Below are 60,948 nucleotides of genomic sequence, written 5' to 3'. Positions count from 1 at the left end.
AGTATCATTTAATAGTATGCATTAAGGTGTCTGTACTAGAATACAGGTGGCAAAAACAACAGTAGACATTGTATTTCTATAGCTTCCAAAATATGTTTTACAACGGCGGGGGAGTGCCAAGATGGAGGCACGGTGGCTTCACAACAGTCATCTAGTGTACATATACATCATTAGACTATCCTCTATCCCCCAGGTTTGAGAAACAAGGATATATAGCCTTGGTATTTCTCAAGATGCAGCTTCTGTTATGCCCCGACTGACTGTGGGGTGGCAGTAGTGAGCAGCACCGTAGTTTGCTTGATCGTGAAGTGTGAGCCGACGAACCAGTTAAGCAGCCAGAAGCGAAGATGGCGGTATCGGTGTTTCCCTGCGTGCGGTTGCGGTCCATCGGGGACGCGAACGGAGAGATCCAGCGACACTCCGAGCAACAGCCCCTGAGATTGGAGGTTAAAAGCACCCCAGACACGGCTCTCCTAAATCTCTCCAACGGTAAGTAGCTGCTATAACCAGCTCCCGGCGTGTTGATTATCCGCGAGTTAGCTAGCGCTTACCTTGTGGTAGCCCGAGACCCCTTCACGATGCTATGAAGAATGAATAGGATTGAGTAAGTCGGTGGCTAACTAATTAGCATCTAGCTAACCAGGTAGCATTTCACTGTGATGGGCCGGTGCGTTGGTATAGTACAAGTTACCGAAAATGTGTTTTTCAAAGCAAGCAAATGTTGCTGTTGTAGAAATTGGGTGGTTATTCCCACTATCGATACAGTACATGTAAAATATTATCTTATTAACGTTATGAGATAGCTAGTTAACTAGCATGCTAATTTTGAGGCTGGCTATGCCTATATGCGTCTTGGTGGCTTTGTCCTGTAGCGACATATTCATTGTAGAGTAGCCGGTCAGTTAGCTTGGAAACCCGACGTTGAATTTAATTTAATTCTATGTTTGGGCATAAATGAGCCGTTGTGATCAGTAACGTTTCCTCTCTCGACCTCTGCATGCCAGAGTGTTGAATACAATTATATTTAACTTACTTTACCCGTGCGGTTGGTCCATTACATGTAGGAATATGAGACAACACAGGAAAGTATAATTAAATCAACATTTCAAAGCGCTGGTACTAGTGTGTTCAAATGTCTATCAAGCATGCAGGCTTACTTGCCAAGCTCTTGCACGTGTTTACACGGTTTTGCGCATACTTCAGGTGATATAAATCGGAACTCACTACCAGTGCTTTGAAAAGTTTTTAATTATACTTTCCTGCGGAAATATTGCCGTGTGTGGCTATATCTTACCTGTCTCTGATGGTTTGTCAACAGGAGATGAGACCTCAGTCTTTAAGTGTTCGTTGTCCAGGGAAACGGAATGCAGTCGTGTGGGGAAACAGTCCTTCATCATCACGCTGGGCTGCAACAGTGTCCTGCTACAGTTCTCCACACCTGCAGGTAGGGTGTGGGTCTGTGTGTGGATGTTTACAAAAGTTGTGCAATGATTGCCTCATCAGTGGTGATGTGGCAATCATTGCACCGAGTGGCGCAGTGGTCTAAGGCACTGCATCGCAGTTCTAGCTGTGTCACTAGAGATCCTGGTTCGAATCCAGGCTCTGTCGTAGCCGGCCGCGACCTGGAGACCCATGGGGTGGCGCACAATTGGCCCAGGGTAGGGGAGGGAATGGCCGGCAGGGATATAGCTCAGTTGGTAGAGCATGGCGTTTGCAACGCCAGGGTTGTGGGTTCGATTCCCACGGGGGGTATAAAAAATAATGTATGCACTAACTGTAAGTCGCTCTGGATAAGAGCGTCTGCTAAATGACAAAAAATTTAAATGTAAATGTTCAGTCTCTGTCTAACTGTGTGTGTTTGTGTAGAGTTCAGTTCCTTCTATAATATTCTGAAGAGTTGCCGGGGCCACAATGCAGAACACTCCGTCTTCAGTGACAGGACGGAAGAGTCCTCTGCCGTGCAATACTTTCAGGTGGGAAACGCACACACATCTGCGGGGGACCACTGTGAGTGGTCCAACACACACAGTGGTGTATTGGAGGGGTAACGCAAGTAAACGCTGTTTACACACCTTTTGCCATAAATTAATTGAACCACTGCACACACACACACACAGAGTTATCAAGTCTAAAAGACATTGGAAATAACTGCTGAATTTTGACCGATTGGCCTCAATGACCTTTGCCTTCTGCCGTTTGACCCCTGTTTCCCTCCAGTTCTATGGCTATCTCTCTCAGCAGCAGAACATGATGCAGGACTATGTTCGGACTGGAACCTACCAACGTGCCATCCTTCAGAACCACGTTGACTTCAAGGACAAGGTACCACACGCACAAACACACACACAGTGACTGATTTAGATGTGTGCTGCCAATCCAATGATCTGTGATCTCTCTCTCGATCTCCCCCTCTCTCGCCCCCCATCTCTCGCTCTCCCTCCCTCTCTCGCTCCCCCCTCTTCCTCCCTCCCCCTCGTTCTAGGTGGTGTTAGATGTGGGCTGTGGTTCAGGTATTCTGTCGTTCTTCGCGGCGCAGGCCGGAGCCAGGAAGGTCTACGCTGTGGAGGCCAGCACCATGGCTCAGCATGCAGAGGTAACACACACACACACTAACTACCACGCAAAAGGTACGAGAGTCGGTTTGTTTCTTTGGCTGTGATCAGTTTTTTGTTGTTTTATTATGGTGATTATTAGTGCTAAAGCTGTTGTTAATTAGACTACACTGAGAGGCCTCCTCGACCACACGCACCATCACACACATACGCACTACCACATACACACCCTACCATACACATACATACACACACCAGGGGAGGACGGCTCACAATAATGGCTGGAACGGAGCGAATGGTATGAAACACCAGGAAGCCATGTGTTTGTATTTGATACCATTCCACTGATTCTGCTCCAGCCATTACCAGGAGCCCGTCCTCCCTAATTTAGATGCCACCAACCTCCTGTGACACACACACACTAACCCCCTGTGTGTGTGTGTGTGTAGGTGCTGGTAAACTCCAACGGTATGGGGGATCGTGTGGTGGTGATAGCAGGGAAGGTGGAGGAGATCTCTCTACCAGAGCAGGTGGACATCATCATCTCTGAACCCATGGGATACATGCTCTTCAACGAGAGAATGCTAGAGAGTTACCTACACGCCAAGAAGTTCTTAAAGCCTAACGGTGAGAGGGAAGAGAGAGGAAGATGAGAGAGGGGGTTAGAGATAATGCTGGAGAGTTACCTACATGCCAAGAAGTTCTTAAAGCCTAACGGTGAGAGAGAAGAGAGAGGAAGATGAGAGAGGGGGTTAGAGATAATGCTGGAGAGTTACCTACATGCCAAGAAGTTCTTAACGCCTAAAGGTGAGAGAGGGGAGAGAGGGAGTTAGAGATAATGCTGGAGAGTTACCTACATGCCAAGAAGTTCTTAAAGCCTAACGGTGAGAGAGAAGAGGGAGGAAGATGAAAGAGGGAGTTAGAGATAATGCTGGAGAGTTACCTACACGCCAAGAAGTTCTTAAAGCCTAACGGTGAGAGAGAAGAGGGAGGAAGATGAAAGAGGGAGTTAGAGATAATGCTGGAGAGTTACCTACACGCCAAGAAGTTCTTAAAGCCTAACGGTGAGAGAGGAAGATGAGAGAGGGAGTTAGAGATAATGCTGGAGAGTTACCTACATGCCAAGAAGTTCTTAAAGCCTAACGGTGAGAGAGAAGAGAGAGGGAGCGAGATGAGAGAGGGAGTTAGAGATAATGCTGGAGAGTTACCTACACGCCTAGAAGTTCTTAAAGCCTAACGGTGAGAGAGGGAGCGAGATGAGAGAGGGAGTTAGAGATAATGCTGGAGAGTTACCTACATGCCAAGAAGTTCCTCAAGCCCAACGGTGAGAGAGAGAGAGGGAGGGATGGATGGAAGAAGTTGGCGAGTTAGAGACAATGCTGGAGAGTTACCTACATGCCAAGAAGTTCCTCAAGCCCAACGGTGAGAGAGAAGAGAGAGGGAGCGAGATGAGAGAGGGAGTTAGAGATAATGCTGGAGAGTTACCTACATGCCTAGAAGTTCCTACGGCTCAATGGTAATATGGAGAGGAAGAGATGGAGAACGGGAGATATGGAAGGAAAGAAAGATGGGGATGGAGGAAAGGGAATTAGTAGAACGCGTATCCAGGTGTTGCCGACGGTAACCCTCCCTCCTCCCTCGTCCCCTAGGTAACATGTTCCCCACGTTAGGCGACGTCCACCTGGCTCCCTTCACAGACGAACAGTTATACATGGAACAGTTCACCAAGGCCAACTTCTGGTGAATAACCTTTGACTTCATTTAACAAGCTCCGGTCAACACAGCTTTTAAAACCTAGACAGAGACGCATGTTCTTACTAGCCTAGTTCTTACTTCTCCAACTTCTGGTAAATAACCTTTCACTTTATTTACTTTATTTTTAAAGCTTTGTTTTTACATGTGGAAAGTATTGTGTTCTTAGGCTAACTTCTGGTGAACAACCACACTTACATTTACTTTATTTTTAAAGCAGTTTTTACCTGGAAAGTATTGCTGGGGAGAGAGAAAGCAAATTCACCATGCCTTTGTTACAACGATACAAAAATATTTAACTGTCACTAAGTCAACTAACTAAACCCACTTCCCACGGTCTCTTTCTCTCTCTCTCTCCCGCTCTGTCTCTCAGGTATCAGCCATCGTTCCATGGTGTTGATCTGTCATCATTGAGAGAAGCTGCAGTAGATGAGTATTTCAGACAACCCATAGTGGTGAGACTTCCTCCCCCCCTCTCTCTCTCTCTCTCTGTCTGTGTCTCTCTGTCTCTGTCTCTGTCTCTGTCTCTCTCTGTCTCTCTCTCTGTCTCTCTCTCTGTCTCTCTCTCTGTCTCTCTCTCTGTCTCTCTCTCTGTCTCTGTCTCTCTTTCTCTCTCTCTCTCTCTCTCTCTCTCTCTACCAACTTTCCCTCTCACCTGTTTTTTTTCTCTCTCAAATTCAACATGCTTTAATGGCATGAATGAAAAGGTGAATGTTGCCAAAGCGAAGTGATACACAACAATTATGAAAAGAACAGAGACAACAATAAGAATAGTAGCTATAATACTAAAGAAAAAAAAATATATATATATATATATATAATGAAAAAAATATCCATTACATAAATGTAATGATCTCTCTCAGGACACCTTTGATATCCGTATCCTGATGTCCAAGTCTGTCAAATACACCGTCAACTTTCTGGACGCGAAAGAGGGGGATCTGCACAGGTGAGTCCATCACCTCCTCTCTCCTTCAGGGCCTGTATTCAGAAAGCTCTCTTCTCTTCTCTCTCTCAGGATAGATTCCCTTCAAGTTCCACATGATGACATCTGCCCCTCCTCTCTCCTTCAGAAAGAGACTTGGAGTCGGAGCGCTGATCCAGGATCAGTTTAGCCTTTTTTAGATTATAATGAATGGACAGGGGGGACCTGATCCTAGTTCAGCACTCTGAGACGGTTTATGAAAACGGGCCCTGATGTTGTGTTTAGTCTGAGGGTTGTGGTGACTGAGGTTACTGCTGAGAGTTTACTCCTCCTTAAACCTCCATCTCTTTCTTTATCTCATCTCAGGATGGAGATTCCCTTTAAGTTCCACATGATGACATCAGGTCTGGTCCATGGTCTGGCCTTCTGGTTCGACGTGGCTTTCATCGGCTCAGCGTGAGTCCCCTATGTGTGTGTGTGTGTGTCCGTGTGGTATTATGTCAACTCTGTCAGTCTTGATTGACTTGCTGTCCTTCATCTTTTGTGTGTGCCTGTGTGTTCGTCTAACCGTGTGTGTGTGTTTCCAGGGTGACAGTGTGGCTCTCCACTTCCCCTACAGAGCCTCTAACCCACTGGTACCAGGTCCGCTGTCTGCTCCAGTCCCCTCTCTTCACCAAGGCAGGAGACACCCTCTCCGGCACCGCAACGCTCATCGCCAACAAGAGGTGAGACACACACACCCGGATAACTTTACCACACACACACACCTGAAAAGTAAATCCCCACACTGAACACACACACACCTGCAAAGGTACCCCCACCCTAAAGGGTTAATCTGACCTGTGCACTCAGACAGAGCTATGACATCAGCATGGTGGCCCAGGTGGACCAGACAGGAAGCAAGTCAAGCAACCTGCTGGATCTCAAGAACCCATTCTTCAGGTCAGAAACACTCTATACCGCTCCTCTCACGCTCTCCCTTTCTCTCTCTCTCCTACTGTCTGTCTGTCTCTGTTCTCCTCTCTCTCTCTCTCTCTCTCTCTCTCTCTGTCTCTGTCTCTCTCTCTGTATCCTCTAAAATCTCCTCTTCCTCCTCTTTTCTCTCCCTGATAGACATCTTCAAGTCCTCTGTATATGATTGGCTGTCCCTGAGCTTGCCGCCACCGACCCCATCTGATTTGGATATTTAGCACAATGTCCCCATCTGATTGGTTGATATGTGTGTTCCGCAGGTACACAGGCAGCACGTCAGCCCCGCCCCCAGGCTCTCACTACTCCTCCCCCTCAGAGAACATGTGGAACAATGGAGGAGTCTACAGCATGAACCAGGGTACACACCCACACACACTGCATGAATCAGGTACTACACACACACACACACACACACACACAGGTGAATACAGAATTGTTTATTTCCTGTTTTTAATTTCTCTCTCTGTCTATCAGGAGGGATGCCTGCAGCGTATGACCTCAGTACAGTCATTGGTGGCATGGGCTCCACAGTGTCTCACAACAATCTCATCCCTCTTGGTACGCTATGTGTGTGTGACTGACCAATCCCTACACTCCTTACTGTGCTGTGCTATACAGCCCTCAAATCCCAATCTGGATCTCTAAGCCAGTTTCACTGCTTTTAAAAAAAATGCATCCCTTCTAATCAGGGACTGATTTAGACCTGGGACACACAGGTGGGTGCAATTAATTACCAGGTAGAAAACCAGCAGTAGTCTAGACTTCACAGGGTAACATTTGAATACCCCTGCTGTATAGGGTTACAACATATCTGAAATGTTCCCCAAATTCCCAGTTTTTCCAGAAATCCCAGTTGGAATATTACCGGAAAAAGCAGGAAATACGGGAATCCTCCTACTGGGATTTCTGGAAATGTCGGGAAAGTTACTGGAATGTTGCAAACCTAACTGTGCTGTGCTGCGTGTAATGGCAGTTTTGTATCTATATGTTGGACTCCAGATAATCCATCTGTAACTGACCTTTTGTATATTGGTTTTGCTGTGTTTTGTTGATCCAAATAAAATTGGCCAATTTGTGAATTATCTCCTGTGTGTGTGTGTGTGTGTGTGTATGTGTGTGTGTGGGCAGTGAACACAGGGGTAGTGAACCATACATCTTCTAGAGTTGGGTCTATCATGAGTACAGGAGTGGGCCAGGGTGAGTGAGTGTCACCATGGTTACAGAGCTACAGCTCTGTTGCTAATGTCTTCCAGTCTGGTCGACAGTTCAGTTAATGTATGGCCTGACATTAGTTGTTTTAATGTTTGTGTTTATTTTAGATATAAAGTGCTTTTTAGTCCAGGATTAGGTTTAATCTGGGTCCGGGAAACTGGCCCTAACCGTTCTTTGAAGACCCAAATTCACTTCCTGTTTCTCTCTTCCTCAGGAGCGGTGACTGGCCAATCAGGGCCCGGCAACAGTCCTCACTACCCAATCAACAACAACAGCCAGTTCACCATGGGCGGGCCTTCCATCTCCATGGCGTCTCCCATGGCGATCCCTAGCAATACAATGCACTATGGGAGCTAAGTCCTCCCAACCTCTTATCTCCTGTCCCCCTCCTTCCTCCACTTCTCTGGACTTCCAACAGCTGGAAGGAAACCAAAACGGACTGATAATTGGACGTCCCTCACTCCTCCATTCATCCCTCCATTCTTTCATTCCTGATCTCTCAGGCCCGGTCCGGAATCAACTAGACACTGAAAGGATTGGATAGGTTTAGCGTTGTAGAATTCCCACATTTTCTGATTTCCTACTTATTCCCACTTGATTGCAACCGTGGATAGGTTTAAGTAATGTTGGCTAAACATCTCCTTTCGTCCCAACACATTCTGAGGCTGACTAAAAGGTGTGTGCTTGTAACCATTATGTTTATGTATCCACAGCCCACATAGAAACATTTATAAGGATCCTATGTACTTACTGTTGCTATAGGGGTTTTAGAAACTTACACACACACACACACACACAGCCTCCTGCAGGACAGAATGGACATTGAGCTTCTGTGAAGTTTTGCCAATCACTCCCCTCTTCCCCAGCCCGTCGCTTTTGACGGAACGTCCCGATCGATAAATTCTTGAATCCTGATCTTTCACCCCAGGTTACCGATTCAACCGACCAATCAAAGCAAACGGTCTGAGTGTCTAGCCGACCGGCAGCTGCAAGGGAGAGAGGGTGATCCAGGTTTTAGCCAATCGGGACACAAGATTGTCTCTAGGTTGGGGTTTGTAGTAGCTTTAGACTAGCCAGGGGTTCGGTTCTGTAGGGTGCATCGCTGCTGATAGAAATGCAACACTACTATGTCTGTCATGTTAAAAAAGGAATAATGTCACCTTACTGAATAGGGCCCCTGTTATATGGTGTTTAGGGTATAATATTTTAGCTGTTTAACAAGTGTTTAGCGGGAACTGTGAGAGACTTCGTGCAACGTCCTAGGATGTCCCAAATGGCACCATATTCCCTAGTGTACTATTTTGGATCAGGTCCGTTAGGGCTCTGGTCAAAAGTAGTACGCTATATAGGGTATAGACAGTCTCCCGGCAGACACAACATGTAAAGTGTTGGTCCCATGTTTCATGAGCTGAAATAAAAGATTCCAGCAATTTTCCATAAGCACAAAAAGCTTATTTCCCTAAAATTTTGTGCACAAATTTATTTACATCCCTGTTAGTGAGCATTTCTCCTTTGCCAAGATAATCCATCCACCTGATAGGTGCGGCATATCAAGAAGCTGATTAAACTGCATGATCATTACGCAGGTGCACCTTGTGCTGGGTTCAATAAAAGCTCTAAAATGTGCAGTTTTGTCACACAACACAATACCACAGATGTCTCAAGTTGAGGGAGCGTGCAATTGACATGCTGACTGCAGGAATATCCACCAGAGCTGTTGCCAGATAATTTTATGTTAATTTCTCTACCATAAACCGCAGCCAATGTCATTTCCGAGAATTTGGCAGACCACGTGTAACCACGCAAGCCCAGGACCTCCACATTCGGCTTCTTCACCTGAGGGATCGTCTGAGGAGGAGGGGGTAGTGCTGAGGAGCATTTCTGTCTGCAATAAAGCCCTTTTGTGGAGCAAAACTCATTCTGATTGGTTTGGCCTGGCTCCCAAGTGGGTGGGGCAAAAGTGTGACACTCAGAGGACTGGAGTTACCCATCCCTGAGCTAAAGACTCAGTCCATCTTCTGTTTGGTCAAATGGTCTTAAATGTTAATGGTTTAGTTTTGTTTTCATCTAATTGTTTTCTTCCATTTCCCAAAAATATATAAAGATAAAACAGAAAGGCCCTCCGAAGGGGCAAATTAAACATAGCTGGAGAACTAATCAGCTTTCTAGTCTGTATATATTGTATGGATTCTTCCTAATATATAGTTGTTTGCATTCTCAGATTTCTAATGTATGTGGATTGTCTCATGGCAGTACTAAGTATTAGATGAGCCCCATCCATTTCATAGGGACATGGTGATATATGTTGATACTTTACTGTAGGCCCTAGAACCCCCAAACTCAACTCTGGACCTCTAAACCAGTTCTACTCCATTTTTTTCATTGTTCCCCCTCTAATCAGGGACTGAGTTAGACCTGGGACACCAGGTGGGCGCAGTTAATTAATAGGTAGAACAGAAAACCAGCAGGCTCCTCGTAGGTTAATAGTTGAATCCTTCTGCCCTAGTATATAAAGCAGGGGTGTCAAACTCCGTTCCGGGAGTATCTGCTGCTTTTCACTCCTCCCTTGTACTTTACTGCCCTCCAGGAAATGAGTTTGCAACCCTTGATATAGACAATCAACATTTACATTACACACTATTATAGGCCAACAGTACATCATTTTATTCCAAGCCATTTTAAATGGATTGTCAGTAATCAAAATAGCTTCCATTTCTCCAATTGTTTTGCACACATAGGTCGTCCCCTGCTCAGACGTTGCATGCATCAACCGATGGTTGCGTGCTATGTCATCAACTGTGCTGTTGGGCATCAGATTGCTATAACATGTGGTTAGCTGATACACATTGTGTGCTGTAGTGTTCAGATTTCCCTTCACTGGAACTAAGGGGCCAAGCCCAAACCATGAAAAACAGCCCCAGACCATTATTCCTCCTCCACCAAACTTTACAGTTGGCACTATGCATTCGGGCAGGTAGTGTTCTCCTGGCATCCGGCAAACCCAGATTCGTCCGTCGGACTGCCAGATGGTGAAGCGTGATTCATCACTCCAGAGAACGCGTTTCCACTGCTCCAGAGTCTAATGGCAATGAGCTTTACGCCACTCCAGCCGACGCTTGGCATTGCGCATGGTGATCTTAGGCTTGTGTGCGGCTGCTCGGCCTTGGAAACCCATTTCATGAAGCTCCCGACGAACAGTTATTGTGCTGACGTTGCTAACAGAGGCAGTTTGGAACTCGGTAGTGAGTGTTGCAACTGAAGACAGATGATTTTTACGCGCTTTAGCACTCAGCGGTCCCATTCTGTGAGCTTGTGGGTCCTACCACTTCGTGGCTGAGCCGTTGTTGCTCCTAGACATTTCCATTTCACAATAACAACATTTACAGTTGACCGGGCAGCTCTAGCAGGGCAGAGATTTGACGAACTGACTTGTTGGAAAGGTGGCATTCTATGACATTGCCACGTTGAAAGTCACTGAGCTCTTCAGTAAGGCCATTCTACTGCCAATGTTAGTTTATGGAGATTGTATGGCTGTGTGCTCGATTTTTCACACCTGTCAGCAACGGGTGTGGCTGAAATAGCCAAATCCACTACTTTGGGTGTCCACATACTTTTGTATATATAGTGTACGTAAAATACCTATCCAGGCATTGTAAGATCTGGTATGCGTCACCAACGTCTGAGCAGAGAAACACGACCAAACAGTATGAAAAAAGAGTGCTGTGAGCTTGTCAATTAATGAGGTTATTGATTAGCTGAAATGCTAGCACCTGGTTGCCACTTGCCAGGTGGTAATTCAAGATGGCTGCCAGTGTAGCAGAAAACTTCTCCGCTCAGGTAAAACTGCAAACACAACACCTACAGTACACACACCTGAATACCTGTTAAGGTATTTACCTTTTGTGATAGTAAATGTTCATAAATGTTGACCCAGATGGCTTATAGACGGGGGCAGGGACTGGCAGCATGGTCCCAGCCTCAGAGAAGAGGACAGGAGTATTCAGGTAAAGCTGTATATTAAGACACACATCTTGATATAGGAGGACAATCTACTGAACGTGGCCCTACACTCATGATAACCATCCTTCCCAATCTCTCACTTCTGCATCTATATACCCCAGTGTTTGACTTGGGCAGGAGCTCACCGGAGCGGAGTACCGGCACCTCACATGTTCTACTGCTTGAGCTCCTGTTCCTTTTACAGAATATTAGCTCAGAAGTATTGTGGAGCTCCTGCACCTAAATATAATCAGTACTGGCACCCAAAATGAGTACCGGAACCTATTTCAGTCCAAGTCCAGCACTGTATATACCTCTTTCCTTCCGGTCTTACCTCTACCTCCCTATCTACCTCACTCCACTCATACCACCATCCAACCCCCCTCTCCCTCTCCCTCTCTCTCTCCCTCCCTCTCTCTCTCCCCAGACCTCCAGGACACATACCTCCTCCATGGGGAGCCTAGCCCACCTCTCAGTGACCTGTCTCTCCATGCCTCCTGGTGGACCGGCAGGGACGAGCACAATGAGATCGGGGTAAGCTAGTGTGTGTGGGTTTGAGAGTCAGTCAGGTGAGAATGAGAGCGCTAGAATAGTGTGTTTGTGTGTGTTAACAACTTCTGTCTTTTCTTCTCAGGAGCAACTGTCTGAGCGAGACCAGCACGTTGCCAGACTACAGGATGCACTGAGGCGAGAGAGGGAGAAGGTGTGTGTAATGTATCATGAGTTTGATGGAAAATATTGACGATGTTGATGAATAACCTTTTCCCCCTCATCTCTTTCAACCCCGCACGCACCCACACGTTCTGAAGGGTTCCAGCCTGCAGTCTCGGTGTAGCCAGCAGGGGTCAGAGTTGAGGCGTAAAGAGCAGCACAGCGCCAGACTGAAGGAGAGACTAAGCCAACTCCCAGAGAGACACAGAGAGAGAGGCGCCTGTAAGGATGTCTGTCTAACCCTCTCTCTCACATTCTATATCACTCCATCTTTCTAACTTTCTCCCAGTCTTACACACACACACCATTCTATCACTCGCCTTCTACCTACCTAAGTCACTCTCTTACCCATTCTGTTTGTGTTACACACACACACTGTCTCACTCTCTCTCTCTTTTTCAAACTCTCTCTCTTCCTCTCTCCTCCTCCTTTCTCTCGGTCTCTCTCTTTCTCTCAATGTAATTTCAATTTAAGGGCTTTATTGGCATGGGAAACATATGTTAACATTGCCAAAGCAAGTGAAATGGATAATAAACAAAAGTGAAATAAACAAAACATTAACAGTAAACATTATTCAAATGTCATATTATGGAAATAGATAAAGTACAAAAAGGAAAATAAATAAACATAAATATAGGTTGTATTTAAAATGGTGTTTGTTCTTCACTGGTTGCCCTTTTCTTGTGGCAACAGGTCACAACTATTGCTGCTGTGATTGAACACTGTGGTTTTTCACCCAGTAGATATGGGAGTTTATCCAAATTGGATTTGTTTTCGAATTATTTGTGGGTCTGTGTAATCTGAGGGAAGTCTGTGTCTCTAATATGGTCATACATTTGGCAGGAAGTTGGGAAGTGCAGCTCAGTTTCCATCTCATTTTGTGGGCAGTGTGCACATAGCCTGTCTTCTCTTGAGAGCCAGGTCTGCCTACGGTGGCCTTTCTCAATAGCAAGGCTATGCTCACTGAGTCTGTACATAGTCAAAGATTTCCTTAATTTTGGGTCAGTCACAGTGGTCAGGTATTCTGCCACTGTGTACTCTCTGTTCAGGGCCAAATAGCATTCTAGTTTGCTCTGTTTTTTTGTAAATTATTTCTAATGTGTCATGTAATTCTCTTTTTGTTTTGTCATGATTTGGTTAGGTCTAATTGTATTGCTGTCCTGGGGCTCTGTGGGGTCTGTTTGTGTTTGTGAACAGAGCCCCAGGACCAGCTTGCTTAGGGGGCTCTTCTCCAGGTTAATTTCTCTGTAGGTGATGACTTTGTTATGGAAGGTTTGGGAATCGCTTCCTTTTAGGTGGTTGTAGAATTTAACGGCTCTTTTCTTGATTTTGATCATTAGCGGGTATCGGCCAAAATCTGCTCTGCATGTATTATTTAGTGTTTTGCGTTGTACACAGAGGATATTTCTGCAGAATTCTGCATGCAGAGTCTCAATTTGGTGTTTTCTCTCTCTCTGTGTCTCTCTCCCTCCGTGTCTCTCTCCCTCCTCCTTTCTCTCTCGCTCTCTCGCTCTCTCTCTCTGTGTCTCTCTCCCTCCTCCTTTCTCTCTCGCTCTCTCGCTCTCTCTCTCTCCTCCTCCTTTCTCTCTCTCTCTCGCTCTCTCTGTGTCTCTCTCTTCCTCCTTTCTCTCTCTCTCTCGCTCTCTCTGTCTCTCTCCTCCTCCTTTCTCTCTCTCGCTCTCTCTCTCTCTGTGTCTCTCTCCTCCTCCTTTCTCTCTCTCTCGCTCTCTCTCTCTCTGTGTCTCTCTCCTCCTCCTTTCTCGCTCTCTCTCTCTGTGTCTCTCTCCCTCCTCCTTTCTCTCTCTCTCTCTCTCTCTCTCTCCTCTCTCTCTCTGTGTCTCTCTCCCTCCTCCTCTCTCTCTCTGTGTCTCTCTCCCTCCTCCTTTCTCTCTCTCTGTAGCCATGGAACTGTTGAACCCAGTGCCCAGAGGCCAGGTGAAGAGCGACCGACCAGCCAGGACCAACGGAAGGTAGGAGGCTGCGTCCCAAATGGCGCCCTGTTCCCTTTATAGTGCACTACTTTTGACCAGGACCCATAGTTGACCACTGGGGCTGTAGACTCCGGTTGTCCCCAAATCGGACCCCAGAGGTCACCTATTCTGATCCAGGAGATTGAGACGCAGGCTTTTGTTCCAGCCTAGCACTAATGTACCTGATTTTGATGTACCCCAGGAAGGAGGAGACGGCGCTACGTGTGATGCTGGAGCGGCGAGAGGCGGAGTTAAGGGAGGCCATGAAGCTCCGACACAAACTCACCACTCTACTGCACACGCTCAGAGCAGACATGGAACGGGTTAGACGGCTCCTATAGCTCAGAGCAGACATGGAACGGGTTAGATAGCTCAGAGCAGACATGGAACGGGTTAGACGGCTCCTATAGCTCAGAGCAGACATGGAACGGGTTAGATAGCTCAGAGCAGACATGGAACGGGTTAGACGGCTCCTATAGCTCAGAGCAGACATGGAGCGGGTTAGACGGCTCCTATAGCTCAGAGCAGACATGGAACAGGTTAGACGGCTCCTATAGCTCAGAGCAGACATGGAACGGGTTAGACGGCTCCTATAGCTCAGAGCAGACATGGAACGGGTTAGACGGCTCCTATAGCTCAGAGCAGACATGGAACGGGTTAGACGGCTCCTATAGCTCAGAGCAGACATGGAACGGGTTAGACGGCTCCTATAGCTCAGAGCAGACATGGAACGGGTTAGACGGCTCCTATAGCTCAGAGCAGACATGGAACGGGTTAGACGGCTCCTATAGCTCAGAGCAGACATGGAACGGGTTAGACGGCTCCTATAGCTCAGAGCAGACACGGAACGGGTTAGACGGCTCCTATAGCTCAGAGCAGACAAGGAGCGGGTTAGACGGCTCCTATAGCTCAGAGCAGACAAGGAGCAGGTTAGACGGCTCCTATAGCTCAGAGCAGACATGGAACGGGTTAGACGGCTCCTATAGCTCAGAGCAGACATGGAACGGGTTAGACGGCTCCTATAGCTCAGAGCAGACATGGAGCAGGTTATACGGCTCCTATAGCTCAGAGCAGACATGGAACGGGTTAGACGGCTCCTATAGCTCAGAGCAGACATGGAGCGGGTTATACGGCTCCTATAGCTCAGAGCAGACATGGAACGGGTTAGACGGCTCCTATAGCTCAGAGGTGAAAGTGGCCCTAGACGCTGTTTTGCATTTTCCCCACTAATGGTAAAGGTTGTGATTGGGGGAGGGGATGCTGGTCCTAGGTTTGTACCTAGGGGAAACTTCCCTCCCGGTGTGTTTCCTGGTCCTGGGGAGTGGTCTCCACCAAAGGGGGGCCTTAGCACTAACACAATTGGTTCCACTTCCGGTCCCCAGGGCCAGGATTGGGAAACACTGCCCTAGCCCCTACAGCCCTTCCTAGTGCACAGATCTGAGAGGAATAGATGGGTGAAAGCAGTACAGCAAAAGCAACAACTTATTAACCCTTGTATTAAGTCCCTTCAGATCTGTAACCATTCAATGAGTAGGGTCTTGGGGCTGGATTAACGGCGCTACGGATGGGAACTGGAACTTGGGCACGGTCAGCAGGACACAATGTTTTGGAACGTTCAGATAGAAATATGTTATGTAGAACTAACATGCCTTTCCGACATGTAGAAATATGGAATAATGTAAAGTCTATTTATGGCATTTCTATCTGCAATATTCAGCAACGTTTGGCAACTGGACCCAACACTGGGTATGGTTGCGAGAGAGAGGATTGAGCTGATTGGCTGAAAGCTACTACTTTGTAACTTTTCCCCCAGACCTTATTGGACACTGTAGGTGACCAGGAAGAGGACCCTAACGACGACAAGATGCTGGTCCAATCAGAGGAGTCCCTGGGCGACCATGTGACAGGGGGTGTGGTCCATGGATGGAAGGGTGTGCAGAGGAGACTAGGGAACCTTCTGAGTCAGGGTGAGGGGGGGATGAGGCACGAAATGGCACCATATTCCCTATGTAGTGCACTACTTTTGACCATAGGGCCATTTCGGACGCACACAGCGACTAGTAGGAGATTAACATGAATTTGTTTATGAATAAAACAATGTTCCTACAGGGGTTTGACAGTGTGTGTGTGTTTAGGTCACGTGGCTGTGGGGACTGACCAGGATAAGCTCTTGGCTCAGCTAGAGACAGAGTTGGATCAGAGTCAACAGCTGGTCAAACTGCAGCAGCATCTACTACAGGTGGACGACACACACTACAATGTTACAGCTCATTACTAAAGAAACCAACCCACATTACAATGTTACAGCTCGTTACTAAAGAAACCGACACACACTGGGGCTCATAGAAACACAAGTATGTGACCAGCTGGGTTCAAACCCGTGCACCACAAGAATGTTAACCTGCTGAGCTAGTCTATGCATTAACTTTGGCAGCTAAGGCAAGCTTTGACATTTCGGACGGTTACTTGCTCATCTCTCTCCCCCTTCTCTCTCTCCCCCTTCTCTCGCTTTCTCCTCTCCTCCATCTCTACCTACTTTCCCTCCCCTTTTCTCCATGTCATCCTCCTCCCCTCCTCTCCCCAGGACAGTGTGATCACTCCGGTCCCGGCCGCTCTGACAGACTGCTACTTCCTGGAAGAGTGGGAGCGGCTTCAGGACCGCTGGGCGGAGCTAGAACTCCAGAAGCGGAGCTTCCAGAGGGAGAGACGGGCCTTCACCGACGCCGCCATCCGATTGGGCCACGAGGTGAGGGACCGGAAGGGAGAGCCACAAAGGAGGGGGGGGGAGGGAGTGAAAACAGGCTCCTTGGATTGAAAGATTAAAGGAATGGGTGGTTAGTGAAGTGTTGTTAGACTGTGGTTATTTTATTATGTATTTACAGTGTGTGTCTGCATGTGCAGAGGTGTGAGTTTGAGCAGCAGAGGGCCTGTGTGGTGAAGCAGCAGTATCTGTTTGACTGTCCGTTGTGGAAGACGTTGCAGCGTCACAACAGCAGAGAGAGCACCGTCCTCAGTGAGTCAGCATATATCATGTTATATACATACACGACATGACCAAAACTATGTGGACACCTGCTCGTCCAACATCTCATTCCAAAATCATGGGCATTAATATGGAGTTGGTCCCCCCTTTGCTGCTATAACAGCCTCCACTCTTCTGGGAAGGCTTTCCACTAGATGTTGGAACATTGCTGCAGGGGCTTCCTTCCATTCAGCCACAAGAGCGTTAGTGGGCACTGATGTTGGGCGATTAGGCCTGGCTCGCAGTCGGCGTTCCAATTCATCCCAAAGGTGTTTGATGGGGTTGAGGTCAGGGCTCTGTGCAGGCCAGTCAAGTTCTTCCACACCAATCTCGACAAACCATTTCTGTATGGACCTGGCTTTGTGCACGGGGGAATTGTCATGCTGAAACAGGAAAGGGCCTTCCCCAAACTGTTGCCACAAAGTTGGAAGCACAGAATCGTCTAGAGCAGGGGTATTCAACTACTATTTGAGAAGGTCCAGTGACACAAATTTCCTAGGTGGCAAAGATCCGGATGGATATTGTCCTTTATCGGCACTGTGGTACAGCGTAGTAACAAACATAGTCGTCTACAACTTAGTTGATATATCAAATGTAATTCATTCAAATTCTTAGTCTCATTTAATATACAACTTATTTTGAATGTAAACATGTGCAACATTGCATCAACATTTCTGAAGAACAAAAGTGGTTGCATAACTGTCTGTGCAAAAAGTGCACTGTGAACCATTTGTACATGGGCCTTGAATAAAAAAATAGAAAGTATTTTATTAAAATAAAGTGCATGTTTTCTGAAGAACAAAGGAGAGTTGAACAAAAATAATAATCTGAATGCACAGAACGTCACTGTGGGCCATGCAATATTCATATATAAGTCACTCTGGTCCTTGCCCTGCATTAATGAGAGAAATTACACTTTCTGTCTCCTGCCAATGCTGTGAACTTTGGCACAATTGGTGTGAGAGCAACTCTGAGACACTGGTGCAGGTGTTCATTGGTGAGCCTGGTGTGGTATTTGTTTTTAATAACGTTAATTGTGGAGAAGGCTGTTTCACAGCTGTATGTGGAGCCAAACATAGTCAGGATGTCTAGTGCCAGATTCTCGAGAACAGGGACGTCAGCTGCAGGCACCATCTTTCCCCAGAAAGTGACAGGGTCACAATCACCAACCTGCTCCTTCAGAGCCACATTTTCTTCACTGACCTCATCTTTTTGTTTACCTTCAAGCAAGGTGTCAGCAACTTCACACATGCATTATTTTACCATCTCAGAGTCTGAAAAAGTTTTTTTGTGTTTTCCCAAAACCCAAGCTATCCTCAGTGAACACGCCGTTGCACGTTGTTGGGCTGTCAGGGAATTGAAAAGGACTTTGGTGGACCTCTCATATTGGGATTTGAGTTGTTTAATCTTGTTTGTTCTCACCTCCGTGTTCAGAGGATACGTCTGATCGAATTTACTGTCTGGTGTCATAATGGCGCTTAACACTGGCACTTTTCACGAGAGCTACGGACTCACTGCATATCATCACATTGGTTTTATGCTAGTTGCGGGGAGAATGAATAAATACTGTTCCGTCCAAACGTCTTTGAATATACGGTTTTCAGAGTAAAGTTGTAATTTTTTTTAAACAAGCCATATTAACAAAGATACTGGTAACTAAGCTCCTATCTGTGATATTCACAGTTGAACCGCGGTCAGATATTTCTGTTTCTTTCTGCCTGCTTGTCCCAAGGTTCCACTGAGGATATTTTGATTGTGATTGGGTAAAACGCTGCCTCTTGTATTTGCATATAACCACGCGATTGGATTAGACAGGGAACTAGTAGAGGTGGGCGTTGCTTCGAGAGAGAGCGAGAGGTTGCTGATTTTGAGGCCACTGCACCCGTTTTATTTTTTAAAGCTGTCTAGAAAATAATGTATTTACTTTTATATAACAATGTGATGTTGTCCCGTCCGGATTGACCTTTCTCTGGGTCCGGACCCAGACCGCAGTCCGCCAATTGAGTTTGGCTGGTCAAGAATGTCATTGTATGCTGTAGGCGCCTAGCCCGAACCATGAAAAACATCCCCAGACCATTATTCCTCCTCCACCAAACTTTAAAGTTGGCACTATGCATTGGGGCAGGTAGCGTTCTCCTGACATCCTCCAAACCCAGATTTGTCTGTCGGACTGCCAGATGGTGAAGCGTGATTCATCACTCCAGAGAACGCATTTCCACTGCTCCAGAGTCCAATGGCGGCGAGCTTTACACCATTCCAGCCGATGCTTGGCATTGTGCATGGTGATCCTAAGATTGTGTGCGGCTGCTCGGCCATGGAAACCCATTTCATGAAGCTCCCGACGAACAGTTACTGTGCTGACGTTGCTTCCAGAGGCAGTTTGGAACTAGGTAGTGAGAGTTGCAACCGAGGACAGGCGATTTTTACTCTCAGCACTCAGCGGTCCTGTTCTGTGAGCTTGTGTGGCCTACCACTTCGCAGCTGAGCCGTTGTTGCTCCTAGACGTTCCCCCTTCACAATAACAGAACTTACAGTTGTCCGGGCCAGCTCTAGCAAGGCAGAAATTTGACAAACTGACTTGTTGGAAAGGTGGCATCCTAAGACAGTGCCAAGTTGAAAGTCCATTCTACTGCCTATTTCCGTTGGTAAAGTCCAGTAAGGCCATTCTACAGCCAATGTTTGTCTATGAAGATTGTATGGCTGTGTGCTCGATTTTACACACCTGTCAGCAACGGATGTGGCTGAAAAAGCCGAATCCACTCATTTGAAGGGATGTCCACATACTTTTGTCATGTAGTGTGTATATTGGCCATATACCACAAACCCCTGAAGTGCCTTATTGCTATTATAAACTGGTTACCAATGGAATGAATACAGTAAATTGTACTTTTTTGTCATACCCATGGTATACGGCCTGATATACCACGGCTTTCAGCCAATCAGCATTCAGGGCTCCAACTACCGATTTTATAATCAACAATGAACATCACATACCGCTAGATGGCTGCAAAAGCTTTACTAGTTTGGTTTTAGCTATACTTTTTGCTTTACTAACAGGTTTTACTATAGCGTCGTCTTTTAGTCACTTCAGGGGATTCAAGTGTGTGTGTGTGTGTGTGTGTGTGTGTGTGTACTCGCAGATCTCTCAGGTTCTGATCACATGATCCTGTCCGGCTGCCGCCCGGCCACGCCCTCCTCTGCCGAGTCTGGGTTCATGCCCTGGTTAGGGTCATCGGGGTCTCGGCAGGGCCACGGCAGGGTCAAAGTTCACACCCCCAGCACCCCAGAGCTCTACTCTGCCCTCCAACTGCCCTACAGCTGCAGGTCAGGCCCAGACATGTCCTGACTCTGTTCCTAATGTCACCCTGTTTCCCGATTTGGTGCACCAGGGCTTGTAAATTAGTGCACTATATAGGGAATGGGGTGTCATCTGAGACGTAGACCTAGTTACTGTTTAAACCCATCTTTCCTTACTTCATTCTTTGCCCTCTTTCTTCAATTAATCCCCAAAGGGAAAATCATTATTAGTGATTGAGGTAATCACTGATCTTATATGATTACAGATGGACTATTGTTGTAGATTGTTGTGTGTGTGTGTATATATTTGACTGTAACTAAATTCCTCCATCTCCCCATTCCTCTAATCCCGGATTCCCCTCCATCCCCCATCCCTCTCTCCAAACCCCAATTTTTCCACCCTCATCCCTCCAACTCCACATCCCGCCAACCTCTCCTCCACCCACCTTTCCCTACCTCCATCCACCCATCCCTCCACCTCCCCAGGTCCAGTGAGAGTGATGCCCAGTCAGAGTGCTTGGATGTGGGGGCAGAGAGGCTCCAGTTTGCCCCCCCTGGTCCTCGCCTGGACTGGTCATTTCAGTAGGATGGCTGTTTATGTAGTTTCCATTGTATGTCTTATAATATTGTCCCTTTGTCGTTTCCATTGATTTATATATTCGTTTTTCAATGTGATTAATAAAGATGAATAGTTTGACACATTCATTCTCTACTAATGATTCGATGAGCCAGGATAAATGTTACTAACTTATTGGTGGTAGTATTGAACAGCAAGGAAGTCGAAGCAGTTATGAATTTTAAAGAGGTGTGATATTTTAATACAATAGGCTATTATCGAACAGCGTCCTATAACTCAGAATTATAATCTAAATCCTATCAATTTAGACCCTAGAATAGATCAACTGTCTTTTGAAGTTTTTTAAATATTGTTGAGTAAAATTGTATCCCAAATAGTTCATTTTGACCAATTTAAGAAGTTGTCAGTTTGAAACCATTTTATTGGCTGCTGTCGCGTGCCACGGCTGGCGCACGACACCATCTGATTGGCTGCTTTCCAAAACACTGACAGGTCAAAAGGTGCATTTTGTCAAACATGCCTTCAGTTGAGTTCGCAATTCATTGAAGCCATCGCATCGTTTAGAAATTTTAACCCCGCTTTCTTTGTGGTCCATTCTGGTCGTTATCAGACACTAGTCTGTTGGGCTATAAAAATACAAGTGGGAATTTGAACGCTATGATTTGTCAACACCTACCGCGTTACATGGAGTCCGAAAAGAAGAGTTTCCAACCGTGGCGGGACTACATGAAGCTAGCGGACGCAGTGCGGGAGATGCAGTTGGGGAACTTCGCCTCAGAACCGTCAACCGTCGACGGTCATTCCTCTGGGATATGCTCGACCATGGTGGAATTTGAACAGTTACCGCCGCGAGCCTTGCTGTCACGGATAACACCGGAGGCGACAACACACCAACCTAACGAAAAGGAAACCCTGTATTCCGAAATCGTCCCCGTGCGTAAAGACGCTCCTTTACGTCCGAGCAGCAGCAAGGATCCCAAGCACGCTACAGCAGCGTCCAGACCCTCCGCGGGCACCCGGGGCCAGAGGGAGAGAAAGAAGGCGACCCGCTCCAAGACGCCGGAGGAGGTGCCATCACCTGAGCGCAAGTTCTGCAGCTTCTGCAAACATAACGGGGAGTCTGAGTCTGTGTTTGGGTCCCACAGTCTCAAGGACCGGGATGGGGGCGTGGTGTGCCCGTACCTGCGGCAGTATGTCTGCCCTCTCTGCGGGGCCACCGGGGCCCAAGCCCACACCAAGCGCTTCTGTCCCCGGGTCGAAACCACCTACAGCTCTGTATATGTCAAGTCGGAGAAGCGCTAGCTCTGGTCCAGGCCGTTAGTGCGCTACCTTCTAGGCCTACTAACAGAGGCAACTCGTTGTTGCGAGATGGGTGGAACCAGAGCTAGAGAAGCGCTGAAGAGACTGTTCATGCTGTTGTGTTGGCGGCATTCTTTGGCGTCTCTAGCGCGCTGTATGCGGACAGTTGTCAGAGGATTTACGAGTGGATATTTAGGTTAGAAGTAGTTTGGAATAGGCTGGCTAGTTTTGTAGACTATGGAGTAGCCTATTTATCGTGTGATTTGTATTATTTCCGTGTGTTTTCAACTTTTGTCGCTTATTTCTATTTATTTATGACGTGTGGTTTTTCATTATTTGCATGCACGTGTTCTTTACAGCACATTTTGGGTTTGAGTTTTCTTTTTTTACTTTAAAGCGTAAATGTCCTTGACCAAACTAACTGCTTCTTTACATGTTGGTGTGAGATTTTGTAAAACCTCCCAACCTCTAGTACTGTGTCGCCTAATGAACCGCCCTTATCAACGAACTCTACCTGCTACTTTAGGAAGGAAAAAACGGAAGTGTTGTCTTGTTTTGAGACTTGTGTTTTCCTGACTCTTATTTTTAAAAGATATGCTCTAATCTAACTGTAGATCTGCAAGTCTACAGGCCTAATATAACTATTGGAAGAACATGACTATTGACAATAACAAAGACAACAGCTATTTTATGTGGTGTGCAGAGCTACTTTGGGTAATTGCCATTTACCACGCTACCTACTATTTTAAATTGTAATACTTGTATTTTAATAGATCTAGAAGTGTATTTTTTGTTGACTTTTCAACCTGTATGCTACTTAGATTGGCTGAATAGGACTTTAATGTTAAGTCTCACTTTAAAGAACCTTATGTTAAATAGTATGTGTGTTTTATTATTATGCATGTCTTCTATAATAATAACAATAATATCTGTATTGGCTACTCGTGTGTGTCTTAATTATCATTGAGGTGTCCCTAAAAAGGTATCCCAAGTGGCACCCTATTCCCTATCTAGTGCACTACTTTGCGTGTGTTTTCAACTTTTGTCGCTTATTTCTATTTATTTATGACGTGTGGTTTTTCATTATTTGCATGCACGTGTTCTTTACAGCACATAGGGGTTCTGATCAAAAGTAGTGCACTGAATAGGGCATTGTCTACAAATGGACTTCAGATCTTAGTGGTAAAGGTGATCTTTTTATGTTGAGAATCTTTTTAGACTGGTTAGTTTTTAAAAAAGCAACATGTATCATAGATCCACGACTGAGCTGAGGAGATATACAATAACCAAAGATCCAACTTTAGTAATGATTTATTTTATAACACGTTCTCCAAAACACAGTAACAACATACTGTCCCAGACGGATGTCCTCAGCATCAGGAAAGGCAGAGGAGAAGAAAATAACCCTTCAACGGGGTGGTAGCTTTTTTTAATGCCAATAAAGCTACCACCCGGTTAATCAACCCTGCACCTTAGAGGCTGCTGCCCCATATACATAGACTTGGAATCACTGGACACTTTAATAATGGAACACTAGTCACTTTAATAATGTTTACATACTGCTTTACTAATTTCATATGTATATACTGTATTCTATTCTACTGTAGTTTAGTCAATGCCACTCAGACATTGCTCGTCCTAATATTTATATATTTCTTAATTCCATTCTTTTACTTTTAGATTTGTGTGTATTGTAGGGAATTATTAGACACTACTGCACTGTTGGAGCTAGGAACACAAGCATTTCGCTACACCTGCAATAACATCTGCTAAATATGTGTATGTGACCAATAAAATAAAATTAGATTTATAGACCGGCATTATTATTAGAACGTTGTGTCCATATAACTTCACAAACTTTCAGTTCAAATCTGGGATGATACTTTGGATCATTGTTCTCAAACTGATCTTCAGTATTCAAGCCCCCCCCCCCCACCAAAAAAAAAATATACAAATAAACTTTCAAGTAAGCCTCCGCTATGTGAAGACTGTTACCCATGAGCCTTTGGGGGCGTTGTGATGATGGTTCGGTGTGGGTCCCAAATGACTATATAGGGACTTGGGTGCTATTTGGTAGGCAAACTAGATCTCAGAGCGGCGTGGGGGGAAGCCGCGGCATGGGGGAGGCCTCGCTGTCTTGTTGCCACGGCGGAGAGTCTCTAGCTCCCGATGGGTAGCCATCACTACCCGACTGAAAGAGGAAGGGAGGAAGGGGGGAGAGATGCAGATGGAGGGGAGGAGAGATGCATTGGGAGAGAGTGATATTATTTTTAGTTGCTATTTGTCTGTTTTTCCTACTACTTACAAAACATCTGATCACCACTGTCATGCTAATGTAGTTGGTTTGATGTTTCCCATGCCAATAAAGCCCTTTTGATTTAATTGAAGTGAATGATCTGAGAGACAAGGCAAGAAGAGCCTTCTATGCCATCAAAAGGAACATAAAATTCGACATACCAATTAGGATCTGGCTAAAAATACTTGAATCAGTTATAGAACCCATTGCCCTTTATGGTTGTGAGGTCTGGGGTCTGCTCACCAACCAAGAATACACAAAATTGAGACTGCATGCAGAATTCTGCAAAAATGTCCTCATTGTACAATGCAAAACACCCAAATAATGCATGTAGAGCAGAATTAGGCCGATACCCGCTAATTAGAGAAATCCAAAAAAGAGCCATTAAATTCTACAACCACCTAAAAGGAAGCGATAACCAAACCTTCCATAACAAAGTCATCACCTACAGAGAGATGAACCTGGAGAAGAGTCCCCTAAGCAAGCTGGTGCTGGGGCTCTGTTCACAAACACAAACAGACCCCACAGAGCCCCAAGACAACAACAACACAATTAGACCCAACCAAATGAGAAAACAAAAAGAGAATTACTTGACACATTGGAAAGAATTAACAAACAAACAGAGCAAACTAGAATGCTACAGTGAGGGGAAAAAAGTATTTGATCCCCTGCTGATTTTGTACGTTTGCCCACTGACAAAGAAATGATCAGTCTATAATTGTAATGGTAGGTTTATTTGAACAGTGAGAGACAGAATAACAACAAAAAAATCCAGAAAAACGCATGTCAAAAATGTTATAAATTGATTTGCATTTTAATTTGGGAAATAAGTATTTGACCCCCTCTCAATCAGAAAGATTTCTGGCTCCCAGGTGTCTTTTATACAGGTAACGAGCTGAGATTAGGAGCACACTCTTAAAGGGAGTGCTCCTACTATCAGCTTGTTACCTGTATAAAAGACACCTGTCCACAGAAGCAATCAATCAATCAGATTCCAAACTCTCCACCATGGCCAATACCAAAGAGCTCTCCAAGGATGTCGGGGACAAGATTTTAGACCTACACAAGGCTGGAATGGGCTACAAGACCATCGCCAAGCAGCTTAGTGAGAAGGTGACAACAGTTGGTGCGATTATTCGCAAATGGAAGAAACACAAAATAACTGTCAATCTCCCTTGGCCTGGGCTCCATGCAAGATCTCACCTCGTGGAGTTGCAATGATCATGAGAACGGTGAGGAATCAGCCCAGAACTACACGGGAGGATCTTGTCAATGATCTCAAGGCAGCTGGGACCATAGTCACCAAGAAAACATTTGGTAACACACTACGCCGTGAAGGACTGAAATCCTGCAGCGAAGCAAGGTCCCCCTGCTCAAGAAAGCATATATACAGGCCCATCTGAAGTTTGCCAATGAACATCTGAATGATTCAGAGGAGAACTGGGTGAAAGTGTTGTGGTCAGATGAGACCAAAATTGAGCTCTTTGGCATCAACTCAACCCGCCGTGTTTGGAGGAGGAGGAATGCTGCCTATGACCCCAAGAACACCATCCCCACCGTCAAACATGGAGGTGGAAACATTATGCTTTGGGGGTGTTTTTCTGCTAAGGGGACAGGACAACTTCACCGCATCAAAGGGACGATGGACGGCGCCATGTACCGTCAAATCTTGGGTGAGAACCTCCTTCCCTCAGCCAGGGCATTGAAAATGGGTCGTAGATGGGTATTCCAGCATGACAATGACCCAAAACACACGGCCAAGGCAACAAAGGAGTGGCTCAAGAAGAAGCACATTAAGGTCCTGGAGTGGCCTAGCCAGTCTCCAGACCTTAATCCCATAGAAAATCTGTGGAGGGAGCTGAAGGTTCGAGTTGCCAAACGTCAGCCTCGAAACCTTAAATACTTGGAGAAGATCTGCAAAGAGCAGTGGGACAAAATCCCTCCTGAGATGTGTGCAAACCTGGTGGCCAACTACAAGAAAAGTCTGACCTCTGTGATTGCCAACAAGGGTTTTGCCACCAAGTACTAAGTCATGTTTTGCAGAGGGGTCAAATACTTATTTCCCTCATTAAAATACAAATCAATTTATAACATTTTTGACATGCGTTTTCCTGGATTTTTCTGTTGTTATCCTGTCTCTCCCTGTTCAAATAAACCTACCATTAACATTATAGACTGATCATGTCTTTGTCAGCGGGCAAACGTACAAAATCAGCAGGGGATCAAATACTTTTTTCCCTCACTGTATTTGGCTCTAAACAGAGAGTACACAATGGCAGAATACCTGACCACTGTGACTGACCCAAACTTAAGGAATGCTTTGACTATGTACAGACTCAGTGAGCATAGCCTTGCTATTGAGAAAGGCCACCGTAGGCAGACCTGGCTTTCAAGAGAAGACAGGCTATGTGCACACTGCCCACAAAATGAGGTGGAAACTGAGCTGCACTTCCTAACCTTCTGCCAAATGTAAGACCATATTAGAGACTCATATTTCCCTCAGATTACACAGACCCACAAAGAATTTGAAAACAAATCCAATTTTGATAAACTCCCATATCTATTGGGTGAAACACCAGTGTGCAATCACAGCAGCAAGATTTGTGACCTGTTGCCACAAGAAAAGGGCAACCTCACATTGTAAATACAACCCATATTTATTTTCGCTTTTGTACTTTAACTATTTGCACATCATTATAACACTGTATATATACATAATATGACATTTGAAATGTCTTTATTCTTTTGAAACTTCTGAGTGTAATGTTTACTGTTAATATTTATTGTTTATTTCACTTTTGTTTACTATCTACTTCACTTGCTTTGTCAATGTTAACATACGTTTCCCATGCCAATAAAGCCCCTTGAATCGAATTGAAATGTAATTGAGAGATATCAAACAGAGCACAGAAGGAAAAGCTCTCTCTGTGACGACTCAACCATCCTGAGTGAGTTTGATCAAACCTCTTCAAACTGTCCTGCAGACAAGGATAGTCTGTTGGGTGAAATACCACAGTGTGCCATCACAGCAGAAAGATTTGTGACTTTTTGCCACAAGAAAAGGGCAACCAGTGAAGAACAAACACCATTGTAAATACAACCCATATTCATGTTTATTTATTTTCCCTTTTGTACTTAAAATATTTGCACATAATGACATTTGAAATGTCTTTATTCTTTAGGAACTTATGTGAGTGTAATGTTTACTGTTATTTATTTTTATTTCACTTTTGTTTATTATCTATTTCACTTGCTTTGGCAATGTAAACATGTTTCCCATGCCAATAAAGCCCCTTAAATTGAAATTGAATTGAGAGAAGAGATGGAGGAGGGCTTGGAGAGTTTAGAACCTCATCCCCTGTTCCCCTCCTCTAGTGTACTAAAGAGGAGAGATCCTTATCTATGTGTCCATCTGAGCAGACACCCATCTAGCCAATCAGAGCTCAGAGATCTGTGGGGCGGATCAGGCTGACTTCTAAAGTTCATTAGGTCAAAGGTCATCACTAGGAGAAAACGGTGAAGAAGTAGAAGGATGGAGAGAGAGGAGGCAAAAGAGTGGACGACTCACTTTAGAGAGGAGAGTTCTCTGATCAGGCCACAGACCAGTTCCGTAGCGTCTTCCTCCCCTTCCTCTTCCTCACTAGTTAAGGGGAAGAGAGAGACAAAGAATAGCACCCTATTCCCTATATAGTGCACTACTTTGGACCAGAGCCACATGTGCACTATATGGGGAATAAGGGTTTATCGTAGGCTTAAAAAAAAACGAATACAAACTTCTAAAATAGTGTACTGGTTCTAGGACGATGGATAAAGGTATCCGGTCAAAAATGATCCTGTGTCAGTAATGCTACTGATACAAGATGAAATATCTACACTACCGTTCTTAGAAATGTCCTTGTTTTCCATTAAAACATACATGAAATGAGTTTGAATAGGAAATATAGCAAAATGAATAGGAAATGTGGTCATTGACAAGGTTAGAAATAATGATTGTGTCCTTCAAACTTTGCTTTTGTCAAATAATCCTCCATTTGCAGCAATTACAGCCTTGCATACCTTTGGCATTCTAGTTGTCAATTTGTTGAGGTAATCTGAAGAGATTTCACCCCATGCTTCCTGAAGCACCTCCCACAAGTTGGATTGGCTTGATGGGCACTTCTTACGTACCATACGGTCAAGCTGCTCCCACAACAGCTCAATAGGGTTGAGATCCGGTGACTGTGCTGGCCACTCCATTATTAACAGAATACCAGCTGACTGCTTCTTTGCTAAATAGTTATTGCATAGTTTGGAGCTGTGCTTTGGGTCATTGTCCTGTTGTAGGAGGAAATTGGCTCCAATCAAGCTCCGTCCACAGGGTATGGCATGGCGTTGCAAAATGGAGTGATAGCCTTCCTTCTTCAAGATCCCTTTTACCCTGTACAAATCTCACACTTTACCATCACCAAAGCACCCCCAGATCATCACATTGCCTCCACCATGCTTGATAGATGGCATCAAGCACTCCTCCAGCATCTTTTCATTTGGTCTGCGTCTCACAAATGTTCTTCTTTGTGATCCGAACACCTCAAACTTCGATTTGTCTGTCCATAACACTTTTTCCCAATCTCTGTCCAGTGTCTGTGTTCTTTTGCCCATCTTAATCTTTTCTTTTTATTTGCCAGTCTGAGATATGGCTTTTTCTTTGCAACTCTGCCTAGGTCAGCATCCCGGAGTCGCCTCTTCACTGTTGATGTTGAGACTGGTGTTTTGCGGGTACTATTTAATGAAGCTGCCAGTTGAGGACCTGTGAGGCGCCTGTTTCTCAAACTAGACACTCTAATGTATTTGTCCTCTTGCTCAGTTGTGCACCGGGGCCTCCTACTCCTCTTTCTATTCTGGTTAGAGCCAGTTTGCGCTGTTCTGTGAAGGGAGTAGTACACAGCGTTGTATGAGATCTTCAGTTTCTTGGCAATTTCTTGCATGGAATAGCCTTCATTTCTCAGAACAAGAATAGACTGACGAGTTTCAGAAGAAATTTATTTGTTTCTGGCGATTTTGAGCCTGTAATCGAACCCACAATTGCTGATGGTCCAGATACTCAACTAGTCTCAAGAAGGCCAGTTGTATTGCTTCTTTAATCAGCACAACAGTTTTCAGCTGTGCTAACATAATTGCAAAAGGGTTTTCTAATGATCGATTAGCCTTTTAAAATGATCAACTTGGATTAGCAAACACAACGTGCCATTGGAACACAGGACTGATGTTTGCTGATAATGGGCCTCTGTACGCCTATGTAGATATTCCATAAAAAATCAGCCGTTTCCAGCTACAATAGCCATTTACAACATTAACAATGTCTACACTGTATTTCTGATCAATTTGATGTTATTTTAATGGACAAAAAAAAAGTTTTTCTTTCGAAAACAAGGACATTTCTAAGTGACCCCAAACGTTTGAACGGTGGTGTAGATCAGTGGTTATCGCTGGGGTACTGCAGGTGGCCCACAATTCTTTGTGGATAAAAAACAAGAACATTCTTCCAAAAATAATAACAGTCGGGGTCACTGAGTTCTTCAGTAAGGCCATTCTACTATCAATTTTTGTCTATGGAGATTGCATGTCTGGGTGCTCAATTTTATACACCTGTCGGCAACGGGTGTGGCTGAAAAAGCCGAATCCACTAATTTGAAGGGGCGTCCACATACTTTTGTCATGTAGTGTATATTGGCCATATACCACAAACCCCTGAGGTGCCTTATTGCTTTTATAAACTGGTTACCAATGGAATTAGTACAGTAAATTGCACTTTTTTGTCATACCCCATGGTAAATGGTCTGATATACCACGGCTTTCAGACAATCAGCATTCAGGGCTCCAACCGGTTGCATCATCCTGACTGGTTGCATTACCGCCTGGTATGGCAACTGCTCAGCATCCAAAAAGAATAACAGTTGGGGTTATTAATGGTGTTATAAGCCATTTTACATTACTTTTCACAATGCAAATAGTTTATAATAGGCCTTTAATTTGTTATGTTCACTGCTAAAATGTACTAAATTTGACAGCCAAGATATTTTATGTTTAATAAAATCTGCGACTGCGAAAGGTGGTCCTCAAAAGCTTCTGACTGATTTGCTCCCCGGAACAGAAAAGGTTGGGAACCGCTGATCTAGATAGAAACAATGAATTGCTCACAAGACAATCGTTCACAACTGTTCACCTATGGCAAACACTTTTTTCTAGCTATCTGATTGGTTTATCTCTTTCATCTGCTGATAGTGACACATTCCTTTTTTTTGGGCTCTGTACTCCAGCACTTTGGGATTTGAAATGATACAATGACTATGAGGTGCAGACTGTCAGCTTTAATTTGAAGGTATTTTTGAAATTACAGCACTGTTTGTACCCAGTCCTCCAATTTCAGGGGACCAAAAGTATTGGGACAAATTAACTTATATACACTATATATACAAAAGTATGTGGACACCCCTTCAGATTAGTGGATTGGGCTACAGAAATGATTTGTTGAGATCGGTGTGGAAGAACTTGACTGGCCTGCATAGAGCCCTGACCTCAACCCCATCGAACACCTTTGGAATGAATTGGAACGCCAACTGCGAGCCAGGCCTAATCGCCCAACATCAGTGCCCGACCTCACTAATGCTCTTGTGGCTGAATGGAAGCAAATCCCCGCAGCAATGTTCCAACATCTAGTGGAAAGCCTTCCCAGAAGAGTGGAGGCTGTTATAGCAGCAAAGGGGGGACCAACTCCATATTAATGCCCATGATTGTGGAATGAGATGTTCGACAAGCCTACATACCTTTGGTCATGTAGTGTCTGTATTGAAGTAGTAAAAAGTTAAGTACAGTGGGGAAAAAAATTATTTAGTCAGCCACCAAATGTGCAAGTTCTCCCACTTAAAAAGATGAGAGAGGCTTGTAATTTTCATCATAGGTACACGTCAACTATGACAGACAAAATGAGAGAAAAAAATCCAGAAAATCACATTGTAGGATTTTTTATGAATTTATTTGCAAATTATGGTGGAAAATAAGTATTTGGTCAATAACAAAATATTCTCAATACTTTGTTATATACCCTTTGTTGGCAATGACACAGGTCAAACGTTTTCTGTAAGTCTTCACAAGGTTTTCACACACTGTTGCTGGTATTTTGGCCCATTCCTCCATGCAGATCTCCTCTAGAGCAGTGATGTTTTGGGGCTGCCGCTGGGCAACACGGACTTTCAACTCCCTCCAAAGATTTTCTATGGGGTTGAGATCTGGAGACTGGCTAGGCCACTCCAGGACCTTGAAATGCTTCTTACGAAGCCACTCCTTCGTTGCCCGGGCGGTGTGTTTGGGATCATTGTCATGCTGAAAGACCCAGCCACGTTTAATCTTCAATGCCCTTGCTGATGGAAGGAGGTTTTCACTCAAAATCTCACTATACATGGCCCCATTCATTCTTTCCTTTACACGGATCAGTCGTCCTGGTCCCTTTGCAGAAAAACAGCCCCAAAGCATGATGTTTCCACCCCCATGCTTCACAGTAGGTATGGTGTTCTTTTGATGCAACTCAGCATTCTTTGTCCTCCAAACACGACGAGTTGAGTTTTTACCAAAAAGTTATATTTTGGTTTCATCTGACCATATGACATTCTCCCAATCCTCTTCTGGATCATCCAAATGCACTCTAGCAAACTTCAGACGGGCCTGGACATGTACTGGCTTAAGCAGGGGGACACGTCTGGCACTGCAGGATTTGAGTCCCTGGCGGTGTAGTGTGTTACTGATGGTAGGCTTTGTTACTTTGGTCTCAGCTCTCTGCAGGTCATTCACTAGGTCCCCCTGTGTGGTTCTGGGATTTTTGCTCACCGTTCTTGTGATCATTTTGACCCCACGAGGTGAGATCATGCGTGGAGCCCCAGATCGAGGGAGATTATCAGTGGTCTTGTATGTCTTCCATTTCCTAATAATTGCTCCCACAGTTGATTTTAAAAAACCAAGCTGCTTACCTATTGCAGATTCAGTCTTCCCAGCCTGGTGCAGGTCTACAAGTTTGTTTCTGGTGTCCTTTGACAGCTCTTTGGTCTTGGCCATAGTGGAGTTTGTAGTGTGACTGTTTGAGGTTGTGGACAGGTGTCTTTTATACTGATAACAAGTTCAAACAGGTGCCATTAATACAGGTAACGAGTGGAGGACAGAGGAGCCTCTTAAAGAAGAAGTTACAGGTCTGTGAGAGCCAGAAATCTTGCTTGTTTGTAGGTGACCAAATACTTATTTTCCACCATAATTTGCAAATAAATTCATTAAAAATCCTACAATGTGATTTTCTGGATTTTTTCCTCAATTTGTCTGTCATAGTTGACGTGTACCTATGATGAAAATTACAGGCCTCTCATCTTTTTAAGTGGGAGAACTTGCACAATTGGTGGCTGACTAAATACTTTTTTCCCCCACTGTATTTGGTCCCATATTCATAGCACGCAATGACTACATCAAGAAATGTGCAGACGCACAAATATCGTACCCCCCCAAAAATGCTAAACTCCCAAAGTGCTGGAGCCGAAACAACAAAAAATGTGTCAATGTTCCAATACATTTGGAGCTCACTGTATATGTCCCAAATGGCACCCTTTTCCCTTTATAGTGCACTACTTTTGACCATGGGCCCTGGTCAAAAGTAGTGCACTATGTAGGGAATAGGGTGCCATTTGAGAGGCAGACAGCAGATGATTTAGAAGCAGTGACCCCGGCAGGGGATCTTCTCTGATGTTAGTTTAGAACGGTGAGAAAAACACAACTACTGTCTGTCTCAAGGCCCAGAGGTAAAGGAGAGGAGAGGTGAAGGAGAGGAAAGATAGAAATATCCCTTCATCTTGTTCCCGTCCCCTCATCTTCCTGCCCTCTCATCTGCATATCAGCACTTCTCTCCTCCCCTCATCTTCCTGCCCTCTCATCTGCATATCAGCACTTCTCTCCTCCCCTCATCTTCCTGCCCTCTCATCTGCATATCAGCATTTCTCTCCTCCCCTCATCTTCCTGCCCTCTCATCTGCATATCAGCACTTCTCTCCTCCCCTCATCTTCCTGCCCTCTCATCTGCATATCAGCACTTCTCTCCTCCCCTCATCTTCCTGCCCTCTCATCTGCATATCAGCACTTCTCTCCTCCCCTCATGCCTGCATCTACCTCCTGTACCTGCCTCACCCATCCCCTCTCCTTTCTCCCCCCTCTCTCACGTCAGAGTGATGGTGTTGAGTTGAGAGTCAGACACGTAGTCCAGGGCCAGTGCTCTAAACGGGTCAACGACAGCAGCATCATCATCGTCTCTGGTCAGGTCTGGGGATGCGGACTGAAATACACAAACAATCAGGACTCAAACAAACAAAGTAACAAACAAAGACGTCAACAAAAACACTCACATGGTTGTTCTCCTCCGAGCCACCAGGTGTCACTGCAGCCTGGTTGTGCCCCTCCCTTCCAGGACCTGGCTTTGTGGGGGGAGGTGTGCTGGACTCTCCTCTGTCAGCCGGGGCCAGACTGAATGCCCGGGGGTTGGCCCCAGTCCCAGCCCCCGCCCCGGCTCCAGCCACTGCCCCATCTTCAGCCCCCCTCTCTCTCTGGGTAGGTGAGCTCTGAACCTCTCCCTGGTGCTCCCTCTCTGCCCCAGCCTCCAGAGGGATGGAGGTAGGGGTGGTGGTGGAGGATGGTGGAGGGGCCCTAGGGGGGCTCTCCTCTGGCTCATTAGACCCACAGCACCCCCTGTCCCCCTCCTGTTTCTTCTCCACAACCCCCTCTGTGTCTAGCTCTTCTTCCCCCAACACCACAGGCTGCTCACTGCCCAGTGGGTCCACCTTCAGGCCAGTCCAGAGACCCTCTCCTGTGACCTGCTCTGGCCCAGAATAAGCCACTTCGCTGGGGCCTGCATGGCTTGACTCTCCCCCTGACTGAAGCTGCTCCTCATCTAACTTCTCCTTCTCTAACTTCTCCTCCTCTAACTTCTCCTCCTCTTCCTTCTCTCCCTCTTCCTTCTCCCCCTCTTTCTCTTTCTTCCTCTGCTCAGTGGTACTCCCCAGAGGGGCAGATGGAGGGATGAATGAAAGGAATGATGGATCAGAGGATGATGCTGCTGCAGTTCCCTCTACAGCCACCAGGTTGGCACCACCACCACCACCACTATCACCACTCTGCCCGATGTCCTTCTCTCTCTCTTTCTCCACTGTCTCCTCCTCTCCTTTCCTCACCATCCCCATCGCTTCTCCCACACTCCCTTCTTCCTTCACACTCTTTCTTTCCTTCTGCTGCTCCTCCTCTATTCCTCTCCTCCTCTCCCTCTCTCTCTCTCCCAGACCACACATCCCCATTCTCCTCCTCCTCTTCTTCACTGGTGCTTCCACAGATCTGTCCTCCTCCGCTGTCTTCTTCTCTGGTGCTTCCACAGATCTGTCCTCCACCTCTGTCTTCTTCACTGGTGCTTCCACAGATATGTCCTCCTCCGCTGTCTTCTTCTCTGGTGCTTCCACAGATCTGTCCTCCACCGCTGTCTTCTTCACTGGTGCTTCCACAGATATGTCCTCCTCCGCTGTCTTCTTCTCTGGTGCTTCCACAGATCTGGCCTCCTCCGCAGTCTTCTTCTCTGGTGCTTCCACAGATCTGTCCTCCTCTGCTGTCTTCTTCACTGGTGCTTCCACAGATATGTCCTCCTCCGCTGTCTTCTTCTCTGGTGCTTCCACAGATCTGTCCTCCTCCGCTGTCTTCTTCTCTGGTGCTTCCACAGATCCGTCCTCCTCCACTGGCGGCCCCTTCCTCCCACCGCCCAGACAAACACCTCTCTCATCTATAGCCTCCCGCTGTTCACTGTCTCGCTCCTCCATTTTGGGCTTCTGGTTCTTCTCTCCACACTGCTCCTCTTCATTGTCGGTTTGACTGTCCCCATCCCCAACTTTGACCTCCTTGGAGGGGAGCTGGGGGTGGGGCTGGGCTACAGTCAGTGGGTGTGGGGGGGAGCTGAGGAACCTCTGTGTCTTGATGTCTTCTTCTTCTCTACCCTCGTCATCTTTAACGGAGGACTCCACACTATGGTCTTCCTGTGGAGTATCTTCACAATCCTGATTGGTTGGAACTGTCTCCTCTGTGCCTGCCCCCTCCACAGCCCCTCCAATGGCCTGCTCTCCCTCGAAGCCAGTCACAACCAGACTTTCCTCCACTGGATCCCCCTCTTGCTTGGGTGCAGTGGTATCTCCCGCTTTGTTAGCCTTCTGAGATGGATTAGTAGTACAGCCCGTCAGAGGGCGGTGGGGATCTTTAGGAGGAGAGGTCGTTTTTAACACTGTTCCCTCAGTGTCCTGCTGCACACAGCAGAGGAGTTAGAATCAGTTAAAACATAGCAACATTTAAATTGTAACTGACAAACGCTCAACCAGCAAATGTAACTTCTGTTGGCTACCTGTTCTAGGTGTGAGGGCTGTGCTTCCACTGCCTCTCCAGAGGGGGCGCTCTCCTCTAACGCATCACAGCACTTTCTCTTCCTTGACCTGAGTGACCTAGGCTGGGGAGGTGTGAAACCTGGAGAGAAAATGTAACCTTTATGCTATAGAAATGTCCTTTCTTTCACATGTAATAATACAGTAGCAAGCAAACAGGTGGACTAGCAACCTTTCACTTTGTTTTTCCATATCTCAGATAATTTCAATGGATAAATGTAACTATGTTGGACGAAAGGTTTATGTCTCGGCAGGTCAAGGTATTCACTTTATGAATGAATGATTTCATCCAAGAAAAGCATTGAAGATCATTTAAGCCTCAATATACAGTTTATGTGATTTTAATGGGGGCTATTTCAGCCTTACTTTTGGTTTGCGTTCGTTTTTTGGTCATCCTCCCAAGCCAGCGCTTCAAATGCAAAAACAAAACAGAGACAAAGTGTCAGTTGGTTAAGTTAGCTAACAATGATTTGCCAATTATCAGATATCATGACACTGGCAAATCATCTAATTCAAAACAAAAACAACTAGCCAATAACATCTATCTAGCTAATACTTTTGAACTTTGATGGTAGATTTTTGTTTCTCCTCAAGCTTTTGACTTGGTCACAACTGTAGCTAGCTAGCCTACCTGGCCGTGCAGATCAAGATGGATTGTGAGTGGTCTCTCTTGCTAGCTAGCTATCAAACTTTGGCACTCTCACTGAAACATATAACGTTAGCTACAGTGCATACCAAGCTCAACTAGCTAGCTAAGATTAAAACAAATCTAATTTTCAGTGACGAATATGAGATTTTTACACATAACTTTGACTGGACCTCACAGCTAGACACTTGTTAGAATATTTGTTATACATCAGCAATGACATTTCTGGGCGTGTCCTTCAAACGCCGTAAAGCAAGGTAGTCGCGTTGCCATTGGTTACCCAATGCAGGAAGTAGGAAGTAGCCCAATGTACACACCTTTTCGTGTTTTTAATACCTCTCTAACTAACAATAATTTATACGTGAGTAGCGTTCTCTCATATGTTTTCGAAATGATCAGTCGTCGTATGAACTAAGAAAGCGCTCAACATATGGTCTGTGGAAAACGTATGACAAGGTAAGCTTTTAGTGGCAATGTTTACAAATGGTATGGCAGCTTCTAGCAAGCTAGCTAGTTAACACGCTAACTACTACAAGTCATAGCTGCTGAACATCGAATGAGGATTAACAACATTTGTGCCATGGATGATGCTATGAATTTGCTGTTAGCTAACTGCTAACGTCACTGTACTAATTTGCTGCTAAGCAATGTCAGAGACTCAGACACAAAACGTGAGCAGTCAACGAATGTCTTATTACTAGCCATGATATCAATTAAATGTATCCAGCTAGCTAAATGCAGTGTAAATTCAACAAGGTCCTGTAGCTAGCTGTCAATTTTTGTCTGTCAATACGTGTATGATAAAAGCTGAATATAGCTAGCTACTGGAACTAATGGCCAGATGTTACAATATATGTCTTTGGTTCTACTGTGTTGTTTTAGTTGTGGCACAGGTCAGTTGACAAGGTTCTCTCCATGAGTCACAGTCGGAATCCCCCACCCAGGGGACAGGGGGCAGCGCGAGCCAAACAGGTAACACACTTTTGATCATTGATTCATCATTGATTTGATAATTAATTATCATCGATAACTGTAAGTCAAGTTGTCATTGATAACACTAGTAATTCGTGTTTTCAATTCTCTCTCTTCCTCACTCTCGCTATCTCTCCCGTCTCCATCTATCTCTCTTCATGCTCTCTCCCCTCTCTATCTCACATTCTCTCCCCGCTCTTCTCTCTCTCTCTCTTTCACTCTCTCTCCCGCTCCTCTCTCTCTCTCTCTCTCTCTCTCTCTCTCTCTCTCTCTCTCTCTCTCTCTCTTCCTCTCTCTCTCTCTCTCTCTCTCTCTCTCTCTCTCTCTCTCTCTCTCAAAGATGGGGCTGCTCCTGGATCTGTCTCCGGATGGAGGGATGGATGAAGGTGGAAATGAAAAGGAGCTGGAGGCGGAGCTACTGGCTCTGATGGGAGGGGACAGGTCCCAGGGGAAGAGAGGGAAAGGTGAGGATCATCATCCTATTCATCATCATCTTCTCCCAATCTTCTTTTAAATAACTTCCACAGACCCTACCACTAGAACCGTGTTGATACCTGCCTCCACAGCTCCAGTTCCAATGGCCGACATCGAGCGTATGGCGGCTCTGTGTATGAAGGACCTTGATGATGATGATGTTGGGGATGAAGATCTGGAGGATGACGATGATCTCCTGGTATCCACCATGTTTACACTCTTCTTCACACTCCTCTTCACACTCCTCTTCACACTTATTTTTTCCTCCTATCTGTTGTTGTTTCATTCCCAATGTTAACACTGTGTGTGTGCGTCTGTGTTTATACATTTATGTGTCTTTATCCATCCACAGGCTGAGCTGAATGAGGTCTTGGAGGACAATGATGATGATGAAAAGGTTCCTGCCACCCCTCCCAGCTCTAACTCCACCCCCCGCTCCACCCCCACCACCCCTAGTGGTACAACCGGGCTGGAGGCCTGCCTGGCTGAACGCATTGACATGTACCAGACGGCCATCTCCAACGCCAAGGCAGAGGGGGAGATGAGCAAGGCTCGCAGATACGACCGCGGGTTGAAGGTGAGCCAGAGACCATGGGCTGGTTGTATGATGATGTGTCTCAGAGTAGGAGTGCTGATCTATGACCAGTTTTTCCCCTTAAGATTATAATGAACAAGATTACTGGACAGGATGGACCTGATCCTAGATCAGCACTCCTATTATGAGACGCTTGATACATACGGCTCCAGGAACTTGAATTATCCCAGATTCATCTAGCCATATGTAAACCTGTAATTCAACAGTAGAAGTTATACTTTTCCTTTCAGCTGAATGTTTGCTTGCTTGTCGTCTCCCCCTAGACGTTGCAGTCCATGATGGCGTCAGCCAAGAAAGGAAAACCAATCAACGAAGAGGCAATCCCGCCTCCTGTCGCCACAGGTGGAAAGCCTGCCCCAGCCCCCGTGCAGCAGCTTGAACCAATCAAAGAGCGGGGGCCGCCAACCCCAGTGATGACGCCCTCCCCGTTCACCAATCAGAAGCATCTGAGGGAGGCTCCGCATGTTGCCCCGCCTCCTAAGCCCCGCCTCCTGGTCCCCCCTCAGAAAAACACTGCCGTTACCCCGGATACGCCCGCTATTTCCCCCCTCACCCCCATTCAACCGGACGCACGGCACTCAGGTAGATCACACACACATTTTTGAAGACAGATACCAGCTTGAAGACACCAACCTGTAAATGTCACTGCAGTCCCCAAAACAATGGAACATTCTGGTTGTTTTATAATTCTCTCTCTCTTTCCTCTCCCCTCTCCCCTCTCCCCTCCTCCCCTCTCTCTCTGTAGAGTTGAAGCAGTGTGTTCTAAACAGACAGAGGGAGTATAAGCTTGCAGCCCTCCAAGCCAAGCAGGGAGGAGAGTCAGAGCTGGCCAGACAACACTACCACATCGCCAAGGTACCACACACTACGGGTTAAAGGACCTCGATGGACCTCGACTAGGGGTTCAAATTGGGGTCCTTAACATTAAGAAAAATCCCTAACCGTTTTTTCCCCCCACATAATTAAAGTCACAGTGCAGTTATCACATAACATATTATTTTCAGTTTTATATCCTAACTAGACGATAGGCTATAAAGGGGAAAGTGGTGTAATTTTAAAGGTTGACTCAGCGATATGAAGTAGATGCAGAAAGTAAACGGCATAGTGGGTCAATTTCCGCAACAAATAAGAACGTTGAAGCGCGAGGCTCAACTTCTCCGCTATTTTGGTGCCCTGGCTACCACGCTGTGAAGCGAACCAGTGCACATGCGCAGATACTGTGTGGGACTGTGTGAGAGCCAAGTGTTGCATCTTGCTCATGTCAATATCCTAGTCTAGAGCCCTGCATTACTGAAGTTCTGAGACATTGCAAGCCAAGAAACTGCGAGATACAGCATTCCATTGCGAAATACAGCTTTTGATTGCCGATAGATAGGCCTAGTGCACGGTTCTGACTGTCTGTCTGGTGGCCAACCTGCCTATACTGATAGATAGGCCTAGTGCACGGTTCTGACTGTCTGTCTGGTGGCCGACCTGCCTATACTGATAGATAGGCCTAGTGCACGGTTCTGACTGTCTGTCTGGTGGCCAACCTGCCTATACTGATAGTTAGGCCTAGTGCACGGTTCTGACTGTCTGTCTGGTGGCCAACCTGCCTATACTGATAGATAGGCCTAGTGCACGGTTCTGACTGTCTGTCTGGTGGCCAACCTGCCTATACTGATAGTTAGGCCTAGTGCACGGTTCTGACTGTCTGTCTGGTGGCCGACCTGCCTATACTGATAGTTAGGCCTAGTGCACGGTTCTGACTGTCTGTCTGGTGGCCGACCTGCCTATACTGATAGATAGGCCTAATGCACGGTTCTGACTGTCTTGTCTGGTGGCCAACCTGCCCATACTGATAGATAGGCCTAATGCACGGTTCTGACTGTCTGTCTGGTGGCCAACCTGCCTATACTGATAGATAGGCCTAGTGCACGGTTCTGACTGTCTGTCTGGTGGCCAACCTGCCTATACTGATAGATAGGCCTAGTGCACGGTTCTGACTGTCTGTCTGGTGGCCAACCTGCCCATACTGATAGATAGGCCTAATGCACGGTTCTGACTGTCTGTCTGGTGGCCAACCTGCCTATACTGATAGATAGGCCTAGTGCACGGTTCTGACTGTCTGTCTGGTGGCCAACCTGCCTATACTGATAGATAGGCCTAGTGCACGGTTCTGACTGTCTGTCTAGTGGCCAACCTGCCTATACTGATAGATAGGCCTAGTGCACGGTTCTGACTGTCTGTCTGGTGGCCAACCTGCCTATACTGATAGATAGGCCTAGTGCACGGTTCTGACTGTCTGTCTGGTGGCCAACCTGCCTATACTGATAGATAGGCCTAGTGCACGGTTCTGACTGTCTGTCTGGTGGCTGACCTGCCTATACTGATAGATAGGCCTAGTGCACGGTTCTGACTGTCTGTCTGGTGGCCAACCTGCCTATACTGATAGATAGGCCTAGTGCACGGTTCTGACTGTCTGTCTGGTGGCCGACCTGCCTATACTGTGCCCCCGCCCTCTCTCTCTCCGTCCCTCGCTAGCTCGCTATGAAAGATTTGAGTGTTTGTGTTCTCGAAAGTACGGCAACTAATCATTCTCCTCCGTTCTAAAAATACTGAATCTTAGGAGTCGATTCCTAGCGAAATCGAATCTTGACACTCAGAAATGGGAGTCGACACCGGGAGTCGCCGTGCAAGGAGTCGAGGAATCAATTATATTTTGGAGTCGAGGAATCCACTACTTCATCGTCGTCGTTAACAGTTGCAAAAATGTCAGAGAAAGACAAGCGACAGCAGCGAAGTCCTGAATGGTAAAACATAGAGAAGTTAAATGAGAAGGAAACATTTCCAGGTGGAATTGAGGACCAGTAATGGTAGTGGTGGAAAAAGTACCCAATTGTCATACTTTAGTAAAAGTAAAGATAACTTAATAGAAAATTATTCAAGTTAAAGTCACCCAGCAAAATACTACTTGAGTAAAAGTATTTGGTTTTAAATATAGTATCAAAAGTAAATGTAATTGCTAAAATATACTTAAGTATCAAAAGTAAAAGTATAAATAATTTCTAATTCCTTATATTAAGCAAACCAGACGGCACAATTATCATGTTTTTATTTATTTACAGATAGCCAGGGGCACACTCCAATACTCAGATATAATTTACAAGTGAAGCATGTGTGTTTAGTGAGTCTGCCAGATCAGAGGCAGTTGGGATGACCAGGGATGTTCTCTTGGTAAGTGCGTGAATGGGAACATTTTCCTGACCTGCTAAACTTTCAAAATCTAACGAGTACTTTTGGGTGTCAAGGAAAATGTATGGAGTAAAAAAGTACATTATTGTCTTTAGGAATGTAATGTTGTAAAAGGGAACAAGGTGGTGTTCCTGTCCGACTGGATGCCCAGGTGTTGCATTGCATCAACCAATAGCTGCGTGCCACGTCATCGACTGCTCAATCTGACATCAAATTGCTGTATCACATGATGTGGTTAGCTGATATGTTAAACTTATCTATCCATTGTGAGATCTGGCATGTCAGCAATGTACAGGAACACACCCACCTGACTACACCTCTTCCCCTCCTCCCCCTCTCCCTCTCCACCACCTCTCACTGTACAGAAACTAGACCCCGTAGTAGAGGCATTGGACAGAGGGGAACCAGTGGACCTCAGCTCTCTACCTCCCCCTCCAGGTACGCTTGGCTTACTACACCTGACTCTTAGTCCTAAATCAATGACACCCTATCCCCTATATAGTGCACTACTTTTGACCAGAGCCTATAGGGTTTGGGACGTGGCCCTGAATACCTGCTAGAGCCTAGAAGACCAGGGTAATCACAGTGTCTCAGTCTCCGAGAGAGCGCTGATCTAGGATCAGTTTTCCGTTTTAGATCACAATGGAAAAAGATGCCATGGGGAACCTGATCCTAGATCAGCACTCGTACTCTCTGAGACGCTTAATACATTCCACCCTGACCCTTAAAGATCTGATCTCAACCCCTCCCATACGGTGAAACTCCTCTTTCTCCTCCTTCCTTCTCATCCCTCTCTCTCTCTCTCTCCTCAGGAGATGCAGTGGTAGAGCGTTCTGCTCCTCCTCCTCCCCAGTCTTCCTCCAGACCCTCCCCTGCCGCTCCCCCTGCAGCTCCCCCGGTGGCCGACTCCGGTAACACACATAATATTAATAATAATAATAATAATGGATTGGATTGGATTTATAAAGCTCCTTTCTAAAGGGGGAAATCACATCATCCATCACCAATGTGTAGCACCCACCTGGTTGATGCACGGCAACCATTCTGTGCCAGGTCGCTCAGTGGAGGTGTGTGTGTGTGTGTGTGTGTGTGTGTGTGTGTGTGTGTGTGTGTGTGTGTGTGTGTGAGACAGCCCTCCCGGCCCCAGGCAGTGTAGGGGAAGCGTTACAACAGAGGATGGAGCGATACAAAGCTGCAGCAGAAGGGGCCAGGAGTAAAGGAGACGACCGCAAGGCACGCATGCACCAGCGCATCGTCAAGGTACACACACACATCCCAACTGACTGGTGGTTCAAACACACACACATCCCAACTGACTGGTGGAACAAACACACACACACACACATCCCAACTGACTGGTGGAACAAACACACACACACACACATCCCAACTGACTGGTGGAACAAACACACACACACACACATCCCAACTGACTGGTGGTTCACACATCCCAACAATGACTGGTGGTTCAAACACACACACACACAATTAGACAGAACTCCACGTTTCATGCTTTTGACAGCAGGCAGCGGAAACATCTCACACACACACTGTAATGTATACCTGCTTGGATATATCGTACTAATGTTATTTTTCTCTCTCTCGCTCTGTCTGTCTGTCTGTGCATGTGTCTGTCTGTGTTTCTGTGTGTCTGTGTGTGTCTGTGTGTGTGCCTGTGTGTGTGTGTGTGTCTGTGTGTAACAGCAATACCAGGATGCCATCAGGTCTCATAAGTCTGGACGACCAGTCAACCTAGCTGATCTACCTGTACCACCAGGTAACATGCTGTTAGTAGCAGCTTTCAACAGGCACTCTATAATAGGTGTTTTAGCATAGTGAGTGTTCAGTCTGTACTGGGTTTATATGATGGCTTCATTGTATGAGAGTTTTTATTTATATACTTTGTTACTCCCAGGCTGGCCCTTGCTAGCGTCATGTTTTATTCGCATGTTTTTAGTGTGTACTCCGTAGCATGTTTTTAGTGTGTACTCCATAGCATGTTTTTAGTGTGTACTCCATAGCGTGTTTTTAGTGTGTACTCCGTAGCATGTTTTTAGCGTGTACTCCGTAGCATGTTTTTAGTGTGTACTCCTTAGCATGTTTTTAGTGTGTACTCCGTAGCATGTTTTTAGTGTGTACTCCGTAGCATGTTTTTAGTGTGTACTCCTTAGCATGTTTTTAGTGTGTACTCCTTAGCATGTTTTTAGTGTGTACTCCGTAGCATGTTTTTAGTGTGTACTCCATAGTATGTTTTTAGCGTGTACTCCGTAGCATGTTTTTAGCGTGTACTCCGTAGCATGTTTTTGTTCTCTGTGTTTACTATGTACTGTGTTGTTGTGGCCCAGGCTGTCCTCCGCTGCAGGGCTCAGAGAGCGGCCAACAGAACTTCATGGGCGTCCTGGAGACGGCCATGAAACTAGCCAATCAGGACGCAGACGCAGAGGACGAGGACGGACCAGGGGAATTGGCAAAGGTAACCACCATGACCTATGACCCTGACACACATGATGAGATTTCATGAGATTTATTGATGCTGAAGATTGTTCTGGAAGTGGGAAAATATGGATACTATGTCCTAGACACGCAGAATAAATAGTATGTTCATGTTTACAATATTTCGCTTCCATTCACATAACACTCTCTCTCTTTCTCTCTCTCTCTCGATGTCTCTCTCTGTCTCTCTCTCTCTCTATGTCTCTCCCTTTCTCTCTATGTCTCTCTCTTTCTCTCTCTCTCTCTATGTCTCTCTCTTTATGTCTCTCTCTCTCTCTGTCTCTCTCTCTGTCTCTCTCTCTCTCTCTCTCTCTCTCTATGTCTCTCTTTCTCTTTCTCTTTCTCTTTCTCTTTCTCTTTCTCTCTCTCTCTCTGTCTCTGTCTCTGTCTCTGTCTCTGTCTCTCTCTCTCTATGTCTGTCTCTCTTTCTCTCTCTCTGTCTCTCTCTCTCTCCAGCCTGCAGTGGGAGCTCCAGTCCAGAAAGGCAAAGCTCCGACCCCTCCCACACCAGGTTCTGGAGGCAACACAACACAGGGCTCCAGACTGGGGCCTAAAGGTGTGTGTGTGTTTCAGTATATGTGTATGTTGGTGTCAGTGTGTGTGTACATATTCATATATGTATTAAATTCATCCCTTGACATGACACATTCACTCTCCCATTAGCCACTCTGATGTCTCCCTACACACATAACCACACACACACTTACCCCCCTCTCCCCCACACTCACACATACATCCACATCCTGACTCCCTGCCTGTGACGTCCCTTCCTGTGGTGCAGCCCAGCAGCAGTTGGACTTCCTGTTGCTGCGGCGGCAGGCGTTCATCCGCGCGGCGCTGCGTTCTAAACAGATGAAGGACATGCAGGGAGCAGCAGTCCATCTCCGACACGCTAAGGGACTGGACCAGATGATCAGCGCCACCAAGGGAGGCCTGCCTGTAGACATCACCAAGGTGTGTGTGTGTGGGGTAGTGGAGGGCAACTTTCCACTAATTCCCAGCTTTTCAAGAAATCTAGAAATCTGCAGGGAAATAATAAAGCTGGAAATCCTCAACCAGAATTTCTGGAAATCTTTGGAAAGTTTGGAATTTTGCAACCCTAGGAGGTCTGTGTGTCAAGGTAAAGGAGGGTGGGGAGAGGGAGGGAAAGGAGGAACATTGAGACGTGTGTGTGTTTATTTATGTGTTAAAGGAAGAGAGAAAATCTCCTGCTGTTAAGGGAGGAGAGAAGGGTGAGAGAGGATGGGGGAGGTTATTATTTTTATCTCTTGGTGTCACTGGAGAGACTGCAGGAGAGGAGCCAGGAACAGATGGAGAGTACAGGGGAAGACCAAGACATCTGTGTGTGTGTGTGATAATCTCCTGCTGTTGACTTTTCACACCTCTCTCTTTCTCTCTACCTCTCTCTATTTCCTCTCCTCTTCTACACACCTCTCTCTTTCTCTCTACCTCTCTCTCTATTTCCTCTCCTCTTCTACACACCTCTCTCTTTCTCTCTACCTCTCTCTATTTCCTCTCCTCTTCTACACACCTCTCTCTTTCTCTCTACCTCTCTCTATTTCCTCTCCTCTTCTACACACCTCTCTATTTCTCTCTACCTCTCTCTCTATTTCCTCTCCTCTTCGACACACCTCTCTCTCTCTCTCTCTCCCTCTATTTCCTCTCCTCTTCTACACACCCCTCTCTCTCTCTCGCTCTCTCTACCTCTATTTCCTCTCCTCTTCTACACACCTCTCTCTCTCTCTCCCTCTATTTCCTCTCCTCTTCTACACACCTCTCTCTCTCTCTCTCTCTCGCTCTCTCTACCTCTCTATTTCCTCTCCTCTTCTACACACCTCTCTCTTTCTCTCTACCTCTCTCTCTATTTCCTCTCCTCTTCTACACACCTCTCTTTTTTCTCTCTACCTCTCTCTATTTCCTCTCCTCTTCTACACACCTCTCTCTCTCGCTCTCTCTACCTCTCTCTATTTCCTCTCCTCTTCTACACACCTCTCTCTTTCTCTCTACCTCTCTCTCTATTTCCTCTCCTCTTCTACACACCTCTCTCTCTCTCTCTCTCTCTCTCTCTCTCTCTACCTCTCTCTATTTCCTCTCCTCTTCTACACAACTCTCTTTCTCTCTACCTCTCTCTATTTCCTCTCCTCTTCTACACACCTCTCTCTCTCTCTACCTCTCTCTCTATTTCCTCTCCTCTTCTACACACCTCTCTCTTTCTCTCTACCTTTCTCTCTATTTCCTCTCCTCTTCTACACACCTCTCTTTCTCTCTACCTCTCTCTTTTTGTGTCAGTGTGTCTGTAATTATGTTTGTGTGGGTATGTGTACATAATTGTATATGTGTTAAATTCATCCCTTGACATGAACAGTTTCACTCTCCCGTTAGCCACTCTGATCTCTCCCTACACACACAAACACACTTACACCCCCCCACACACACACACACACATGCACATTCATCTTCCATCTCTTTCTCTCCCTCTAACTGAATCCTGTCCCCGCTCTCTCTTCCTCAATCTCTTTCTCTCCCCCTCCTTACTCCCTCCTCCTCCTCTCTCTCTCACTCCTGTGTCTCTCTCCCCCTCTCCCCTGTCTCCTCTCCCCCCTCTCCTCCTCTCTCTGATTCAGAGGGGTTGGGTTAAATGCGGAAGACACATTTCAGTTGAATGCGTTCAGTTGTCCAACTGACTAGGAATCCCCCTTTCCTTTCCGTCCCACAGGTCCCCAGTGCTCCAGTCAGTGAGGAGGACTACTCTCTGTCTCGGTCTCATTCCTCTCCTCGCTCCTCAGAGCAGTACAGCAGCCTCATGGAGCTCCTCCGACAGCAGCACCAGGTTATTACACTCTTATGACATCTCTTACTACATATTTATAACACATGATGTAACTCATTAATATGGAGCTCCTCTGACAGCAGCACCAGGTTATTACACTCTTATGACATCTCTTACTACATATTTATAACACATGATGTAACTCATTAATATGGAGCTCCTCTGACAGCAGCACCAGGTTATTACACTCTAATGACATCTTACTGCATATTTGTAATTAAGCAATAAGGCCCGAGGGGGTGTGGTATATGGCCATTATACCACGGCTAAGGGCTGTTCTTAAGCACGACGCAACGCGGAGTGCCTGGATACAGCCCTTAGCCGTGGTATATTGGCCATATATCACAACCCCCTGAGGTTCCTTGTTGCTATTATAAACTGGTTACTGACGTAATTAGAGCAGTCAAAATAAATGTTTTGTCATACCCGTGGTATACGGTCTGATATACCACGTCTTTCAGCCAATCAGCATTCAGGGTTCGAACCACCCAGTTTATAACATGATATAACTAATTAATATGGAGCTCCTCCGACAGCAGCACCAGTTTATTACAACTCTTATGACATGCTTATTAACACTGTTACGACAACTTATTAAACAGCACACCCCTTTAGCATATATTTAAAACAATATATTTATATAGCACCTCACGAACAATAAATGCCTCATTGAACCCTTATATATGTAACACCTTTATACACCTTATAATAAACTTATAACATGTTGATAGTACATTAATAACACATGGTCTGTTTCTCTCTACAGAAATGTCTGGGTTACTCACAGCAGTTCACTCACATGGGAAGCGTGGCCGAGACCTCCAGGTTAGTGGCAACAATTGTGTTTTGAGTGGACGCATGCGCGAGTACCCCGAAGCACATCAAGATGTTAAAATAATGACCGGACTGATAAAAATAGTCAAAATTCAATAAGTATTTATTATAAAACAGATGTGTTTTCAAAAAGAGTGTAAAATACAAACTAAAAGGTTATTAAAACAACCAAGACCTGCACACCATACAGTGGATATATAGGATGTCTACCTCCATTACTCGCATTCTGTTCAGAAACACAATTTTAAAGAGACACACAATAATTAGGATCAGGTGTGGCCAATTAGTAGGCGTGGCCAGCACACCTGAACACACTCAAATGGACGTGACAAACACTTGAAACTATTGAGGATGAAGTTGATGATACACGTACACCTATGGTAATGTTTGAATAGTAAAACACAATTTGGGCCCAATTAACATACGTTTAACAAATATATCAGTGAAGATGCATTGAATTCAAGGAAATGCCATCTTCACAGTGTCTGTGTGAACCAGGGTGGGAAATTAAACTTTTTGGTCCACTATCCACTGTGGCAGGTAGATTAAAAAATCGACCAGCCACTCAGATTTTTTAACAGCCATAATATGTTTTGCGCCATAATTACAATTTCAAAAAATAACTGATGAGCATGCTTTGTAATGTTTCTAAAACAAGAAATGTATTACTAGTCAAAAGTAATGGGTTATATTGCTTAATTTCATTTCATTTTTGTGACCTGCGTCTTTTAACCAATGTATGTTAAAATAAATAATGTTGATGCTATAGTAAAAACAGATAAACAGTTCTACAACTGAACATCAGCAATCAACAAAGTGCCTGCCCTGCCACAAAATGCTGAGTGATACGGTTTATTTATTATTGTAGTTCAGAGCTCTACGCTGACATGTTTTACAAGGAGTACATGATCTGCTCCTAAGTAGAAATGTAGAAGCACACAAATAAATCTAGGAGAACATTTAAAGTATTTGAGTGTTTTAATGATAAGAAATGACTAAAAGTTCATGAATATGTTTTTTTTGGAGTGATTCATGCTCAATCAAGCACAATCATTAGGTGAGACAAAAATTGTCAGCTGGCATTTTAAGGGATGGGCCGTTACCATGGTAACACTGGCACTCGCTTGTCTGTGACTAACAAAATCTCCGACCGCGACGTCTTCCTAGCAGCAGACAGTTGCAGCAAACTCAAACTAACATTGAAAAACAACCTAGAGTGTGAAGAAACCGATGTAACTGGCCAAGAAACACGAGGACAAAGTCACACTTCAGTAGCCTTTCTTGTAAATTCCACCAACTTCTTCTACATGTGGGCTTTGGTTTAAAAAAAACTGTTGCCAAATGCTCTGTGTGACCAACCGCCAACGTGGCTGGTGAAATAGACATGAAACCCCGCCAATGACAACATCTACCCCCATTTGGCGGGTGGCTGGTGTGAACCCTGTGTGTGTGTGTGTGTGTGTGTGTGTGTGTGTGTGTTGCTGTTGTCAGGTTTGAGAAGCTGGCAGAGGAGTGTATGCAGAACATTGAGGTACTGAAGAAGGCCCACGCCAAGGGCCAACCTGTCCCCAAATACCACACTGAGGAGAGGACCTTCAACACTGTCAAGTAATATATTGTTACTAACATATTAATACCACACTGAGATGAGGACCTTCAACACTGTCAAGTAATATACTGTTACTAACATATTAATACCACACTGAGGAGAGGACCTTCAACACTGTCAAGTACTATACTGTTACTAACATATTAATACCACACTGAGGAGAGGACCTTCAACACTGTCAAGTACTATACTGTTACTAACATATTAATACCACACTGAGATGAGGACCTTCAACACTGTCAAGTACTATACTGTTACTAACATATTAATACCACACTGAGGAGAGAACCTTCAACACTGTCAAGTACTATACTGTTACTAACATATTAATACCACACTGAGGAGAGGACCTTCAACACTGTCAAGTACTATACTGTTACTAACATATTAATACCACACTGAGGAGAGGACCTTCAACACTGTCAAGTCAGAATGTTAGTATACAATTAACATTCATATAAAAATAAATCTGTCTTACACACATATACACACACATATATATATATATATACATACACACACAGCAGGAGGAAAGTAATCTGTTTTCTCTGTCTGTCTGTTGTAGAATGTATCCTAACCTGACAGCCAATGAGATGATGCTGTACATCGTGAAGGGTATCAATCTACCTGCTCCCTCAGGTGTGTGTTGTTTTGAACTTTATATGTCTCCTCCTCTCCCCTCTCTCCTCACCCCTCTCTTCTCACTCCTCTCTTTTCACCCCTCTTCTCACCCCTCTCTTCTCAGCCGTCTCTTTTCACCCCTCTCTCTCTTCTCACCCCTCTCTTTTCACCCCTCTCTTCTCACCCCTCTCTTCTCACCCCTCTCTTCTCACCCCTCTCTTCTCACCTCTCTCTTCTCACCTCTCTCTTCTCACCCCTCTCTTCTCACCTCTCTCTTCTCACCCCTCTCTTTTCACCCCTCTCTTTTCACCCCTCTCTTTTCACCCCTCTCTTCTCACCCCTCTCTTCTCACCCCTCTCTTCTCACTCCTCTCTTCTCACCCCTCTCTTTTCACCCCTCTCTTTTCACCCCTCTCTTTTCACCCCTCTCTTCTCACCCCTCTCTTCTCAGCCGTCTCTTTTCACCCCTCTCTCTCTCTTCTCACCCCTCTCTTCTCACCCCTCTCTTCTCACCCCTCTCTTCTCACCCCTCTCTTTTCTCACCCCTCTCTTCTCACCCCTCTCTTCTCACCCCTCTCTTTTCACCCCTCTCTTTTCACCCCTCTCTTCTCACCCCTCTCTTCTCACCCCTCTCTTCTCAGCCGTCTCTTTTCACCCCTCTCTCTCTCTTTTCACCCCTCTCTTTTCACCCCTCTCTCATTCTTCTCACCCCTCTCTTCTCACCCCTCTCCTCAGGAGTATCTGCTAGTGATCTGGACACCAGTGTGCGCTTTGAGTTTCCTTTTCCTAGTGCGGTAAGACACACACACACACACACACACAAATAACCTGCACACATTTCCACTTAGATCCACTCAAATATTCTCTCCCTGTCTTTGATGTGTGTTTGTGTGTGTCTGCCTGTGTGTTGCGTGCATGTGTGTGTGTAGGAGGAGGCCCAGAAGGATAAGACCAGTACAGTGAAGAACAGCAACAGTCCAGAGTTTAAAGAGCAGTTTAAACTGAACATCAACCGTCAACATAGAGGCTTCAAGAGGGTCATCCAGGCCAAAGGCATCAAGTTTGACATCATCCACAAGGGGTGAGATCCACAGAGATACACCAGACCTGGGTTAATACATGCGGATTGAAGTAACATAGAATATTAACACAGAAACATCATGTGGGGGAATCTGGTCTAGTGGTTTAACACTGCAGACATTGGACCACACATACCTGTTGGTGAAGGGGTTATGGATCCCACCTGGGCCCCTACTGTCTGTCTGTCTGTCTCTGTATCTGTCTCCTATCTACCTTCCAACGGTCACTGGCCATAAACAATAAAATACTAACAAATTAAAAAATATATAATAAACAGAGAAAGGTCATTGTGAACAGTGACCTGGGCTGTCCATTGTCTATAATCAACAGTGGTATTCACTGGGCATGAGACGGAAGACATTTCTCAGAAACAGGATAAAACTGGGAAGCATTTTCCAGACAGAGAGTTGAGAAGGTGTTCTTCTGATCAGGTTAAATCCCTTTCTCTGTCTGGACTGGTCCAATAACAAACTCTCCTTTTCATTTAGCCACGGTGCACTCCATACTGTGTGGTCATTGCCCTGTTAGTCCTGTAGAGTCTAACACAGGGAGGGATTGGGTGGATTGAGACGCATCCAATGCAACAAAAAAAACTGTTGTCTCCAGCTTAAACTGACAGATGTTGATGGGTATTATTTTATTTTGTTACTTAGATTGACTCACTGGTGCATCAATAGACCTTAGGGTTTTTTAATGTGTGTGTGTGTGTGTGTGTGTGTGTGTGTGTAGGGGTCTGTTCAAGGGGGACAAAGTGTTGGGGAACGCTCAGCTGAAGCTGGACTCACTGGAGAACCAATGTGACATCAGACAGATTATAGAGGTAAACACACACAGATACACACACACCCAGATACACACTCACACAACTTTCCGCATGCACATATTTTCACTTAGACATGCACATATCTCTCTCTCTCTCTCTCTCTCTCTCTCTCTCTCTCTCTCTCTCTCTCTCTCTCTCTCTCTCTCTCTCTCTCTCTCTCTCTCTCTCTCTCTCTCTCTCTCTCTCTCTCTCTCTCTCTCACACACCTATCTAACTGTGTGTTGTTGTTGTGCTAGGTGTTGACACACCTATCTAACTGTGTGTTGTTGTTGTGCTAGGTGTTGACACACCTATCTAACTGTGTTGTTGTGCTAGGTGTTGACACACCTATCTAACTGTATGTTGTTGTTGTGCTAGGTGTTGACACGCCTATCTAACTGTGTGTTGTTGTTGTGCTAGGTGTTGACACACCTATCTAACTGTGTTGTTGTTGTTGTGCTAGGTGTTGACACACCTATCTAACTGTGTTGTTGTTGTTGTGCTAGGTGTTGACACACCTATCTAACTGTGTGTTGTTGTTGTGCTAGGTGTTGACACACCTATCTAACTGTGTGTTGTTGTTGTTGTGCTAGGTGTTGACACACCTATCTAACTGTGTGTTGTTGTTGTGCTAGGTGTTGGATGGTCGTAAGGCTACAGGAGGTAAGCTGGAGGTGAGGGTAAAGATTCGGGAGCCGCTGGGAGGAGCACAGCTTCAGACCACCACAGAGAAATGGCTGGTCCTAGACCCTCTACCAATCACCACCCCCGACAGAGAGAGAGAACAACAGGTGAGGAGAGAGAGAGATACCTACCTTTGGAGTGTTCAGTACTGGTAGGGGTATAGTATCTGTCAGAGTTAACATGTTACATTAATATCAGTCTAACTGAAGTATCTGTCAGAGTTAACATGTTACATTAATATCAGTCTAACTGAAGTATCTGTCAGAGTTAACATGTTACATTAATATCAGTCTAACTGAAGTATCTGTCAGAGTTAACATGTTACATTAATATCAGTCTAACTGAAGTATCTGTCAGAGTTAACATGTTACATTAATATCAGTCTAACTGAAGTATCTGTCAGAGTTAACATGTTACATTAATATCAGACTAACTGAAGTATCTGTCAGAGTTAACATGTTACATTAATATCAGTCTAACGGAAGTCTGTCTGTCTGTGCATGTCTGTCTGTCCCCCCCCTCTCTCTCTCTCCCCCTCTCTCTCTTCCCCCCAGTCCCCCTCTCCTCGCTCCAAACCCAAGAGTGACCATGGGAGGAACAAGCAGCCTAACCAGTCCAGCCACTCTCCTGCCCAGTATAAACTCCACAGCTTCAGTCTACTGCACTACGATAAGGAGAGACTGGAGAGACAGGTAGGGGCTGTGTGACTTCACACCGTTTTCTTTCTCTCTATTTCCACTTCATTTTCCTCTCCTCTTCTCCGTGGGAACGTTTCATCTAGATCTGTTCACAATTGGAGGTAGCCAATCTATGCTGTGATTGGTCTAAGATGATGTCAATCACCCTGTGTGTCCTTCAGATTGGTGATTACAGGAAGAGTAGGCGGGATCCTCCGTCTGACCTGCTACAGCAACACAAGGAGGTCACACACAGGCTGCAGTGGCAGAAAGCCCAGCTAGAGAGAGGCTCCGCTACACTACTGTCAGGTAACACAATTCACAACCATATTCATACACAGGGTAATATGAACAGCTACACACTCATTTGTGTATTTCTCTCCCTCCCTCTATCCCTCCTTCCATCCGTCGCTCTCTCTGTCTCTCTCCATCCCCATCTCCCTCCATCTCTCTCTCTCTCTGTAGAGTATGAGAATGTTTTGCAGCGTTTCGCCCAGGGACTTGCTGAGTCAGTGAAGAAGTTTTCCAGCCAAGGCAACAGGGTGAGCACAGGGTCAGGGTCGTGTGTGTGTGTGTGTGTGTGTGTGTGTGTAACGTGTCTGTCCCTCTGCCTATTCAGGATGCTGCTAAGGACGCTCTAGGTCGGCTGAAGATGGTGGAGACTGAGGTAAACACTATTATAGACAGTCCGTGTTAGGTACATCACCCAGTTCACCAAAATGGATGGCTCCTACAGACAGTGAGTCACGTGGCCAGGGCTTGCTATATGAAGCAGGCAGACAGGCATCGAGGCATTCAGTTACTGTTCCATTGAACGTTAGAATGGGCAAAACGAGTGACCTAAGCGACTTTGAGCGTGGTATGGTCGTCGGTGCCAGGCGCACCGGATCCAGTATCTCAGAAACGGCCGGCCTCCTGGGCTTTTCATGCGCGACAGTGTCTAGGGTTAAACGAGAATGGTGCTTCAAACAAAAAAACATATAGTCAGCTGCAAGAATCGAGTGGAAATCTTGATGCCAACTGAGCAACGATTCCATGCCCCGAAGAATTTAGGCTGTTCTAGAGGTAATGGGGGGTCTGACCCGGTACTAGATTGGTGTACCTAATAAACTGGTGAATAAGTGTATATATGACTATGTCTGTGTTTACACAGGCAGCCCAATTCTGATCTTTTGACCAATTATTGGCAAAATATCGGATCTTATTTAAAAAAAGACAAATTTGTGTCAAAAGATCAGAATTGGACTGCCTGTTTAAACAGCCTTTATTAATCTGACCACATACTGTATAAGAGCACTATGTGAGGTGATGTATAATATCATTTAGTTTGAATTGTATCTGACACCTACCTCTTGTCCTCCTCTCTACCCATCTACTTATCTCTATCCCTCCCTCTTTCTCCTCTCTCTCTCACTCCTTCTCTCCCTCTCTCCTTCTCTCCCTCTCTCACCTCCACTCCTTCTCTCCCTCTCTCCTACTCCACTCCTTCTCTCCCTCTCCTTCTCTCCCTCTCTCACCTCCACTCCTTCTCTCCCTCTCTCCTTCTCTCCTACTCCACTCCTTCTCTCCCTCTCTCCTTCTCTCCCTCTCTCCTACTCCACTCCTTCTCTCCCTCTCTCCTTCTCTCCCTCTCTCCTACTCCACTCCTTCTCTCCCTTTCTCCTTCTCTCCCTCTCTCACCTCCACTCTCTCTTTCTCCCTCCTCTCTCCTCCACTCCTTCTCTCCCTCTCTCACCTCCACTCCTTCTCTCCCCTTCTCCTCTCTCTCCCCATCTCATGTGTACCTTCTTTCCCTCTCTCCATTCCTCAGTTGGAATCTCTCAAGAGGAAACGCACCGTATGAGAGGAAAAGGACAGAGGGAGAGTTGGCTGGAGGACTGTTATATTACACACACACACACACACACACTCAGGGGACAGGTCCAAGCACCTTTAACATCTTCATGACACTCCTATGTTCCTCTCTGCCTCCTCCACTAATACTCTCCCTTTTACTCTGTAGTTTAATTAGTATTGTCATTCATACAATCCGTTATGAAGAAGAACCCGTTTGAATAATAACAGGCTTGCATCCCAAATGGCATCTTATTCCCTATGTAGTGCACTACTTTTGACCAGGGCCCATAGGGACTATATAGAGAATAGGGTGCCATTTGAGATGCGAGGCAGAAATGGGCTCCTGTGAGATTGAAAGTGACATGAAGACAGAACCCAGGGCAGGAGAGAGAAAGCCTTATTTGCACTTCAAAACAAAACACTACCGATATTAACAAAACCCTGCCGCCTTCAGAATAGTCCTTAAAGTCCTTCATTGGTTCTCTCTCTTTCTCTCTGTTCAGAGAGTGGTGTGTGATGGTTCTCCTCCAGGTGTGGTGTGTGTGTGTGTGTATGTGTGTGTGTGTGTGTAATGTTAATGAGCTTAATCTAATCTTTCTGCTCCACTATTCCCAGATAACTGTAATCTGACCCGTTTGGTGCTGTGTGATATGGGAGTAAAACCGGGGTTCCGGGCATGGGAACTACATCCCATAATGAAGGATTAGCTAACACTGGTGTCGCCATGGAGATGCCTCATTCAGGGAAGTGAGGAGAGGAGGTACTCCAGGGGTTCAATTGAAAAGGACAGAGTTAGAATTAGTGTAGAACGGACATATAGCTGTAAAATCCACTGGATTTGCTTTGAATTGGGATGAATGTAGGTTCTCTATTAATTGTAATTCTATGGTACGGAGTCTGGGAGCCCGTTTAAAAGGACCCTTCTTATAGGACGATATTTAGCCCATTGTGATGTCATCAATTAGGCTTGCGTCATATGACTATGATGTCATCAGTTAGAATGTTCAACAAAGGATTGCGTCCTCACCACATTGTGATGTCATCAGTTAGAGGTCGTGTTACTCTGCTCAGACGTTGCTGACGCCAGATCTTCAGTCAGGGTGACGGGGGCTGGGAGGGGGTACAGAACAGACTTCAGTCAGGGTGACGGGGATGGGAGGGGGTACAGAACAGGGAACAGAACAGACTTCAGTCAGGGTGACAGGGGCTGGGAGGGGGTACAGAACAGACTTCAGTCAGGGTGACAGGGGCTGGGAGGGGGTACAGAACAGACTTCAGTCAGGGTGACAGGGGCTGGGAGGGGGTACAGAACAGACTTCAGTCAGGGTGACGGGGATGGGAGGGGGTACAGAACAGGGAACAGAACAGACTTCAGTCAGGGTGACAGGGGCTGGGAGGGGGTACAGAACAGACTTCAGTCAGGGTGATGGGGGCTGGGAGGGGGTACAGAACAGACTTCAGTCAGGGTGACGGGGGCTGGGAGGGGGTACAGAACAGACTTCAGTCAGGGTGACGGGGGCTGGGAGGGGGTACAGAACAGACTTCAGTCAGGGTGACGGGGGCTGGGAGGGGGTACAGAACAGACTTCAGTCAGGGTGACGGGGGCTGGGAGGGGGTACAGAACAGGGTACAGAACAGACTTCAGTCCGGGTGACGGGGGCTGGGAGGGGGTACAGAATAGAGAGGCCTTTGTGTGGTTTCTGGGTCAGATTGGAGGGCAGAAAGAAATGGGGTGCGTCCCAAATGACACCCTATTCCCTATATAGTGCACTATAGGGTGCCATTTGGGATGCTACCCATGTCCCCAGCGGCAGATACAGTAGATGACTTCATCCGTGTCCAAGCTGGCATGATGTCGGCCCCAAATCCTACAGTGATCCTCTAAGAATGAGAAGAAGAGGCTTCACTGTACACACTCTCCCTCACACACACACACACACACACACACACACACACTGTCAGGCTGGTGCATTCCCGCTCTAATGCTCATCAGCATTCTCCGTGGTTGGTTACGGGACAAACAACCCTGACAGACAGACAGACAGATGGTCAAACTTACTGGAACCTCACTTCTCTTTTCTCTCTCTCTGTCTATCCCACCCTCTCTCTCTCTGTCTATCCCACCCTCTCTCTCTCTCTCTCTCTGTCTATCCCACCCTCTCTCTCTCTCTCTCTCTGTCTATCCCACCCTCTCTCTCTCTCTGTCTATCCCACCCTCTCTCTCTCTCTCTGTCTATCCCACCCTCTCTCTCTGTCTATCCCACCCTCTCTCTCTCTCTCTGTCTATCCCACCCTCTCTCTCTGTCTATCCCACCCTCTCTCTCTCTCTCTCTCTGTCTATCCCACCCTCTCTCTCTCTCTCTGTCTATCCCACCCTCTCTCTCTCTCTCTCTCTCTCTCTCTCTCTCTCTCTCTCTCTCTCTCTGTCTATCCCACCCTCTCTCTCTCTCTCTCTCTCTCTCTGTCTATCCCACCCTCTCTCTCTGTCTATCCCACCCTCTCTCTCTCTCTGTCTATCCCACCCTCTCTCTCTCTCTGTCTATCCCACCCTCTCTCTCTCTCTGTCTATCCCACCCTCTCTCTCTCTCTGTCTATCCCACCCTCTCTCTCTCTCTGTCTATCCCACCCTCTCTCTCTCTGTGTCTATCCCACCCTCTCTCTCTCTCTGTCTATCCCACCCTCTCTCTCTCTCTGTCTATCCCACCCTCTCTCTCTCTCTGTCTATCCCACCCTCTCTCTCTCTCTGTCTATCCCACCCTCTCTCTCTCTCTCTCTCTCTCTCTCTCTCTCTCTCTCTCTCTCTGTCTCTGTCTCTGTCTCTGTCTCTGTCTCTCTCTCTCTCTCTCTGTCTATCCCACCCTCTCTCTCTGTCTATCCCACCCTCTCTCTTTTTTACTCCAAAAATACAACAGTAAAAGTAGCCTATCTGTGGCTCACCGCTCTCTCTCATCTATATAAATCTCCTATTTGTAAGTCGCTCTGGATAAGAGCGTCTGCTAAATGTAAATCTGTCTCTCTCTCTCTCTCTCTCTGTCTCTCTGTACTCCATAACTATAACAGTAAATGTAGCCTACCACCAGGCCTACTGGACTCACTTCTCCTCTCTCTCTCTTTGTTTGTTTCCTGTTTCTTATTTACTCCCCAAACTACAACAGTATAGTAGCCTACTGTAGTGGGATCTGGCCCCGTATCCACAGCATCTCAGAGTTGGAGTGCTGATCCAGGATCAGGTCCCAACCTATCCATATAGTCTTATTCATTATGATCTAAAAGGCTAAACTGATCTCAGTTTTATTTTAAAATTATATTTGCATTTTTTCATTCGTTGTTGGCAATCAGTCAGTATAGACTTGTTAATATATTATATATACAGCGTTGGCTATGGGTCTATTTTTAAATGAAGATGTGTGTCCAACGGTGATGGATAATTAACTATTTACTGGCATTATAATTATGTTGTGAAATGTTTTGGGAGGGGAATCATGGTTGGATTAAAATATCAGAATGAATTACGCCTGTATATTGTGTTTGTTTCATGTATTTGTGTGTGTGTGTGAGAGAGATGCATTGATTTAATAATACTGGTGGTCCCAAAGAACATCTCCAGACACCAGTATTGTCTACATTAGCTCTCTAGACTGACTATATATATACACTGCTCAAAAAAATAAAGGGAACACTTAAACAACACAATGTAACTCCAAGTCAATCACACTTCTGTGAAATCAAACTGTCCACTTAGGAAGCAACACTGATTGACAATAAATTTCACATGCTGTTGTGCAAATGGAATAGACAACAGGTGGAAATTATAGGCAATTAGCAAGACACCCCCCAATAAAGGACTGGTTTTGCAGGTGGTGACCACAGACCACTTCTCAGTTCCTATGCTTCCTGGCTGATGTTTTGGTCACTTTTGAATGCTGGCGGTGCTTTCACTCTAGTGGTAGCATGAGACGGAGTCTACAACCCATACAAGTGGCTCAGGTAGTGCAGCTCATCCAGGATGGCACATCAATGCGAGCTGTGGCAAGAAGGTTTGCTGTGTCTGTCAGCGTAGTGTCCAGAGCATGGAGGCGCTACCAGGAGACAGGCCAGTACATCAGGAGACGTGGAGGAGGCCGTAGGAGGGCAACAACCCAGCAGCAGGACCGCTACCTCCGCCTTTGTGCAAGGAGGAGCAGGAGGAGCACTGCCAGAGCCCTGCAAAATGACCTCCAGCATGCCACAAATGTGCATGTGTCTGCTCAAACGGTCAGAAACAGACTCCATGAGGGTGGTATGAGGGCCCGACGTCCACAGGTGGGGGTTGTGCTTACAGCCCAACACCGTGCAGGACGTTTGGCATTTGCCAGAGAACACCAAGATTGGCAAATTCGCCACTGGCGTCCTGTGCTCTTCACAGATGAAAGCAGGTTCACACTGAGCACATGTGACAGACGTGACAGAGTCTGGAGACGCCGTGGAGAACGTTCTGCTGCCTGCAACATCCTCCAGCGTGACCGGTTTGGCGGTGGGTCAGTCATGGTGTGGGGTGGCATTTCTTTGGGGGGCCGCACAGCCCTCCATGTGCTCGCCAGAGGTAGCCTGACTGCCATTAGGTACCGAGATGAGATCCTCAGACCCCTTGTGAGACCATATGCTGGTGCGATTGGCCCTGGGATCCTCCTAATGCAAGACAATGCTAGACCTCATGTGGCTGGAGTGTGTCAGCAGTTCCTGCAAGAGGAAGGCATTGATGCTATGGACTGGCCCGCCCGTTCCCCAGACCTGAATCCAATTGAGCACATCTGGGACATCATGTCTCGCTCCATCCACCAACGCCACGTTGCACCACAGACTGTCCAGGAGTTGGCGGATGCTTTAGTCCAGGTCTGGGAGGAGATCCCTCAGGAGACCATCCGCCACCTCATCAGGAGCATGCCCAGGCGTTGTTGGGAGGTCATACAGGCACGTGGAGGCCACACACACTACTGAGCCTCATTTTGACTTGTTTTAAGGACATTACATCAAAGTTGAATCAGCCTGTAGTGTGGTTTTCCACTTTAATTTTGAGGGTGACTCCAAATCCAGACCTCCATGGGTTGATACATTTGATTTCCATTGATAATTTTTGTGTGATTTTGTTGTCAGCACATTAAACCATGTAAAGAAAAAAGTATTTAATAAGATTATTTCATTAATTCAGATCTAGGATGTGTTGTTTAAGTGTTCCCTTTATTTTTTTGAGCAGTGTATATATATATAGCTCAGTATACAGCTAGTCAAGTCTCTATAGTGTATTCTATAGACTCTATAGTCTACTCTAGCAGTCTATAGCTGCAGAGGACTATAGTACAGTCTATAGCTGCAGAGGACTATAGTACAGTCTATAGCTGCAGAGGACTAGAGTATAGTCTATAGCTGCAGAGGACTAGAGTACAGTCTATAGCTGCAGAGGACTATAGTACAGTCTATAGCTGCAGAGGACTATAGTACAGTCTATAGCTGCAGAGGACTAGAGTACAG

The 60,948-nt window shown here is 45.9% G+C and overlaps 5 protein-coding genes and 1 long non-coding RNA gene across 12 annotated transcripts; 5 read left to right on the top strand and 1 right to left on the bottom strand.

Moving 5' to 3' along the window:
* Positions 1–253: 253 nt before the first annotated feature.
* On the top strand, positions 254–8,861 carry LOC121534349 (histone-arginine methyltransferase CARM1). 4 transcript variants are annotated; one of them, XM_041841011.2, is made up of 16 exons: positions 254–489; positions 1,319–1,444; positions 1,867–1,973; positions 2,218–2,322; positions 2,483–2,593; positions 3,002–3,179; positions 4,202–4,292; positions 4,678–4,759; positions 5,168–5,253; positions 5,596–5,685; positions 5,817–5,954; positions 6,082–6,171; positions 6,462–6,589; positions 6,676–6,759; positions 7,330–7,398; positions 7,628–8,861. In XM_041841011.2, the coding sequence occupies exons 1-16, from the start codon at positions 348–350 to the stop codon at positions 7,768–7,770; spliced, it is 1,770 nt and encodes a 589-aa protein (XP_041696945.1). In that variant the 5' UTR covers positions 254–347; the 3' UTR covers positions 7,771–8,861. The 4 variants fall into 4 exon arrangements, with proteins under 4 accessions (XP_041696945.1, XP_041696947.1, XP_041696946.1 ...); XM_041841012.2 differs by having other exon boundaries at positions 255–489; positions 6,462–6,559; XM_041841013.2 differs by lacking the exon at positions 7,330–7,398.
* A 2,208-nt stretch (positions 8,862–11,069) lies between these two features.
* On the top strand, positions 11,070–11,940 carry LOC123482803. The gene is made up of 3 exons (XR_006657939.1): positions 11,070–11,250; positions 11,348–11,417; positions 11,840–11,940. It is a non-coding gene; the product is annotated as an uncharacterized LOC123482803 (long non-coding RNA).
* Positions 11,941–12,051: 111 nt separating this feature from the next.
* Positions 12,052–21,316, top strand: si:ch211-286b5.4 (afadin- and alpha-actinin-binding protein). The gene is made up of 10 exons (XM_045211728.1): positions 12,052–12,115; positions 12,222–12,345; positions 14,024–14,093; positions 14,296–14,416; positions 15,907–16,060; positions 16,229–16,332; positions 16,678–16,839; positions 16,995–17,106; positions 20,256–20,439; positions 20,899–21,316. Exons 3-10 carry the CDS (start codon positions 14,026–14,028, stop codon positions 20,996–20,998), a joined length of 1,005 nt encoding a protein of 334 aa, XP_045067663.1. The 5' UTR covers positions 12,052–12,115; positions 12,222–12,345; positions 14,024–14,025; the 3' UTR covers positions 20,999–21,316.
* A 90-nt stretch (positions 21,317–21,406) lies between these two features.
* Positions 21,407–23,821, top strand: nanos3 (nanos homolog 3). Its single transcript, XM_041841010.2, has one exon. The coding sequence runs from the start codon at positions 21,647–21,649 to the stop codon at positions 22,289–22,291; it is 645 nt and encodes a 214-aa protein (XP_041696944.2). The 5' UTR covers positions 21,407–21,646; the 3' UTR covers positions 22,292–23,821.
* A 202-nt stretch (positions 23,822–24,023) lies between these two features.
* LOC121534345 (RNA-binding protein 25) lies at positions 24,024–36,894 on the bottom strand. 3 transcript variants are annotated; one of them, XM_041841005.2, is made up of 7 exons: positions 36,686–36,894; positions 36,421–36,463; positions 36,018–36,136; positions 33,994–35,919; positions 33,811–33,923; positions 28,153–28,224; positions 24,024–24,479 (listed from the first exon to the last, which is right to left on the bottom strand). In XM_041841005.2, exons 2-7 carry the CDS (start codon positions 36,446–36,448, stop codon positions 24,371–24,373), a joined length of 2,367 nt encoding a protein of 788 aa, XP_041696939.2. In that variant the 5' UTR covers positions 36,449–36,463; positions 36,686–36,894; the 3' UTR covers positions 24,024–24,370. The 3 variants fall into 3 exon arrangements, with proteins under 3 accessions (XP_041696939.2, XP_041696940.2, XP_041696942.2); XM_041841006.2 differs by having other exon boundaries at positions 33,994–35,916; XM_041841008.2 differs by lacking the exons at positions 24,024–24,479; positions 28,153–28,224 and adding an exon at positions 30,462–30,490.
* A 98-nt stretch (positions 36,895–36,992) lies between these two features.
* On the top strand, positions 36,993–57,540 carry cc2d1a (coiled-coil and C2 domain containing 1A). Of its 2 annotated transcripts, none has more exons than XM_045211727.1 (27): positions 36,993–37,156; positions 37,583–37,672; positions 38,013–38,136; positions 38,239–38,345; positions 38,499–38,723; positions 39,005–39,323; positions 39,487–39,596; positions 42,341–42,413; positions 42,788–42,886; positions 43,108–43,235; positions 43,680–43,752; positions 44,321–44,448; positions 44,925–45,024; positions 45,250–45,422; positions 47,185–47,298; positions 48,065–48,123; positions 49,624–49,740; positions 50,307–50,380; positions 51,097–51,155; positions 51,291–51,442; positions 52,171–52,261; positions 52,879–53,034; positions 53,482–53,619; positions 53,787–53,913; positions 54,070–54,146; positions 54,224–54,271; positions 55,415–57,540. In XM_045211727.1, the coding sequence occupies exons 2-27, from the start codon at positions 37,616–37,618 to the stop codon at positions 55,445–55,447; spliced, it is 2,961 nt and encodes a 986-aa protein (XP_045067662.1). In that variant the 5' UTR covers positions 36,993–37,156; positions 37,583–37,615; the 3' UTR covers positions 55,448–57,540. The 2 variants fall into 2 exon arrangements, with proteins under 2 accessions (XP_045067662.1, XP_045067661.1); XM_045211726.1 differs by having other exon boundaries at positions 53,458–53,619.
* Positions 57,541–60,948: the final 3,408 nt, after the last annotated feature.

Source organism: Coregonus clupeaformis, chromosome 38 (genome assembly GCF_020615455.1).
Source record: "Coregonus clupeaformis isolate EN_2021a chromosome 38, ASM2061545v1, whole genome shotgun sequence".
Lineage (NCBI taxonomy): Eukaryota > Metazoa > Chordata > Actinopteri > Salmoniformes > Salmonidae > Coregonus > Coregonus clupeaformis.
The sequence above is the reverse complement of the archived record's forward strand: the minus strand, read 5'-3'. Positions and strand labels throughout refer to the sequence as shown.

Bases quoted from the DNA above. Each gene is read 5' to 3' on its own strand.
- LOC121534349 (XM_041841011.2), top strand. From the start codon at position 348: ATGGCGGTATCGGTGTTTCCCTGCGTGCGGTTGCGGTCCATCGGGGAC. The intron at 5,254-5,595 runs GTGAGTCCATCA...ATCTCATCTCAG, and splicing joins AAAGAGGGGGATCTGCACAG to GATGGAGATTCCCTTTAAGT. The intron at 6,760-7,329 runs GTACGCTATGTG...GTGTGTGGGCAG, and splicing joins CAACAATCTCATCCCTCTTG to TGAACACAGGGGTAGTGAAC.
- si:ch211-286b5.4 (XM_045211728.1), top strand. From the start codon at position 14,026: ATGGAACTGTTGAACCCAGTGCCCAGAGGCCAGGTGAAGAGCGACCGA. The intron at 14,417-15,906 runs GTTAGACGGCTC...CTTTTCCCCCAG, and splicing joins TCAGAGCAGACATGGAACGG to ACCTTATTGGACACTGTAGG. The intron at 16,061-16,228 runs GTGAGGGGGGGA...GTGTGTGTTTAG, and splicing joins AGGGAACCTTCTGAGTCAGG to GTCACGTGGCTGTGGGGACT.
- nanos3 (XM_041841010.2), top strand. From the start codon at position 21,647: ATGATTTGTCAACACCTACCGCGTTACATGGAGTCCGAAAAGAAGAGT.
- LOC121534345 (XM_041841005.2), bottom strand. From the start codon at position 36,448: ATGACCAAAAAACGAACGCAAACCAAAA. The intron at 35,920-36,017 runs GTAGCCAACAGA...TGCTGTGTGCAG, and splicing joins AGCCCTCACACCTAGAACAG to CAGGACACTGAGGGAACAGT. The intron at 33,924-33,993 runs GTGAGTGTTTTT...TGTGTATTTCAG, and splicing joins GCTCGGAGGAGAACAACCAT to TCCGCATCCCCAGACCTGAC.
- cc2d1a (XM_045211726.1), top strand. From the start codon at position 37,616: ATGAGTCACAGTCGGAATCCCCCACCCAGGGGACAGGGGGCAGCGCGA. The intron at 44,449-44,924 runs GTAACCACCATG...CTCTCTCTCCAG, and splicing joins GACCAGGGGAATTGGCAAAG to CCTGCAGTGGGAGCTCCAGT. The intron at 45,423-47,184 runs GTGTGTGTGTGT...TCCGTCCCACAG, and splicing joins TGCCTGTAGACATCACCAAG to GTCCCCAGTGCTCCAGTCAG.